This window comes from Schistocerca serialis, chromosome 2, assembly GCF_023864345.2.
Source record: "Schistocerca serialis cubense isolate TAMUIC-IGC-003099 chromosome 2, iqSchSeri2.2, whole genome shotgun sequence".
Taxonomy (NCBI): domain Eukaryota; kingdom Metazoa; phylum Arthropoda; class Insecta; order Orthoptera; family Acrididae; genus Schistocerca; species Schistocerca serialis.
In genome coordinates this window covers 274,355,080-274,427,168 of record NC_064639.1, presented here as the reverse complement: position 1 = coordinate 274,427,168, position 72,089 = coordinate 274,355,080, and the positions used below count along the sequence as shown (strand labels likewise).

Below are 72,089 nucleotides of genomic sequence, written 5' to 3'. Positions count from 1 at the left end.
CAATATATTCGACACCTCATCCAGAAACGCACCCTCTCGAAACCTGGACAGCAAGCTACACCGCGATGCAGAGCGCCTCTCTTGCAGAGTCTGCCACTTGAGTTTGATAAACATCTCCGTAACGCTATCACGGTTAGCAAATAACCCTGTGACGAAACGCGCCGCTCTTTTTTGGATCTTCTCTATCTGCTCCGTCAACCCGATCTGGTACGGATCCCACACTTATGAGCAATACTCAAGTATAGGTCGAACGAGTGTTTTGTAAGCCACCTCCTTTGTTGATGGACTACATTTTCTAAGGACTCTCCCAATGAATCTCAACCTGGTACCCGCCTTACCAACAATTAATGTTATATGATCATTCCACTTCAAATCGTTCCGCACTCATACTCCCAGATATTTTACAGAAGTAACTGCTACCAGTGTTTGTTCCGCTATCATATAATCATACAATAAAGGATCCTTCTTTCTATGTATTCGCAATACATTACATTTGTCTATGATAAGGGTCAGTTGCCACTCCCTGCACCAAGTGCCTATCCGCTGCAGATCTTCCTGCATTTCGCTACAATTTTCTAATGCTGCAACTTCTTTGTACACTACAGCATCATCCACGAAAAGCCGCATGGAACTTCCGACACTATCTACTAGGTCATTTATATATATTGTGAAAAGCATTGGTCCCGTAACACTCCCCTGTGGCACGCCAGAGGTTACTTTAACGCCTGTAGACGTCTCTCCATTGATAACAACATACTGTGTTCTGTTTGCTAAAAATTCTTCAATCCAGCCACACAGCTGGTCTGATATTCCGTAGGCTCTTACTTTGTTTATCAGGCAACAGTGCGGAACTGTATCGAACGCCTTCCAGAAGTCAAGGAAAATAGCATCTACCTGGGAGCCTGTATCTAATATTTTCTGGGTCTCATGAACAAATAAAGCGAGTTGGGTCTCACACGATCGCTGTTTCCGGAATCCATGTTGATTCCTACAGAATAGATTCTGGGTTTCCAAAAACGACATGATACTACAGCAAAAAACATGTTCTAAAATTCTACAACAGAACGACGTCAGAGATATAGGTCTATAGTTTTGCGCATCTGCTCGACGACCCTTCATGAAGACTGCGACTACCTGTGCTCTTTTCCAATCACTTGGAACCTTCCGTTCCTCTAGAGACTTGCAGTACACGACTGTTAGAAGGGGGGCAAGTTCATTCGCGTACTCTGTGTAGACTCGAATTGGTATCCCGTCAGGTCCAGTGGACTTTCCTCTGTTGAGTGATTCCAGTTGCTTTTCTATTCCTTGGATGTATATAAAAACAAAAGCATGACTTGAAGGATTTATTTTACAGAAGGACTCGAGTGTCTACAGTCGCAGACTTTCAATAACCACTTCTAATGGATAAAATAATTAATAAAAGTTACAACCTTTTTGTGTCATAAGGTCTCATCTAAGGTCATCAGACATAATCGGTTTTGCTATTTGCGTCTATGCATAAATAATAGTGTAACATCTTTCTATCATTTTAGAAGCAGTAATATCTACGAAATTTGGAAAGTGAACATCTTTGCATTTATATGTTCTTTGTATTGTTTGAATTTTCGTTGTAAATGTGTTGAGTGATGTAAAGTTTATATAGGTATTAAATATGCCTACAAATTCCTTTGTCTAAGGATTATGTAACCATTGGTGGGCACAATAAGAAACTTTTCATTTTTGTCTTGGCTTTATAAAAATTATAGCCCCCTAGTAATGTACATATCTACTGTAAAACAACCTGTTTTCAAAAAGTGAAGTAGTCTAATTAAGCAGCTGAAGATGACCTCCAGGCTTTAAATGCATCATGTATTGGAACAGAGATCACGATTTGTTACTAAATGAGGTATGCTTCCTGTTTTACATAAGTAGTACATTCATGGCTGCAACAATGACAACAATGGACAGAACTAAATAATCACATCGCTTTAACTAATAATCCTATTTATCTGCTTGAATATGTGCTGTAAGGCCTTGGAAAGACCATTCCTTTAATGTAGTCCCATTTTCTCCTTAATTTTTTTTCAAAACCTTAGTTGATTTCATAGAGTTTTACTTTTTTATTTTTGGCTATTTAGTTCATCTTTTTTCTAAATACAATGCTGTTTCAGTATCTCCACTTCATTTTATATGTATGTTGAGTGATGTTTATGATCTTATAGATGACCCAATAAAACTTATGTGTGAGACATCACTTCTTAAAGGTAGGGTAATTCAAGAATTCTTGCATTTTTTTCCTACATATAATTACTTGAATTTGTTACAGGTATAGCAGTAACATGAATTTTCATACACGTGTGTGTTTGCTCTGAACCTTCTTTTACGTAATTTTTTGTCCTCGATGCACCAGTAACTCCTTACTTAATCTATATTTTCCTCATTCAATGAATTGCTTTGGTGCAGTAACTGAATATATTTTTTTGTTTTCTTCTTCATGGTTCTTGCGCAGTTACAGCTTGTTTGTTCATTACTTGTTCTTATTAGTCATATACACAGGACGAATATAGCCCAAGATGTTATGACCAATAAGAATAAGCAGCTGAAGTACCAAGACCTTGTAGAAATATTGGATCTTACTCAAGAACAATGGTACTACTAATGTCTTTCCTTGGTGTCTTTTTTGTTTTTCATACAATGTTTGTGACTAATGCAACCACTTAAAATGCAATTAATATTTTTAAAAATGGTAAGTACTCACAAAATATGATTTTCAATATTTTTCCTTCATTCAGATGGTTGTGGAATGACAATGACAATACTTTTTTTTGTTTACTATAGGGGTCTGCAAGTACACAAAAGTCTGCAGTCAACTGGAATTTCCCGAATGTGACAACCATCGAAAAACACTTTCAGTCATATGATATAAAATCCTCAGATCACCGTCAAATCTTGAAGTGAGGCCTCCTTAACAATATGATATATTTTTTGTTGCTCTGCTCAGCAATTGCAGTGAGTATGTCGATGGAAACCCATCTTCTTCATGATGTAACCACATATTCGTTGGACAGATCTAATGTGGTTCACCCACAACCACACCTGGCATGGCTCTTCGAATCCCTCGACCTTCTTTGTTGGGCCTTGAAACACGCGAGCAGTGTTGTATGGAAGATAGTTATGTGGTACTTCGATTTCATCAAGAGTCAAATTCTTTATTACTTAGGTGGAATGCATTAACATCAGTTTTATTTAGGTTAAGCTGAAGTTTCCATTACAGAAGGAACCATTTAGTTTCTTCAGATCACTTGTCACCACACTCTCACAGTCCATGAGGCCTTTACTCTGGAAGACTAATACTGGGTCCCCAACAAACTGGATTTTCATGGAGTCTGTGTCTGGAATACTGTCGATATACAGGCTAAACTGCATGGGGGCGAGAACTGATTCCTGAGGGAGGTCATTATCTATAGCTCTGCATCTGCTAGCTTGTTCATTCAGGAACACCTGAAAGCTTCTGTCAGGAAACACGTTGTTAGCTAGTAACAGCACTTTTTGGCATGGGATGAGTTTAGTAAACTTCATCATGAATCTCTCCCTCCATAGAGTCTCATACTGTGCTGTAAGATCCACGAAAACTGCAGCTGATTTGAGACCTCGCCGAAATCAAGCTTCTACTAGTGTTGTCAACGTTAAGACAGGTTCGCATAACTTCGATGTTTCCCAAAGCCACCTTATTCGACAGGTTTGAAGTGATCAATGGCCTATTGAATACCACTTAGAGTAAGTCTTTCTAGTGGTTTATAGGTCACGCTGAGTGGTTGATACTGGTCGGTAGTTTGATCCCTGCGCCACGCATTAATACCATACGTAAATTCAATAAAATACAGAAGGATTAGTTCTAAAAGACTGAAAAACACATTTCAATACTACGGCTGATTTAACTTAAAGCTTGAATTGACAGCTGCCACATTCTCGAGGCACCGGTACCATGTAGCCTAGAGCAAGGTCACTGATACCGCGGAAATTAGCCATGCTGTTCAATATGGAACATTTCCTAAGTAATCAATGGCATTCCCAAGTGTAAATTCACCAAAAGAACTCGTCTATTAAACGGAGAGGAAAGTCAGCTAAAATTTATAGTGGTCCTATGCTAGGGTATTAACATCGTTTAGCAGATCAAACTTTCTTATTTTCTGCCGTCACTCAGTGGAAAATACATGATACGTCGATGAAACGTCATACTGAACATTATTGCGACACATCCATATAGATAAGAAGCGATGTTTGATATAATTTCAAAGTCACCCAAACATTATAGGAACTCAACGCTAGGATGTTCACTTTACATAACGTTTGCCATCTCCTGCTCACAATTTCAAACATTATAGTATCCTCATGTTGGAGTTGTAATTTTGTCTTGGAGCACAAAATGTCTGTCAACTTCTATTGGTAACACCAACATGCGCTGTCTGTACCAAACATTAATACTACACATTAAATTTATCAAACTTCGTAAAAACATTGCAAAATGCACATTGGCTCCACTGTTGATCTAGTGTACAGCTTAAAGTGCACTCCTTGGAGAGAATTACCATAGTAAACAGTGTTATTCCGACGACTTTGCCACTGGTAGTATCTTATAAATTATAGTTTCATCTGGTTCATCATTCATCTACATATCTTCTCATGCTTAGGCTGCATTTACCACAATAGTATGAACAGAACGCGTACCAGGCTGTGGCGAAGCCAAGTGTCCGCAGTATCCTTTCTTCCAGAGCCGGAACTTATGCTTGGATATCTCAGTCACCAGAGCAGTTGCCTGCGGAAAGCAGAAGTCCCAGTTTCAAGTCTCTGTGTGAAATACGGTTTTAATTTGCCACAAAGATTGAAATCAGCTCACCCACTGCTTCAGTGTGAAAATAGTCTCTGGAGAAAATTTAATTGCCTAAAATTAATTAAGGCAATTAACAAAAATTCTCCAAATGAATATCATCTATTGGTCCCTGGGTCTAATCATTGAAGTTTAAATTCTCAGTCGACATTTATTTGACATAATACATTTTATTTAGACATAGATCATCCCGTGTGTCGTCTAACCACTTTTTAACCGGTAACCATATACTAAAATCATGAGACACTTTCATCAGGCTGCTGTAGACCTCCAGTGAAGTGAACAGGTAATTACATCAGTACGATAATACTGCAGAGATCCATAGTATTAAGCGCATTTAATTGTTCCGCCGGAAGTAGTAAGTTTCATAATCTTTCTGCCCGATTCGCTGTGCAGGCTCATAACTTCCACGTCGCTAATGGTATATTTGACGCCTTGTAAGTTCCCTGTTATCAGGAGAAAGAAAACTGGCGTTCTACGGATCGGAGCGTGGAATGTCAGATCCCTTAATCTGGCAGGTAGGTTAGAAAATTTAAAAATGGAAATGGATAGGTTGAAGTTAGATATAGTGGGAATTAGTGAAGTTCGGTGGCAGGAGGAACAAGACTTTTGGTCAGGTGAATACAGGGTTATAAATACAAAATCAAATAGGGGTAATGCAGAAGTTGGTTTAATAATGAATAAAAAAAATGGGAGTGCGGGTAAGCTACTACCAACAGGATTGTGAGCGCATTATTGTGGCCAAGATAGACACAAATCCCATGCCTACTACAGTAGTACAAGTTTATATGCCAACTAGCTCTGCAGATGATGAAGAAGTTGATGAAATGTATGATGAGATAAAAGAAATTATTCAGGTAGTGAAGGGAGACGAAAATTTAATAACCATGGGTGACTGGAATTCGAGAGTAGGAAAAGGGAGAGAAGGAAACATAGTAGGTGAATATGGATTGGGGGAGAGAAATGAAAGAGGAAGCCGTCTGGTAGAATTTTGCACAGAGCACAACTTAATCATAGCTAACACTTGGTTCAAGAATCATAAAAGAACGTTGTATACATGGAAGAAGCCCGGAGATACTGACAGGTTTCAGACATATTATATAATGGTAAGACAGAGATTTAGGAACCAGGTTTTAAATTGTAAGACATTTGCAGGGGCAGATGTGGACTCTGACCACAATCTATTGGTTATGAACCGTATATTGAAACTGAAGAAACTGCAAAAAGGTGGGAATTTAAGGAGATGGGACCTGGATAAACTAACTAAACCAGAGGTTGTACAGAGTTTCAGGGAGAGCGTAAGGGAACAATTGACAGGAATGGGGAAAAGAAATACAGTGGAAGAAGAATGGGTAGCTCTGAGGGATGAAGTAGTGAAGGCAGCAGAGGATCAAGTAGGTAAAAAGACGAGGGCTATTAGAAATCCTTGGGTAACAGAAGAAATATTGAATTTAATTGAGGTTCGCCGATGACACTGTAATTCTGTCAGAGACAGCAAAGGACTTGGAAGAGCAGTTGAACGGACTGGACAGTGTCTTGAAAGGAGCATATAAGATGATATTGAATTTAACTGATGAAAGGAGAAAATATAAAAATGCAGTAAATGAAGCAGGCAAAAAGGAATACAAACGTCTCAGAAATGAGATCGACAGGAAGTGCAAAATGGGTAAGCGGGCATGGCTAGAGGACAAATGTATGGATGAAGAGGCTTATCTCACTAGGGGTTAGAGAGATACACCTACAGGAAAATTAAAGAGACCTTTGGAGAGAAGCGAACCACTTGTATGAATACCAAGAGCTCAGATGGAAACCCAGTTCTAAGCAAAGAAGGGAACGCAGAAAGGTGGAAGGATATATAGAGGGCTTTAAAAGGGGGCTGTACTTGAGGACAATATTATGGAAATGGAAGAGGATGTAAATGAAGATGAAATAGGAGATACGATACTGCATGAAGAGTTTGACAGAGCACTGAAAGACCTGAGTCGAAACAAGGCCCCGGGAGTAGACAACATTCCATTAGAACTACTGACGGCCTTGGGAGAGCCAGTCCTGACAAAACACTACCATCTGGTGAGCAAAATGTATGAGGCAGGCGAAATACCCTCAGACTTCTAGAAAAATATAATAATTCCAATCCCAAATAAAGCAGGTGTTGACAGATGTAAAAATTACCGAACTACCAGTTTAATAAGTCACAGCTGCAAAATATTAACACGAACTCATTACAGACGAAAGGAAAAAGTGGTAGAAGCCGACCTCGGGGAAGATCAGTTTGGATTCCGTAGAAATATTGGAACACGTGAGGCAATACTGACCTTACGACTTATCTTAGAAGAAAGATTAAGGAAAGGCAAACCTACGTTTCTAGCATCTGTAGACATAGAGAAAGCTTCTGACAATGTTGACTGGAGTACTCTCTTTCAAAAATTCTAAAGGTGGCAGGGGTGAAATACAGGGAGCGAAAGGCTATTTACAATTTGTACAGAAACCAGATGGCAGTTATAAGAGTCGAGGGACATGAAAGGGAAGCAATGGTTGGGAAGGGAGTGAGACAGGGTTGTAGCCTCTCCCCGATGTTATTCAATCTATATATTGAGCAAGGAGTAAATGAAACAAAAGAAAAATTCGAAGTAGGTATTAAAGTCCATGGAGAATAAATAAAAATTTTGAGGTTAGCCGATGACATTGTAATTCTGTCAGAGACAGCAAAGGACTTGGAAGAGCAGTTGAACGGAATGGACAGTGTCTTGAAAGGAGAATATAAGATGAACACCAACAAAAGAAAAACGAGGATAATGGAATGTAGTCGAATTAAGTCGGGTGATGCTGACGGAATTAGATTAGGAAATGAGACACTTCGAGTAGTAAAGGAGTTTTGCTGTTTGGGGAGCAAAATAACTGACGATGGTCGAAGTAGAGAAGATATAAAATGTAGACTAGGAATAGCAAGGAAAGCGTTTCTGAAGAAGAGAAATTTGTTAACTTCAAGTATTGATTTAAGTGTCAGGAAGTCGTTTCTGAAAGTGTTTATATGGAGGGTAGCCATGTATGGAAGTGAAACATGGACAATAAATAGTTTGGGATTAGACGGGTAGATCACATAACTGATGAGTATGTATTGAATAGAATTGGGAGAAGAGGAGTTTGTGGCACAACTTGACAAGAAGAAGGGACCGGTTGGTAGGACATGTTCTGAGGCATCAAGGAATCACAAATTTAGCATTGGAGGGCAGCGTGGAGGGTAAAAATCATAAAGGGAGACCATGAGATGAATACACTAAGCAGATTCAGAAGGATGTAGGTTGCAGTAAGTACTGGGAGATGAAGAAGCTTGCCCAGGATAGGGTAGCATGGACAGCTGCATCAAACCAGTCTCAGGACTGAAGACAACAACAACAACAAGTTCCCTGTATCTGGACACAGCTCCTCTGACTCCCAGGTTATGATTTTACGCCAATGGAGATTTCGGAAGACCTTAAACATGTATTCACTACTGCAAATCTTTATATATGTCAAGAGAAAGCTTTAGTTTTGACAGTGCCTCGAGAAAATAAATAGGCACCTCAAAGCTTCTTATCCAGGTTTCAAGGCTTGGTCTAGAACAGAGGATCATGGAATCGTTTAATACAAGAAGATTTGTAATGAACTCATTCAGGTGGAGAAGCAGTTTATTCTGAAACGAAGAATGATTGTCTATCACGTAATACCAGCAGAATTTTCGTGTTTCTGTTTTCTCAGTATCTTTGAGTGGCACAAATAAAATGGACTTCCGCACTACGCTTGAATTCCGTAGCGAAGAAAACAAGGAATTTTATTCCAGCATTCTGAGTGGCTAGTAAATTATTTCACGACTGGACTTGGATCACGTGGGACAACACAACAACGACTTTTCTGTAAACAAATCGGTTTCATCTGATTTTCTCAAATTTCTGGCTGCACCTGTATCTGCTCATCAACACCTAACAAGAATAAATAAAGAATTTGTGTTTATTCTTGCTAATGTGATTTTATCTCTACTGGAAATAAATAAACAGATTAACCATCTCTTTACTGTTACATGCGTTCACACGTAGCTACACTGATTGTCTAATCTTCATCTGACTGAACAAGACTTCACCTCTACGATAACACCCGCAGTCCAGCTGTTCCCCCATAACATTGTTATTTTTCTGTCGTAGCTTTCAGAGCTGCATGCCTGTTTCTAATATACAAATCTGCATTTTGTGTCATTGGATTCTAATAATTCAGTTCCACCCATGTTCCATCTTTTGCATTGAAAATATATGTATTTTCATTATATTCACAGATTTTTAAACAGTTCTTTACTTTAGTTGTACGTTATTCAGTGTAACAAACATGAAGGGACACGCAAACGATTTGTCCATGTTGGCCGTTCAGAAAGAAACGAGCCAGAGAGTATTGGAACAAGGGCAGTACCATTCCAAAGTACCATTATCCAAGATGGTGGCGATGACGTCATCCATGATGGCGGCTTTGCCATCACGGAAGATAGCGGATTTTGGCGGGAAGTTTGAATTTTGGCGGGAAAGTGCCACGCCACCCCCCCCCCCCCCTCCCCCGTCCTCCCCCAGAAAAATGGCTCAAAGTTCAAATTTAGCACGATAATGCATCACACCCCAGTTATCTCTACTAAACAAAGACAGTGGCGGGAAAAGTACTTGTCTTTATAATTTAACCAATTTCAAGCAGGTGTGTTCTCCACTGGGTCTGGACTCCAACTGGTTTAGTTCATATACTCGCCACCAGACGACGCCACCGTGACGTCAGGCGATGACGCAAGTAGCGTTATTCAAGATGGACACCAAGTTTAATGTCAGTTAGTGTGATACCGCAAAAAAATGATGTGAAGACGGATGCAGAAGTGGAAAAACGGCCAGCGAGTTTGCCTGACTTTCAGGGGACACCACAGTCCTTCGTGAGCGGGCAGGAGGAATGCGACGCGACGGATTTCGCTGACAGGGCGACAACAGGTTCAGCCGTCGATCACATTTGGGTGAGAGGCAGCGGTCCAACCTGCCTTGCGTGGCAGCAAAAACTGAGCTAGCGGATCACAGCTTCCATTTAAACTGTGTGTATCCTAGTTAATATACAAACTGATATCTAAATTCGAGACGTATAGGCAAACGAAGTACATTCAATGGAAGTCGATCTCCTATCACGTCATCTGCAAATATTTATTACTATTTCAGATCCCCAGTTACTATAAAATCACATTAAAAGCTGAAACAGCGTGAAAGGGGGTACCGGTCCATAAATGAATGGCACTAACATTCGTTGTGCGAGCCATTGTGAGGAGGGTACCGGCCGGAACGAAGCACTTCGTCCTGGGCACTCGTGAGCGGTGGACGTGCAATTCTTCTGCCTTGGCGACCATGAGCTGGCGGATAGGTTTGTTTACAGTGATGCCCAACATTAGTGAGGTGTTGTGTATGAGTTACCATGCTCCACTGGTGTTGGTTTCCCCTATCCAGAAATAATTCGTGACCTTGCCATTTCAGTGCAGACAATTAGCGTAACATACACTGAAGAGCCCAACGAATATCGTGTAGGGCCTCTGCGAGCATGCAGAAGTACCGCAACACGAAGTGGGATGGACTCGACTAACATTTCAAGTAGTGCTGGAGGGAAATGACACTACTCCAGGGCAGCCCATAAATTAGTATGAGTGCGAGGGGTGAAGATTTCTCCTGAACAGCGCGGTGCAAGACCTCCCAGCTATGCTCAATAATGTTCATGTCTGGGCAGTTTGGTGACCATCGGAAGTGTTTAAACTCATAAGAGTGTTCCTGGAGCATTGTGGGTTTCGCGTTGTCCTGGTAGAATTGCCGAAATCCGTCGGAGTGCCACGACATGAATGGATGCAGGTGATCATACAGGATGCTTTCGTACGTGTCACCTGTCAGGGTCATATCTAGATGTGTCAGGGATTGCATATCGCTCTAACTACACACGCTCCACACCATGACAGAGACTCCACCATCTTGACCAGTCCCCTGCTAATATGCGTGGTCCTTTGATTCATGGGGTCTTCTCCACACCTGTACGTATCCGTCTGCTCGATACAATTTGAAACGAAGCTCGTCCGACCAGGCAACATGTTTCCAGAAATCAACAGTGCAATGTCAGTGTTGCCGGGACGAGACCAGGCGTAAAGCTTTGTGTCGTGTAGTCATCAAGATTACACGAGTGGTCCTTTGGCTCCGAAAGCCCATATCGATGATGTTTCGCTGAATGGTTCGCACGCTGTCACTCGTTGAAATTGAAATCTGCAGCAATTTGCGGCATTGTTGCACTTTTGTCACATTGGATGATTCTCTTCAGTCGTCGTTGATTCCGTTCTTGAAGGATCTTTTTCCGGCCACAGCGATGTCTGAGATTTGATGTTTTGCCAGATTCCTGATATTCACAGTACACTCGAGAAATGGCCGTACGGAAAAATGCCCACTTCATCGCTATCTCCGAGGTGCTGTGTCCCATTACTCGTGGGACGACTACAACACCACGTTCAAACTCACTAAATCTTGTTAACCTGCCACTGCACCAGCTGTAACCGATCTAACAACTACGCCAGACTCTTGTCGTCCTATACAGGCGTGCCGACCGCACCGCCTTATCCTGCCTGTTTGCATATCTCTGTATTTTAATAAGCATGAATATACCAGCTTTTCTGGCACTTCATTGTATAAATAGGACATCCGAAAAGTATCATATGAAGGCTATTGTCCGGTGGGGTGTGACAAGTGTAAAAAAGAATTGGCCATGTGCGTGTAATCTATTATTCATAATGGCAGTTACAATCGCATTATTTATTTTGCCGCCAACCGGTTTGAACGCGCGATGGGGTCATCTTCAGGGCAATTTACACCATTTGGTCGCTCGCATGAATTGTCGTCACCCTGCCTATGCATAGTTACCTACCGTGCACAGGCAGGGTGACGACTCCAGCGAGCGACCAAATGGTGTAAATTGCCCAGAAGACGACCCATCGCGGGTTGAGACCGGTTGGCGGCAAAATAAATAACGCGATTGTGACTGTCATTTTGAATAATTGATTATAAGTAAATTAATCGCTGTTTATCTCCATACAACTATGTTGTCTAAAAAAAAAAAAAAAGAATGGGCGTGTAAGACTCGAGCACTGAGGGTTCCGCACAAACTTAATAATGTGTACAGGGTGTTCAGAAATTCCCGTTACAAACTTCTAGGACTTGTAGAGGGAAGTGAGTACAAAATATTTTGAATAGGAACCCATGATCCAAAAACTACCGTTTCCGTTCTTCCACGTTTTTAGCTCAGATGTTTAATCCACCCATTTCTGCTTGAGGAATTGAATTAGGGGTGACTCATAACGGTTGTTAGCTAATAGTTCGAAAGGAAACATAACGAAACGTCAACTTATCACGTAAGAGCTTTAGTTTGTATTAACACTTAAACATTACATGTCTATGTAACTCAGCTTTTTTGCTTTTGATGTATTTTGAAACCTCGCTTCTCGCCAAATTTGAAGATGCTAGGCCAACAGGAAGTACCATATAATGTTTGATGAGTGATTTTGTATCAGAATTTGTTAACGCCATATCTTTTGACTGCACTGACATAGAAGCTTCAATTTCGTACACCGCCAAGGGACAGTCGATCACAGTATTTGACATAAATTTCAACATGATACCTCCAAAAATTTATGCAAAAAATCCTTTTTAAGAGTCGGACAGACAGATAGACGATTCTGTAAGGTTTCCGTTTTTACCAGGTACGTACACCTAAGAAAGAAAAACGAACCTTATCCTGAGTTAGCTTAGTTTATTCCGCGTTGGGAACCAGGTAGCAACCTTCGCGATTTTTATTAGTTCCTGCTGATGTTTTAACACATGAGGTATGCAGAATGTTGGGCGTTTCCGCTGTGCCACAGGGCACAGAGGGACGTAAACAAGGGGGTTGACTGTGCAGGAGCCGTAGGAAGTAGATAAGTCTGCTGCATTCTTCAGTGTTCGGAATCGGCATGCGCAAGCCGTTTTAAATGGTTCAAATGGCTCTGAGCACTATGGGACTTAACATCTATGATCATCAGTCCCCTAGAACTTAGAACTATTTAAACCTATCTATCCTAAGGACATCACACAACACCCAGTCATCACGAGGCAGAGAAAATCCCTGACCCCGCCGGGAATCGAACTCGGGCGTGGGAAGCGAGCTGTTTTAAATCCCTAATCTACAAGCCTTATACCATCGCACGTAACGACCCTGTCAGAATTACCGTACGTGAACGAAACGGAGCAACACTCATATGTTATAAACGGCACCCTGTATGGAGTATGCGATGTTACATCTGTGGGGCTAAATGAACTTTAAAGGGAATTATGATAGAAAAACATACAGAGATTTAGTAAGAAGAACAAAGCGTTTAGAATATGAGCCATTTCAACAAGTAATTATAGATATGTTTATATTGTATGAAGTTGTTGTGAGTGGCTTATTACACATGCTTGTTTTGAAGGGACTGTTATTTAACTGTGACTTGTCATCCTCTCTTTTTAAAAGAAAAATTTTGACTTTATGATACTGAGAGGTATTTGTTACAGGGATGTGTGGCTGTTGTGGGTGAGTATTTGTTATACGTTTAAGATTCAGTAAAGAAAACCAAAGAAAAATTTAGAGTAGGAATTAAAGTTCAGCTAGATGAAATAAAAACTTTGAGGCTCGCCGTTGACGCTGTTACTCCGCCAGAGACGCAAAGGACTTGGAGGAGCAGCTGAACGGCATGAACATCAACAAAAGCAAAACAACCATTTTAGAATGCAGTCAAATTAAATCAAGAGATGCCGAGGAAATTAGATTAGAAGACGAGATACTTAAAGTGGTAGATGAGTTTTGCTATTTGGGCAGTAAAATATCCGATGATGACAGGAGCAGAGAGGATAAAAATGTAGACTCGCGACGGCAGAAAATGCATTCTTAAGAGAAGAAATTTGTTAAATCGAATATAGATTTTTCTGAAGGTATTTGTATGCTTTTGAAATGTGATGCTACAGAAAAGTGCTGAAGATTAGATGAGTAGATTTCGTAAATAATGAGCAGAGAAATGATGAGAAAAGAAATTCGTGGTACAACTTAACTAAAAGAAGACATCGGTTGATAGGACACATTCTGAGTCATTAAGGGATCACTATTTAGTATTGCAAGGAAGAGTGAGGGTGGAGGTAAAATCCCAGAGGGACACCAAGAGATTAATACAGTTAGCAGAACCAGAAAGATGTAGGTTGCAGTAGTGATTCGGAGATGAAGAGGCTTGAAAAGTAGACTAGCAAGAAGATCTGCATCAAACCAGTCTTCGGACTGAAGGCAGCAACAACAGTACCTATTGAGCACTGGTAATATAGTTTTTGAATATTTTTGTGTAGGTGCGCGTTGCAGAGGAAATCGTAAGAAGATAATCGGAACCAGAAAACACGCGAACATATAGTTGTGCGTTTTGGAAGTCTTCCGGTTAATTTAAAACTGGAAGGGAAATTATTATCGAGAAAGATATGAGTGATACCGTAGAAAATCTCAAAGAGGAACATGATGGCATTTATTACAGGGAAGGCAACTTGATCTCCACACGGTCTTCCTCATGGAGGAATATTAACAGTAATATAGAGGATGTCCTATCAAATGACAGACTTACTTTTGAGAATTTATTCCAGAACATCATAGTAGCGAATGAGCTTAGCGCAAAAGAAACAAAAGGAATTGTGTGAACCAAATGCAATACGCGAACAGAGGTTGTTGGAGGGAGATAAAGTCCTGACTCTACTATTAGCTGATACGGAAAAAAAACTGTAGTACCAATCGGTTGAGTTTCGGCAAACAGTGTCAGATGATGGTGGTCGCAAACAGAAGTTGAACACGAACAGGTCGGTTTACCTACTGAACTGTTAGAAAAAAAAATGGACTGCATTGCAGCGTCAGAGTTAGAGTTAAAGGAAACAGTATGGAATCTAACAGAGCTGTGAAATGAGGTGACGATAGCCAACTTTGGCTTGCAAACAACTCGTATGGAGACTAAAGGAATTCCGGTGATGGAATAAGCAGTATCAAATGAAGTGGTATAAAATTCAGGCCACTTAAGAAGAAGGGTTGGTGAAACAGCCGTAAAGGATTGAGAAATAACTGAGCATCCCAGACAGATCGTACTAGCGATCGTCGTCTTCTCAAATAATTACCGAAGTAAGGAGCCACGAGCGTGAAGACGCAAATTATTCAGCAAGGCGAGTGCACCACATCCACATAGCCATGGGAAAAATGTACCTGGCTGTTTCGATCAAGCAGTTCGAAGTATTAATGCGAAACCATAGGAATGAGAGAAGAAAAACTAGCTACGCTGTATGTAGATTAAATGAAAGTGCGCTCTGTTGGAGCCAAGTGAACTCTGCCAGTCAATAAAGAAATTACAGGAGAATCTTCCACATAGAACATCATCCACCATAAGACATTACAGGAGTAGGATTTCACAAGGAATAGCGACAAGAGTTTAACGAACTTCTAATTTTAATACTGCGAATTAAATCGGTATGTCAACGATCCGTTTAAGCCTGAAGATCTGGCCACGTTTATTAACTTCAAGCTGCCAGAGGATATTAGACAACAACTTGTAACAGTCACTAAAATAGTCAGACCGACGTGGTGCTTCATCACCTGTCAAGAAGCTCAGAATGAAGAAGTGGTCAAACGTAACGCCAGCAGGGCAAAGTTAATAGGGATAGAAAACGGAGACGTAAACAGCCACTGAAATCGCGAGCGTTGCAAGAACAGCGGCACTGACGGGCGAAATGAGCAAATGGAACAGCGTCCGAAAGTGGGTGACAAACGCGAGACAGACAGATGGAAGGCGCGACCAAGGGTAATCACACCCATGGTGCACGTTTGCGTCCACAATGTAGCACGTGGTCTCCGTAACTGCATGGTATTCTGTAAACATCAGCTCGTTACATTGATTTTTGATGTTTCGTGACGAACCTAAGGTATGTCATTTCCAATGTAGGTTTGTACACTACTGCGATGTTCCGTTTCTGCAAGATCTTCCCTGTGGCGTCAGCTACGTCTTTAATGAAGACAGGAAAATTTAGTCTTCTGGAGACAGCAGTACGCCACTGCGATCTCTATGTGTTGGTCTTAACGCTCTTCCCTATGGCGTCAGATACGTTTTTAATCAACGACAGGAAAACTTAGGCGTTTGGTGTCAGCAGTACACAACTACAATATTTATGAGATGGTCTCAACGCTCTTCTTTCAACAGACGAATAGCAGATATTCAGTAGCTCTTGAACCAAATAATCCACTTCTGTGTCAAGCTGCTCTGGTTCACAAATCTTCCTGACTCTATTTGCAAACGTTTCTATAGCACCACACTATTGCTGCGGATGGTAATTTGAATCCCAATGTAAGTAACGGTCCGTTCGTGAGGGCACAAGCTACCATTTTCTATCATGCGGACTCGTACACACAGAATATTCATTCAAGTTACATTGATTTGCCATTTGCCTCTTCCTCCTTGACGAGCAGAACCTTAGTACCACTTTTAAGGCGTTTATGAAGACAGCCTAATTTCTCTTTGCCATTGTCTCAACAACACAGAGGTGTCGTCTACGTAGAGGAACCAGACGTTGGTTCTTTTTGACAGCAATTCTCTGTGGCCGTTCTTAGACTTTTTCCATAAAGAAGTTTGCTGGAATTGGGCTTAAGGAGCTCGACAAGGCCTTGTTGTACCGAATGTGAACTTATTCGCCTTAACACAGACAACAGTTAAAACCTGTGTGAGCTACGGTTGCTGATAGACACAGACAAGCAAAATACTTCAGCCTCACATAGTTTTAACCTGCAAGGAATTTTCCGAACAACACACACTCCGTATGCTGCATATTTAAAAATTTATTCTGGAAAGTGTTTCATCCTTTGCAAACAATGTGCACATATTGTTAATAAACTTTTTGATTAGATAACTGTTAACATTTTATTATATAAATACAAAATCCGTAAATAGTAGGTGTTTTTACTTCTGCGCCATTTTCTTAAAGCCCTCACGTAATTCTTTGAGGCTTTCTACGTATATTGGGTGGGAACTTTCAACGCGTGGAAGCCACTCCTTGTTGTTAGGCTGCTTCGTAGGGTCAATTCCACTTTCTGGAACAAACTGAAATGAGAGATAACATCAGCATCCAAATAATTGTTAAACATTCGCATTTTTGTTGTCTAAATTAAATAATTTTTCTTAGTTTCATAGAAATTGTACCTGATAGTGTCGCTCAAACTTTAAGGATATTTCTGCTGAACTAAAGCGAGAAAGTTTCGACGTCATCATTTTATGCAACCCCTCAGGGAGTTTGAAACCAAAATTAACTATTTCTTATTAGATAGGTTGTTCGTATGTTCTTAACTTTTTAAAAGTTGATAGCTTTACGTTACCTCTAATGCCGACAAAGAATTAGCGACCGCGTAATCAGCAAATGTGATCTTGTCCCTTGCCAGCCACTGTTTGCCATCCAGCATTCGGTTTAAAGTCTCCAGACCGTCGTTTACTTTATCGATGCTGCTGGGATCCGTCTGTTCGCCATAAAATTTTGGCCGCTGTTGACAGGAAATTAACGTAAATGCCGATCTCAGGAATTGCAACGATATATTAAGAACGTGGGTTCTAAAAAGAACAAGACATAAAAAGAAACTGAAGGTACACAAACTGAAATAAAGAAGATGGAAATACATCAATAATGTACCATTTACTTTACACATCATGTCCACACAATCGACCACGTAACCGAAATTATTAAAATTGTAATCAAAGACGTGTTAAGTAATCCAAATAATGAGATAATTACTGTGCTTACAGTATAGCAAGTATGTTCTCGAACAAAATAATCACATGCGATAAGACATAATCCTTCTAAAATGCGAGTGGTTCAAGGGGAAATTTTTTTTCACAAGGAAAAATCGAAGTTTTAAAAAAATTAATACTTAATGAGGAAATTCAATATGAGCCCTTTTCTCCCAATACAACTTCCCTTTTTTCATGCAGGGTTGATTCAATCTTAAAGATTAGTGGTACAAAACAAACTATGCGAACAAACTACAACTTTAATTAGGTTGTGCCCCACCGCCACTACGAAATGAATACGTCGAAAGTAGTTCTGAGATCAGTTATGAAACCTGCACTGCACCAACTGAAGGCCGAGACTTGAACAAGTGAACCTAGTGACTAGCGACTTCCAGCAAGCGGGAGGGGGCGTGAGGCCGTCTTCTGCTGAAGCCCGTTATTCGAGTCTTTGCTCAAAATAGATTACCCGTGATTTGTGCGCGTCACGTGACTGCGTGTAAGCCAACCGCCAATCACATGGCGAGTGGGTTGGTGACGTCACTGACAATGTGGCTGTGGCGAATGTATTGTCCTAAAATGCTTAGCATGACATAGATTGCGCACGTTCACAGAGAGGCGATTGTTTTATCGATTGCTAACTTCACAGTGAACATTCAGTTCCACATTCGACAGGTTACTCTGCAATTGTAACAAATGATCTGAAGAATGGCAGCTGGTTCGAAACCGGTCACATGAAAATAAAGGAGAGAGATCTGGCCCACTGAATTTGGGCACTTTTTTAAAATTAAGGTCATTCATCGAAAGAAAACCATGAAACTAAAAATAAAAGTATGTTATTACTCCTTTTCTACTCCTTTTCTCATTTTGACCATTCTAAACAAAAACAGAATGTGATTCAGCTATTTGTATGAACGCAATAACGTAATACTTACGGCAACATTGAAAATTCTGTTGTACAAATCTTGATCAAAAAATTACCTCTTATCGACAAGGACACGTTTGTTTACATCCTTCGGGTAGAGAGCGTCATCCTTCGCGTACTTTGAGATGAGGTACATGGCAATAGCACGGCTGTTAACAGACCACCAAGTTATTAGAAACATACAAGCAAAGACATAAATTTATGCTGTCACTGCACATTGGCACACATAGTGATATCATAGTGTTAATTTATTATGTCTGAATGACTCCCTACCGAATATCTAAACAAACATTCTGTGATTATCTGCCGCCCAGTGTGGACGAGCGGTTCTAGGCGCTTCAGTCTGGAACCGTGCGACCGCTACGGTCGCAGGTTCAAATCCTGCCTCGGGCATGGATGTTTGTGATGTCCTTAGGTTTAAGAAGTTCTAACTTCTAGGGGCCTGATGAAAGCAGATATTAAGTCCCATAGTGCTCAGAGCCATTTGAACCATTTGTGATTATCTCTCTGAAGGCTAAAAGTTCCATACAACTTGTTTCAGCAGTAAACTTTAGGTTAGCAGTGCTACCACCTTATGCTAAGTGTAACCACAAGTATAATGACATCACGACAGTAAGCGGTCTGCGAAGTGAACTGGTGTTGACAAAGAGGTCTATGCTGCAAGCATCTGCTGGTTACGTACCTCTGCTGGAAACCAGTGAAATTATTTACACATTACATCTTCGTAGTGTCCTGTAACTGATGTATCAATAACTTGCATCAGGCACAATACCTGCAATATTTAATGAATGGTTCAGTATATATCTAAGCAAGATTTTCTGCAAATGACAGTATGCAGAGAGAAAGGTAATTGTTTGACATTTTCAATTCTTGACCAAAGACGGAATTTTTGTTTGCCTGTTAGTTGTTGATGTGGTTTTCAGTCCTGAGACTGGTTTGATGCAGCTCTCCATGCTACTCTATCCTGTGCAAGCTTCTTCATCTCCCAGTACGTACTGTAGCCTACATCCTCCTGACTCTGCTTAGTGTATTCATCTCTTGGTCTCCATCTACGATTTTTACCCTCCACGCTGCCCTCCAATACTAAATTGGTGATTCCTTGATGCCTCAGAATATGTCCTACCAACCGATCCCTTCTTCTAGTCAAGTTGTGCCACAAGCTCCTCTTCTCCCCAAACCTATTCAGTACCTCCTCATTAGTTATGTGATCTACCCATCTAATCTTCAGCATTCTTCTGTAGCACCACATTTCGAAAGCTTCTATTCTCTTTTTGTGCAAACTATTTATAGTCCATGTCTCACTTCCATACATGGCTACCCTCCATATAAACACTTTCACAAACGACTTCCTGACACTTAAATCTATACTCGAGGTTAACAAATTTCTCTTCTTCAGAAACGCTTTCCTTGCCATTGCCAGTCTACATTTTATACCCTCTCTACTTCGACCATCATCAGTTATTTAGCTCACCAAATAGCAAAACACCTTTACTACTTTAAGTGTCTCATTTCCCAATCTAATTCCCTCAGAATCATCCGACTTCATTCGACTACATTCCATTATCCTCGTTCTCCTTTTGTTGATGTTCATCTTATATCCTCCTTTTAAGACACTGTCCATTCCGTTCAACTGCTCTTCCAAGTCCTTTGCTCTCTCTGACAGAATTACAATGTCATTGGCGAACCTTAAAGTTTTTATTTCTTCTCCATGAATTTTAATACCCACTCCGAATTTTTCTTTTGTTTCCTTTCCTCCTTGCTCAATATACAGATTGAACAACATCGGGGAGAGCCTACAACCCTGTCTCACTCCCTTCCCATCCACTGCTCCCCTTTCATGTCCCTCGACTCTTATAAATGCATCTGGTTTCTGTACATATTGTAAATAGCCTTTCGCTCCCTGTATTTTACCCCTGCCATCTTCAGAATTTGAAAGAGAGTATTCCAGTCAACATTGTCAAAAGGTTTCTCTAAGTCTACAAATCGTAGAAACGTAGGTTTGGCTTTCATTAATCTAGCTTCTAAAATAAGCCGTAGGGTCAGAATTGCCTCTCGTGTTCCCATATTTCTACGGAATCCACACAGATCTTCCCCGAGGTCAGCTTCTATCAGTTTTTCCATTTGTCTGTAAGGAATTCGCGTTAGTATTTTGCATCCGTGACTTATTAGACTGATAGTTCCGTAATTTTCACATCTATCAACACCTGCTTTCTTTGGGATTGGAATTATTATTTTCTTCTTGAAGTCTGAGGATATTTCGCCTGTCTCATACATTTTGCTCACCAGATGGTAGAGTTTTGTCAGGACTGACTCTCCCAAGGCCTTCAGTAGTTCTAATGGAATGTTGTCTACTCCCAGGGCCTTGTTTCGACTTAGGTCTTTCAGTGCTCTGTCAAATTCTTCATGCAATATGATATCTCCCATTTCATCTTCACCTACATCCTCTTCAATTTCTATAACATTGCCCTCAAGTACATCGCCCTTGTATAGTCCCTCTATATACTCCTTCCACCTTTCTGCTTTCCCTTCTTTGCTTAGAACTGGGTTTCCATCTGAGCTCTTGATATTCATACAAGTGGTTCTCTTTTCTCCAAGGGTCTCTTTAATTTTCCTGTAGGCAGTATCTATCTTACCCCTAGTTATATATGCCTCTACATCCTTACATTTGTCCTCTAGCCAATGCCTGCTTAGCCATTTTGCACTTCCTGTCGATATCATTTTTGAGACGTTTGTATTCCTTTTTGCCTGCTTCATTTACTGCATTTTTATATTTTCTCCTTTCGTCAATTAAATTCAATATTTCTTCTGTCACCCAAGGATTTCTACTATCCCTCCTCTTTTTACCTACTTGATCCTCTACTGTCTTCAGTACTTCATCCCTCAAAGCTACCCATTCTTCTTCTACTGTATTTCTTTCCCCCATTCTTGTCAATTGTTCCCTGATGCTCTCCCTGAAACTCTGTACAACCTCTGGTTTAGTCAGTTTATCTATGTCCCATCTCTTTAGATTCCCACCTTTTTGCAGTTTGTTCAGTTTTAATCTACAGTTCATAACCAATAGATTGTGGTCAGAGTCCACATCTGCCCCTGGAAATGTCTTACAATTTGAAACCTGGTTCCTAAATCTCTGTCTTACCATTATATAATCTATCTGAAACCTGTCAGTATCTCCAGGCTTCTTCCATGTATACAACCTTCTTTTATGATTCTTGAACCAAGTGTTAGCTATGATTAAGTTGTGCTCTGTGCAATATTCCACCTGGCGGCTTCCTCTTTCATTTCATACCCCCAATCCATAATCACCTACTACTTTTCCTTCTCTTCCTTCTCCTACTATCGAATTCCAGTCACCCATGATTATTAAATTTTCGTCTCCCTTCACAATCTGAATAATTTCTTTTATCTCATCATACATTTCTTCAATTTCTTCGTCGTAGGCGTGGGCTTCGTGTCTATCTTGGCCACTACAATGCGCTCACTGTGCTGTTACCTGCATTCCTATTGCTTTATTCATTATTAAACCTACTCCTGCATTATCCCTATTTGATTTTGTATTTATAACCCTGTATTCACCTGACCAAAAGTCTTGTTCCTCCTGCCACCGAACTTCACTAATTCCCACTATATCCAACTTTAACCTATCCATTTCCCTTTTTAAATTTTCTAACCTACCTGCCGGATTAAGGGATCTGACATTCCACGCTCCGATCCGTAGAACGCCAGTTTTCTTTCTCCTGATAACGAAGTGCTCCTGAGTAATCCCCGCCCGGAGATCGGAATGGGGGACTATTTTACCTCCGGAATATTTTACCCGAGAGGACGCCATGATCATTTAATCATACAGTAAAGCTGCATGCCCTCAGGAAGAATTATGGCCATAGTTTCCCCTTGCTTTCAGCCGTTCGCAGTACCAGCACGGCAAGGCCGTTTTGGTTAGTGTTACAAGGCCAGATCAGTCAATCATCCAGACTGTTGCCCCTGCAACTACTCAAAAGGCTGCTGCCCCTCTTCAGAAACCACACGTTTGTCTGGTCTCTCAACAGATACCCCTCCGTTGTGGTTGCACCTACGGTACGGCTATCTGTGTCGCTGAGGCACACAAGCCTCACCACCAACGGCAAGGTCGGGTGCCTGTTAGTATATTTACATATTTTCTTTGACTTTTTATGGTGCCTAAAATACATAAATTTGAAATGCGTGCATATGTTGTAGATGTACACGTTTCGTCATTTAAATGTTAATCCAAGAGAAACTAATACCAACATAAAATCAAAGGTACAAGGGATGGTGACAGCTGTTCAGTGTTATGCGAGAGACGAGGAAAGGCGTCTGTCTGCTTGGGCTCGTCGGTGGAATGACACATGAAAGGCACGAAAAGTTACAGTAAAGGGCACTAAGTAGTTATTGTCATTGCGTAATGTGGAATAAGCTGAGACAGATGCATTTGAAGGGGCGAAGTCTTGACGAGAGAGCGGTAATGGTTTTTTGAGAACTGGTTGGTGACAAACTGAGTGCGAGCTATGTGAAGAAACAGTACAAGACGTTAAGTTTCAATCATCCATGTGGAAGCTGGTTTAAATTAATTAATTAAACTGTGGGGCACAGAATGTGGCCATTGGTGTGGTTTATAATCATCAAACCATCGCGTTTATTGTAATAAAACTGAATATGCGATCCACAGGTTGGTCAGAAACAGTCTAAAAAGCTTGCAAGAGTGTTTCAGGGTAGATTATACCGAGAAAAAGGTTTAAACAAAAGTCTTAGATATGTTGTTCTGCTTCCGAATTAATTAGGATTGAAGTAGCCAAGCAGGATGTTGCGCGCGAAAGTTAAAGTGATCAGATAGATACAATTACTGTCAGTTAGTTGTTCTCACAGCGTCAGCTCATCCTTTAGCTCGGGTTCGATAGTTACTACTGTTCCACTTTTTGTATCGCTCTATTATTCGGTTTTAGTAACCCAAACGAAGAACACGTTTGGCGACACCTCCCTAGTGGGCCACCTGAATTTGCGGGCGCAACGGAATTTTGGCTCCTTTCAATGCTGGAAACGTTGCAACGTATAGATATTTTTTCTTAACAATCATTTCTCAGCACAACCTAACCTGTAATACCCTTACAAGCTTTTCAGACTTTTTCTGACCGCCTCGTATACTAATGAAATCGGTGTTTGTGTGAATTTCACACTCAGCCCTACTGAATATCCCGCCATTAATTGCGCTGCATATAACACGTATTCTTAAATTGACAAATTACAGTGATTTGTCACTCATTTACGAGCCATTAGCAATTTTAATAGTGAATTTTGTGATATTCCAGAAGGAAGAGTGCCTGCCATGTCCTTCAGAGTTGGAAACTACGAAAAACAAACAAAAAAAAAAAACGCAAATCAAGGGTTTCTCTCATATGTAAAGTGAATGCAGAGATTATGATTTAACCCTTCAAGCCAAACCCAAATCAGGGGAAGAAAAACAAAAAAGACAATATATTCGGAATTCTTCTCTTTATAAATAAATGGCGCCAAAACAGAAAAAATTAGATCTATCGCTGAAAGGAGCATAAGCTTTCCCATTAGTCCACTCTCTCCCTCTCACGACAGAGAATGACAGATGAAAAAAATGAGACGTTTCATAGTTCATGAAGAAGAAGTAATGCTGCAGGTGGGTGTATCCTAATGGTAAAATCTTTGGAACGAGTGCTCAACTCATTAACGACGATTGTTTTTACTAGTTTAGCAGGTATCGTTGTGTATGTGGTTGAATTTATACGTGCATTTGAATTTAATTTTAACGCCGAATCAAAGATCCTTACTGTAACAACAGAGAAGAAGAATAATTGAGGTACGTTTATTTCTAAATATAATGAAGAAAGTGCCTTTTCTTAACAGATTTGGATTAAACAAAGACCTGTGTGCTCGCTGCACGAGGAGAAACACCGCTGGTCAGACAGTGGCGGACTCTGCCTGTTGTGAGGCATAAATGGTCTGAAGATGCCCTTTGTCGTCTTTAAATGGAAGAGGGTAGAGGTGGACGAATAGTGGGTGCATAACAACTAATTTTTAGTACTGTTTCTTCTAGAATATTTAATGTCTCAAAAGACAAACCTCTGTAGTTATTACACATGGGATAATTATATCTCGGAAGATAGATATCATCTTCTTCCTTACTTTTCATAAGTTTAGAGAAATGACATTTTACAAGACGTCACTCTTGATAGTTATGTTTCATTTAGATATGACTAGTAATTCTGTGATGGTTTCACAGATGGTACTATTTGTAGCCGGCCATTGTGGCCGAGAGGCTCTAGGCGCTTCAGTCAGGAACCGCGCGACCGCTACGGTCGCAGGTTCGAATCCTGCCTCGGGCATGGATGTGTGTGATGTCCTTAGGTTAGTTAGGTTTAAGTAGTTCTAAGTTCTAGGGGACTGATGACCTCAGATGTTAAGTCCCATAATGCTCAGAGCCATTTGAACCATTTTTTACTATTTGTAATTTTTAGTACTTAACTGTGAGAGTTGCTTAGTATGCTTTATCTGGTTAGGTGAATCGAATAAAACATTTTTCTTAAGTAAATGGAGAGATAAACTAGTTAGAACGAAGTTTAAAGTTAAACAGTATATATGTTATTGTGTTAGGTAAGTTAAAATAAAATAGAGATAAAACGGTGATGGAGGGTACACATCACATAACTAGATAATTAATAAAGCTGCATTGCCAAAAGAAGTATTCCCAGTATACTTGTTGCATAGATCCTCGAAGAACCAGTTACGGTTATTTGCTGTCGGGAATGTATGATTGAAGCTCATCTCTGCCACAAAAGCTCTTCGTACACCACGGTTTGCTTGGTATTACGTGGTGATATACTGGCATAATGTCAGCTTCATGACTTCGAGGATTATGCCCGTTCTTTATTGCATTCATTTCTTCTTAGTGGTCTACATTTTTGTAGATAGTCTTTAGCGGGTACTTCAGGATACTTCTATTCGTGAATATATATTTCCTGACTAAACCAGAGTTTGTAGAGAGTTTCAGGGAGAGCGTAAGGGAACAACTGACACGAATGGGGGAAAGACATACAGTAGAAGAAGAATGGGTAGCTCTGAGGGATGAGGTAGTGAAGGCAGCAGAGGATAAAATAGGTAAAAAGACGAGGGATAGTAGAAATCCTTGGGTAACAGAAGAAATATTGAATTTAACTGATGAAAGGAGAAAATATAAAAATGCAGTAAATGAAGCAGGCAAAAAGGAATACAAACGTCTCAAAAATGAGATCGACAGGAAGTGCAGAATGGCTAAGCAGGCATGGCTAGAGGACAAATGTAAGGATGTAGAGGTTTATCTCACTAGGGGTAAGATAGATACTGCCTACAGGAAAATTAAAGAGACCTTTGGAGAGAAGAGAACCACTTGTATGAATACCAGGAGCTCAGATGGAAACCCAGTTCTAAGCAAAGAAGGGAAAGCAGAAAGGTGGAAGGAGTATGTAGAGGGGCTATAAAAAGGCGCTGTACTTGAGGACAATATTATGGAAATGGAAGAGGATGTAGATGAAGATGAAATGTGAGATACGATACTGCGTGAAGAGTTTGACAGAGCACTGAAAGACCTGAGTCCAAACAAGGCCCCGGGAGTAGACAACATTCCATTAGAACTACTGACGGCCTTGGGAGAGCCAGTCCTGACAAAACTCTACCATCTGGTGAGCAAAATGTATGAGACAGGCGAAATACCCTCAGACTTCAAGAAGAATATAATAATTCCAATCTCAAAGAAAGCAGGTGTTGACAGATGTGAAAATTACCGAACTACCAGTTTAATAAGTCACAGCTGCAAAATATTAACACGAATTCCTTACAGACGAATGGAAAAACTGGCAGAAGCCGACCTCGGGGAAGATCAGTTTGGATTCCGTAGAAATATTGGAACACGTGAGGCAATACTGACCTTACGACTTACCTTAGAAGAAAGATTAAAGAAAGGCAAACCTACGTTTTTAGCATTTGTAGACATAGAGAAAGCTTCTGACAATGTTGGCTGGGATACTCTCTTTCAAAAATTCTAAAGGTGGCAGGGGTGATATACAGGGAGCGAAAGGCTATTTACAATTTATACAGAAACCAGATGGCAGTTATAAGAGTCGAGGGACATGAAAGGGAAGCAGTGGTTGGGAAGGGAGTGAGACAGGGTTGTAGCCTCTCCCCGATGTTATTCAATCTATATATTGAGCAAAAAGTAAAGGAAACAAAAGAAAAATTCGAAGTAGGTATTAAAGTCCATGGAGAAGAAATAAAAACTTTAAGGTTCGCCGATGACATTGTAATTCTGTCAGAGAAAGCAAAGGACTTGGAAGAGCAGTTGAACGGAATGGACAGTGTCTTGAAAGGAGAATATAAGATGAACACCAACAAAGAAAAACGGGGATAATGGAATGCAGTCGAATTAAGTCGGGTGATGCTGAGGGAATTACACTCCTGGAAATGGAAAAAAGAACACATTGACACCGGTGTGTCAGACCCACCATACTTGCTCCGGACACTGCGAGAGAGCTGTACAAGCAATGATCACACGCACGGCACAGCGGACACACCAGGAACCGCGGTGTTGGCCGTCGAATGGCGCTAGCTGCGCAGCATTTGTGCACCGCCGCCGTCAGTGTCAGCCAGTTTGCCGTGGCATACGGAGCTCCATCGCAGTCTTTAACACTGGTAGCATGCCGCGACAGCGTGGACGTGAACCGTATGTGCAGTTGACGGACTTTGAGCGAGGGCGTATAGTGGGCATGCGGGAGGCCGGGTGGACGTACCGCCGAATTTACAACACGTGGGGCGTGAGGTCTCCACAGTACATCGATGTTGTCGCCAGTGGTCGGCGGAAGGTTCATGTGCCCGTCGACCTGGGACCGGACCGCAGCGACGCACGGATGCACGCCAAGACCGTAGGATCCTACGCAGTGCCGTAGGGGACCGCACCGCCACTTCCCAGCAAATTAGGGACACTGTTGCTCCTGGGGTATCGGCAAGGACCATTCGCAACCGTCTCCATGAAGCTGGGCTACGGTCCCGCACACCGTTAGGCCGTCTTCCGCTCACCCCCCAACATCGTGCAGCCCACCTCCAGTGGTGTCGCGACAGGCGTGAATGGAGGGACGAATGGAGACGTGTCGTCTTCAGCGATGAGAGTCGCTTCTGCCTTGGTGCCAATGATGGTAGTATGCGTGCTTGGCGCCGTGCAGGTGAGCGCCACAATCAGGACTGCATACGACCGAGGCACACAGGGCCAACACCCGGCATCATGGTGTGGGGAGCGATCTCCTACACTGGCCGTACACCACTGGTGATCGTCGAGAGGACACTGAATAATGCACGGTACATCCAAACCGTCATCGAACCCATCGTTCTACCATTCCTAGACCGGCAAGGGAACTTGCTGTTCCAACAGGACAATGCACGTCCGCATGTATCCCGTGCCACCCAACGTGCTCTAGAAGGTGTAAGTCAACTACCCAGGCCAGCAAGATCTCCGGATCTGTCCCCCATTGAGCATGTTTGGGACTGGATGAAGCGTCGTCTCACGCGGTCTGCACGTCCAGCACGAACGCTGGTCCAACTGAGGCGCCAGGTGGAAATGGCATGGCAAGCCGTTCCACAGGACTACATCCAGCATCTCTACGATCGTCTCCATGGGAGAATAGCAGCCTGCATTGCTGTGAAAGGTGGATATACACTGTACTAGTGCCGACATTGTGCATGCTCTGTTGCCTGTGTCTATGTGCCTGTGGTTCTGTCAGTGTGATCATGTGATGTATCTGACCCCAGGAATGTGTCAATAAAGTTTCCCCTTCCTGGGACAATGAATTCACGGTGTTCTTATTTCAATTTCCAGGAGTGTAGATTAGGAAATAAGACACTTAGAGTAGTAAAGGAGTTTTGCTATTTGGGGAGCAAAATAACTGATGATGGTCGAAGTAGAGAAGATATAAAATGTAGACTGAGAATGCTGAAGATTAGATGGGTAGATCACATAACTAATAAGGAGGTATTGAATAGAATTGGGAGAAGAGGAGTTTGTGGCACAACTTGACAAGAAGAAGGGACGGGTTGGTAGGACATGTTCTGAGGCATCAAGGGATCACAAATTTAGCAATGGAGGGCGGCGTGGAGGGTAAAAATCGTAGAGGGAGACCAATAAATGAATACACTAAGCAGATTCGGAAGGACGTAGGTTGCAGTAAGTACTTGGAGATGAAGAAGCTTGCCCAGGATAGGGTAGCATGGATAGCTGCATCAAACCAGTCTCAGGACTGAGGACCACAACAATAACATGTTTCCTGTTTGGATATCTGCAGTTTTGATCAAATACATTTTAGCTAGCCATTGATTGCTTCGGATTTCTCTCAGTAGTTCTACTATTCGGCCTGCTACAGGATGACTCATTTTTCCGGCGTTGATGATCTTTATCAAGGCAGGAGCTGGTTTAGAATCAGATAGACCTTCTATAGTTTCCCCTGTTTTTATGTGAAACCAGTACCTGGAATCTTGATGGTTGCTAATGTGAGTTTTCTTTCTCATCATACATGTTACACTCCGTCATATATGTAAAGCATTAGACCAATTTTCACAGACGTGCCTTCTCTAAGATCCTTGAATCGTAGCTGATATAGCTTTCTTTGTATTGTCAGAGTATGACGAAACTGGAATTAAGATTTAAGTCCTTCGAGCATATTTTTTGCGCCTCTTTCGCTCTAATGCACCGTATGTTGTTCTTTATAAAGTTCTGTGCTTTGTGGGTTTGCTACTGATTTCTAGACACTTTCCATATTTTTCAGAATTGTTAAAGGACTTGGAGCTTGTACCTACTACCTCACTTTATCCATAGAGTTTTCATATTTATCATATTGTAACTTCTGTATGTAGTTCATTACTTGGTAACATGTAAATATTTCAGTTAATCGTCGTGAACTGTAAAAGGTATACATTTTTTTTAGTATACTGGCCACACTAAACAAAAGCTATACCACAAACGTTGTTACCGAAACGCAAAGCAAACAGTAATATATATATATATATATATATATATATATATATATATATATATATATATATATATATATTATTCTGTTAAATATTGTTTTTTTCTTCAGTATCCCAGTGACACCTGTGGGCTGAGGATGACACTACTGGCGGTCGGTACTGTTGGCCTTCATGGCCTGTTCGGGAGAAATTTCTACATCAAGATCTACATGGATACTCCGCAAATCACATTTAAGTGCCTGGCAGAGGGTTCATCGAACCACCTTCACAATTCTCTATTATTCCAATCTCGTATAGAGCGCGGAGAGAATGAACACCTATATCTTTCCGTACGATTTCCCATATTTTATCGTGGTGATCGTTCCTCCCTATGTATGTCGGTGTCAACCAAATATTTTCGCATTCGGAGGAGAAAGTTGGTGACTGGAATTTCGTGAGAAGATTCCGTCGCAACGAAAAACGCCTTGTTTTAAAATGATTTCCAGCCCAAATCCTGTACCATTTCTGTGAAACTCTCTCCCATATTTCGCGATAATACAAAACGTGCTGCATTTCTTTGGACTTTTTCGATGTACTCCGTCAGTCCTATCTGGTAAGGATTCCACACGGCGCAGCAGTATTCTAGAAGAGGGCGGACTAGTGTAGACAGTCTCCTTAGTAAGTCTGTTACATTTTCTAAGTGTCCTGCCAATAAAACACAGTCTTTGGTTAGCCTTCCCCACAATATTTTCTATGTGTTCCTTCCAATTTAAGTTGTTCGTAATTGTAATACCTAGGTATTTAATTGAATTTACGGCTTTTAGATTAGACTGATTTATCGTGTAACCAAAGTTTAACGAGTTCCTTTTAGCACTCATGTATTAGTTGATCAGCATCAGACGTACTTCTCTTAAACCTTTTATTGTCTTTCTCCATATGAGTCAGCCGTTAGCTAACGGCCACTAAAGATTTGATACGTAATTGTAATTAATAATTAATGCTTACCTTTCAGCAAGATACAGGCTATTGTCTTCCAGTGCAGGAATGGTATGCTGAGGAAATTTCCGAAATAATCGAGAAATATATAGTAGTTAAGTCAGTGTAAGTATTATCTAAGACGACACAGACACTAAAAGGTGAAATAAGAAAGGAAGCATACAATTCAGTTATTTATACTGTAACTTCCCCACACAAGATGTAAATGAAAATGAAAATGGAGCCATGTGTGAGCTCCCCACAAAAATTTTTTATATTTAAAATATGAACCATACGTAAACTCCCCAAAAAAATAATAATTAAATGAATTTTTCTAATATTGTAACCTCTGAACAAAATTGGCTCCCATTTATAGTCTGTGTGCAAAAATGCATTCACATTTAATATTCCCACAAAATTCTTTTCTCATTTAATGTCAAGTTCGAAACAGAAAAATTCCTAAACACCAAAAATAATAAAAAGTTTTGTAACCTGATAAATTTTATAAGGACAGCAACGCTGCCCTTCGGCCCTGTATTCTGAATAAAAAAGCAAAAATTCTTACCTCAATAAAAACTGCAATTATATCTGCTCTTAATTAGATATCTTACGACACAGCTTCGTGCAATGCTGGCGTATATTTTTTTTTTAATTCTTGGAAGGTATGATCATGCATTGGAAATTCTTTAAATTGAAATGAATGCTTTTCTTTAAAAGAGTTGCTTTATATTATAAAAATTATTATTGGGGCATTTCTTGGAACAAATTAAATTACAATTAACATACATTATTAAATATGCGCAAGGCTGCTTCTTTACCTTCTACAACAATACTCATCCTCCAGAATCCTGACCAGAGTCGCGAGCAGAGCACACAGCCGACGCATGCCGACTCCCGCCGACTCACGCAGACTATACCAGACGACTACCGACTCGCTACTGCTACCGTCTCGCTACTAAAGCCGACCGACTACTACTGTCGACTCGCGCAGTCAAGCGACAAGCAACAACTAACGATAAACTACTCTCTGGTCAGAGATTCTGTCATGCCTCGCCCATCGCCGGCGAAGCGTACGTGTTACAATACATTCTTTACATGTATCGTCATATCATAAAATGGAAACATAACGATGACGGTTTCCGATTTTTGTATTCATTGCAGCATTTCTGATCTTCATAAGTGACAGAATGTTACACTGACGGATACGAACTGACCTCCAGATGCCACGGTGGATTATGTGCTACGGTATTCATACTTGACTCATTTGCCATAAGATATATGACTCACGTGTCGAGATGTCAATAGAGCAAGAAATCATCTGCATAACATTCTCACACAGATAAGATAATATACGATATTTCAGCATATTTTATGACAGCCATTCGAATGGACCAAGGCGTATATCACACTTCGTCTGCAAATTCACATGGGCACTGAGGATTTCACTGGTATGGTATGAGTACGTGAACCACAGTGAAGTCGTTGTTATCAGGATGAAACGGTGTGGTCAAAACAACGTGTATGCCTTGGTTGTGGTCATCGTTGAATTATGTTTTGCAACGGCGGATGCAAGTGCTACCGACCAACAACTACTTCATAAATTCTCTGAAGCGAACGCCGAAATTCAGTCTAGATCTCACCACTGTGGATTTCAGGAACCTTCGCACAACACTTTTCTTAACTTGAAGAATTGTAACCAGTGGAGGTGATGCTCAGACGCCGACTGCAAAACGACGGAAGTTCGCAGGAAGCGCCCAGCCAGAGGCAACCACTTCAGCGGAACACTTATCGACGTAACTGAGGTCGGTCTGCGACGGAACCACCGAAAGGCGCACAACTTGTATCGCGTGGGCTGATCCCAGGGTACATGAAAAGTACGGTATAAGCGAAGTAGCCGAACGGGCCTTGTCCTTCCCAGAGCAATTTTAACAGACTCCCACTTCTTTAGTTCTATATTTCCTGTCAGATTCTGCTGGCTCCCATGTATCCCTTGGCGACTTCAGGGCTCCTCTCTTTCCCCATCTTGACCTTGACCTAGCCTCCATCCTAGCTATGAATTACGCGAACCCCATATTTTCATTACAATCTCCCACTTTATACTTACCCCCTCAAGCCTACCAACATGTACCCAATATCCCCATTAATACAAACTACACGAAAAGCACCAATAAATATCCTTTCTTTCGATTACTCCTCCACTCCTCCGAAATGCGGGTCCCCCCCCCCCCTGTACTAGTGTAATAAGTAAATTTTTTTACTTTCCAGTAAGAAATGTTTTAAAATTTTCTTACGAAGTTTTCCTGTGTGTCACTGTAAATGTCATCACTAAAAAGGGTCCATATAAGTATTTTTTAAAAAACGTTACACAGCCCAGCCTTTTAAAGTTTTTAACCCACGTTTGCACCAAACTCTTTTGGCTGAAATGCAGAATATTTTTCCGCTTGCAGTGCATCTTCGTCCCATACGATGAGGGAATGAAATTACAATAAATAAATAAAAAACGGAACTGGCTACTTAGGTTAAATATGCAAACTGAATCACCTAAAACTTACACAGCAAATATTGCGGAAATGGAAAGTGCTGTTGATGTGCATTTGTCAAACAATGAAAGGTAGGCAGGGCTTTTATTGTTAGCCAATCAACAGATTGTAATAATACATCGAAAGCGCATGTCTTGTGCAAACATACGCTTTTAAATGAGACAGTGCCTGTTTACTTTAACGAACTTAGAATAGAGTAAGTTACAATGTTAGTAGTGTTTGTTGCAGGATTCTAGTGCGAGTGTTTTACGAGATACCGTATTTTGAAAAGTTCTCACACCGACGCTTTAGAATACCTGCGTAGCGCACACTAAAGAGCAACACAAGTGCGACACTAGTTATATGGATTCTGACTAGTATCGAGACAACTGACCATAGTCCGTTGTGTTCAGAATGACTACCGGCATTGACAATACACGCTTCTAGTCTGATATGAAATTACTGTTGCGCAAACACTAGCATTTCAGCGGAGATGTCCGAGCAGGTTCTAGTAATACGTCGTTACATATCAAGAGGCGTAGTTGGTATGTCCTCGTAGACAGCGTCTTTCAACTTTAAAGTCAGAGAAATGTCTACAGGCGTCAAATCTATGGAACAGACCGGCCTCTGCATCCAGTCCGACGATTTGGAAACAAGTCATTGAGACCTGCTGTAGTACTTTCTGCACTATGGACTGTACAGCCATCATGTTATCATGTTCGTAACACAGGTTCCTTCTAGATTGCACAGGAACATGTTCAAGCATCCGTACAAGATGGTCTGTTAATAGGATGCGATACTTGTGCGCGTTTAGTGTTCCGTCTATGAACCACGGGCCTATGAGCTGATGGTTCACTGTCCCACACCACACGTTTACACTCCACTGACGCTGACGTTCCACCTGACGAAGCGAACTGGGTTTGTCAGCAGACCAACAGTGCGGGTTAACTGGCCATGATTCGTAAATGTGGCTTCACTAAACAAGATAGTGATATATCTGGAGTATCCCGTCGTAATGCCCAAGTACAGAGGTTACCATAATTCTCATAATCGTGGCCATGCAGCTCTAGATGGAGAGAGATGGAACCTAAGTCGATGGAGAATGCATGGGATACTTGCCTGACTCTGCCACTTCCTCGTGCGATTTCGCGGTAACTAACGTCCGGGTCAGCTGCAACAGCAGCAGGAGCATTAATTTCCCTCTCTCTCTCGTCACCGGTTTCCTGCTCTTACCGTTGTCCAGCTGTTACACTACCACTTTCACGTAACTGGTTGAAGAGGCTGACAAATAACTGCCGAGATCGTGACATCTGTTGGGATATCTTCCCGTATACAGCGTACAAGAACGAACTGCTTTCTTCCAACAGTCTCTACACACTATGAGCATGTCGGCTTCCTCCCCCGCAAAAAGAAAAAAGACAATGATAATGAGCAAAAAAAATCTAAACTCCCCACGAAATATCGTTAAACAGGAAAATGGAGCCAAGCGTAACCTGCTTGCAAAATTAAAGAATAATAATGGCCCAAATGTAAACTTCCCACAAAATTAACGTTAAGGAATGAAGATTGTTCATTAAACTCACAATAATGTTAATTAAATAATGAACCATGAACTGAATGTAACATCCCAACAAAAATAATTAAACCTGATAAATCTTATAAGGGCAGCAACGCTGACCTTCGGCCCTGTGAAATAATTAAACCAAAAATTCTTACCTCAGTAAAAAAACTGCATCTGTATCTGCTCTTATTTTTCGGCACTGCTCCGTGCAATGCTGGCCCATATTTAATTTTGATTCTTGGAGGAAATGCATGGGAAATATTATTTAACTTGAAATGAATCTTTTTCTTTAAAACAGTTACTTCATAAAAAAATTATTATTGGGGCAATTCTTGAACAAATTAATTACAATTAACATACACTATAGATGTGCGCAATGCTGCTTCATTACCTTCTATAACAATATACCTCGTCCCGAACCGTGACCAGAGATGCAAGGAGAGCACGCTGCCGACGCATGTCGACGGCCGCTCAGTACAACAGTCCACTCGCTACACGCAACTGCACCAGACTGCTACTACTATCCAACTGTCTACTCCCTCTGCCGACTCGCCACACACATTACCGTCGTCTCGCGCGGTCAAGCGCAGACTAGCAATGATAAATAACTCTCTGGTCAGAGATTCTGTCATGCCTCGCCATCGCTGGTACTGAATACATATGAAACGTAAGCGATTCACGCTCTAAAGTACCCCACTTTTAGTTTGTTGATGTCAATAGACACTGCTCCATTTAAGAAAGTGCATGTTTGCACAAAAGTACACTTTCTAAGTATTATTACAATTTGCTTACTGGTAATAATACGAGCCCCTGACTGCCAATCCATTCTGTGCAAACCGCATATCCATTTCCGCAATATTTGCAGTGTACGTTTCCGCTGATTCATCCTGTATAAAACCTTTGGCTGGCGAGTGGTTTTATCCGCTTCGCGGGGAAATAAAATAACAATAAAGAAAAGAGCTGGCAGTTGGAAGCTGGACCAAAAGTTTCCGTTGCTTCAACTATAGCACTACTAGGACTCTAGACTGCTCGGGGCGGTGTACGGGTGTTGGACTCTGCAAGAGTTTACCTGCGTGCTGCGGACTAACGTGGCTTGTTGTTTTGCGCTTGACTGTACCCCTCTAGCCTGCGTAGATTAGGTCGCTTCGCAGAGTATGCATGTGTTTGTACACTATCTGAACAAAACTCTCCAAACACCGCTGTATAACGCAGATTTTTTGTTGTTGTTGTTGGGTTTTAAGGGCGCTCAATTACTGAGGTCATTAGCGCCCAGTCACTGTTGTTAGAGCACATGGAATCTAGTAAAACTCAAGGGGATGGGGGGGACACCAGAAGGACCTGACAAAGATGCAGATGAAGTAAGTAAAAAGGTTAGATGTCTTTGGACAAGCCAGTCAAAGTTATAAAACGCAGAAAACGAGCAGCTGCTCGAGCGTCATCAGCTAAAACATCTGGTAAAGTAGATGGCAGGGACAGGACAACACGAAATTGACTAAAACGGGGACACGACAATAAAACATGGCGCACTGTTAATGCCTGACCACAAGGGCACTGCGGGGCTGGGTCACCGGAGAGCAGGTAGCGGTGGCTAAACCGGCAATGCCCAATCCGCAACCTGGTCAGAAGGACCTCCTCTCGCCGAGATGGTCGGGAGGAGGTTGTCCATGCAGTTGGGGGCGGTTTTACTGCCGGGAGCTTGTTTCCTTGGAGGGATGACCAAGCATCCCACCACAACGACACAAGCCTCTTACATACATCCCCACGAACGTCAGATGACGGGACACAGTGGGAGGCTGGCCGAGGCAGGAGGACTGCAGCATTGGCTGCAGCATCCGCAGCCTCTTTCCCAGGCACTCCTACATGTCCGGGAACCCACAGAAAGCTGACAGGAGAACCATTATCAGCGAAAGAATGGAGGGACTGCTGTATCCATTGAATCAAGGGATGGACCAGATAGGGAGCTCCAAGGCTCTGAAGAGCACTTAGTGAGTCAGAGCAGAGTACATACGATGAATGGCGGTGGCGGCGGGCATACTGAACGGCCTGATGGAGAGCAAAAAGCTCGGCCATAAAGCTCGAACATTGGTCGAGGAGCCGGTATTTAAAGGTGGCGGCCCCGACGACAAAGGCACAGCCGACACCATCGTCAGTTTTGGAGCCATCGGTGTAAATAAAGGTGTGACCGGGAAGTCGAGCACGAAGTTCGACAAACTGTGAGCAATACACTGCAGCCGGAGTACCCTCCTTCGGGAGTGAGCTGAGGTCGAGATAAATATGAACCGGAGCCTGGAGCCAAGGTGGTGTCGGGCTCTCACCCTCTCTGAAGGTGGTAGGGAGGGCAAAATCCAATTGTCGAAGCAGGCGACGGAAGCATACTCCGGGGGGCAACAGGGCAGACACATACAACCTGTACTGACGGTCGAGAGAATCGGCGAAGAAGGACTGGTAAGAGGGGTGGTCGGGCATAGACAACAGCCAGCAGGCATACCGACACAGCAGTACGTCGCGCCGGTAGGTCAATGGTAATTCGGCAGCTTCAGCACAAAGACTCTCGACAGGACTAGTGTAGAAGGCTCCGGTTGCAAGACGTATCCCCCGATGGTGGATGGAGTTGAGCTGGCGTAAGAGGGATGGCCGAGCGGACGAGTAGACGAAGCTCCCATAATCCAGCTTCGATCGGACAATGGACCAATACAAGCGAAGCAGGACAGTGCGATCCGCTCCCCAAGATGAACCGCTAAGCACTCTGAGGACATTAAGGGAACGTGTACAACGGGCCGCCAAATAAGAGACATGTGGAGACCAACCCAGTTTCCTGTCCAACGTGAGCCCTAGAAACTTAGTTGTTTCCACGAATGGGAGAACAATGGGACGGAGATGTAAGGATGGCGGAAGGAACGCTTTATATCGCCAAAAGTTGATACAAACCGTCTTCTCTTCAGAGAACCGGAAGCCATTTGCCATGCTCCGTGAGTAGAGGCTGTCTAGACAACGCTGAAGGCAGCGCTCCAGGAGGCATGTTCGCTGGGCACTGCAGTAGATCGCGAAGTCATCGACAAAGAGAAAGCCTGAGACATTAGGTGGAATACAATCCATAATTGGATTGATCGCGATGGCAAAAAGGGCTACGCTCAAGACGGAGCCCTGAGGCACTCCGTTCTCCTGGAGGAAGACGTCGGACAATATGGAACCCACACGTACCCTAAACTTTCGATCTGGTAAAAAGGAATCAATAAAAAGGGGCAGGCGACCACGTAGGCCCCACCTGTGCATAGTGCGGAGGATACCTCCTCTCCAACAGGTATCATAAGCCTTCTCCAAGTCGAAGAACACAGCTACCGTTTGGCGCCTTCGCAAAAAGTTGTTCATGATGAATGTCGACAAGGTCACAAGGTGGTCAACAGCGGAGCGGCGGCGACGAAAGCCGCATTGGACATTAGTAAGTAGCCGTCGAGATTCAAGAATCCAGACTAACCGAGCATTAACCATGCACTCCATCACCTTACAGACACAGCTTGTAAGAGAAATGGGGCGGTAACTAGAAGGAAGGTGTCTATCCTTCCCAGGTTTGGGTATAGGAACAACGACGGCGTCACGCCAACGCATGGGGACCTGATCTTCGGCCCAGACGCGATTGTAGGTACGAAGAAGGCAGCTTTTGCCCGCCGGAGAAAGGTGTGCCAGCATCTGAACGTGAATGGCATCTGGCCCCAGAGCAGAGGACCGGGACAGTGCAAGCGCACGTTCGAGTTCCCGCATAGTAAAGGGGGCATTATAAGTTTCCAGATTCAGCGAGTGGAAGGAAGGTCGCCGAGCCTCTTCTGCCTCCTTCCTGGAAAGGAAGGCAGGGTGGTAATGGGCGGAGCTTGAAACCTCCGCGAAAAAGCGGCCAAAGGCGTTGGAGACAGCCACAGGATCAACAAGGACCTCATTACCTGAGGTCAGGCCAGGTACCGAGGAGTGGGCCTTAATGCCCGACAGCCGGCGCAGGCCACCCCAAACGACGGAAGAGGGAGTAAAACTGTTAAAGGAGCTGGTGAAAGAGGCCCAACAAGCTTTTTTGCTGTCTTTGATGACTCTACGGCATTGCGCTCGGAGTCGTTTGTATTCAATACAATTCGCCAACGTAGGATGGCGGCGAAAGGTGCGTAAAGCACGTCGTCGAGCACGGATAGCGTCCCTACAAGCCTCGTTCCACCAGGGGACGGAAACGCGACGTGAAGAAGAGGAATGGAACGTTCGGCAGCATTGATGATAACAGCCGTGAGGTATTCGACCTGACTGTCACAACTGAGAAAATCGTGGTCCGGAAAGGTCGCCAGGGAGGAGTGAAGTCCCCAGTCAGCTTACGGTATGTTCCAGCACGAAGGACGCGGGGATGGGGTGTGGTGCAGGAGACGAACGACACAGGGGAAGTGGTCGCTCGAATAGGTGTCAGAAAGGACATACCACTCGAACCGACGGGCAAGAGTGGGAGAACAGATCGAGAGGTCCAAGTGGGAGTAGGTATGAGTAGAGTCCGAGAGGAAAGTCGGGGCGCCGGTATTGAGGCAGACAAGATTGAGATGGTTGAAGACATCCGCCAAGAGTGAGCCTCTTTGACAGGATGCAGGAGAGCCCCAAAGGGGATGATGGGCATTGAAGTCGCAAAACAATATAAACAGCGGGGAAAGCTGAACGATCAGGTGCATCATGTCAGCCCGACTAACAGCAGATGACGGTGGAGTGTAGATGGTACAAACTGAAAAAGTAAAAGCAGAAAGAGTAATACGGACAGCTATTGCTTGGAGTGGGGTGGTCAATGGGATGGGATGGTAATAGACATCGTCCCGAACGAGCAACATGACCCCACCATGAGCTGGGATACTGTCCACAGGGGTGAGGTCATACCGCTCCGAGGTATAGTGGGTAAAGGCAATACGGTCAGTCGGGCGCAACTTGGTTTCCTGGAGACCAAGGACGAGCGGACAGTGCAGGCGGAGGAGCAGTTGTAATTCCTCCCGATTAGATCGAATGTAACAAGGCCATCGCTAGTCAAAAAGTTGGGGGAACGAGACGGGGGAAGAGCTGGTCACCTCGACGGCCGCGGAGGGCCAGGTTGCGAGGGAACAACGCTACAATCGGCGGGAGGCGGATCCGGTTCCATCGAGTCGTCGCCAGCTGCGGACGCTGTCCCTGGTGGTGCAGGAGGGGCAGCATCATTTACCGACGAGAGGCCAGCTGAGCGCCTGGCAGCAGAGCGTCCCGGCGAAACTGAGGACGGCCGGGAGCAGCGACTCACGGATGGAGCGTCAGACAAAATGCGCCGGGGTGGAGAGGGGAATAGAGACTTCTTCTTGGAGGCCTTCTTGGAAGGCCGAGGAGGCACAGGGATGGTGGGCTGGACCCGAAAAAGGTCCTCACGCGCGGGGTCCGTTTTGGAACGCCGGATCTCGGAAGCTGGGGTCCGGAACGTTTCCCCGATGGACGCCTGAGAAGAGGATCGCTTCTCAGGTGGCGGTGGGAGAGGAGGAGGTGGAAGGGTGGCCCCTGGGGCAGAGGGGGCGGGGCCACAGGGGAGGTGGATTTGGAAGGGAGGGATTTGGTAGGCGGAGGCTGAGCCCCCTGAGGGGCGGATGAGGCGGAGGGGGGACAGGATAGGGGTGAGGTTACTGCGGAAGGAGTGGACACAACTGAGGCAAACGAAGTGGTCAATGGCATGGGATGGAGGCGGTCATACTTCTTCCTGGTCTCAGAATAAGAGAGCGGATCCAAAGTTTTGAGTTCTTGTATCTTCTTCTCCTTCTGATATGCGGGGCGGTCGGAGGATCTAGGCTAGTGGATGCCAGGACAATTAATACACCGAGGTGGTGGGGTGCATGTATGTTCCTCACGAAGAGGACATCCACAATCGCCACAAAGGGGCTCAGCCTCACACCGTGACGACATGTGCCCAAAGCGCAAACACCGAAAACAGTGCATAGGAGGCGGGACATAAGGTCGCACGTCGCACCGGTAGCACATCACCTTTACCTTCTCTGGGTGAACGTCCCCCTCGAAGGCGAGGATAAAGGCCCCGGTGTCGATGCGACGGTCTTTGGGGCCGCACTGGACTCGCCGGCCGAAATGCACGCCTCGGCGCTCCAGGTTGGCCCTGAGCTCCTCATCAAATTGTAGCAGGAGGTCACGATGAAAAATAACTCCCTGCGTCCTATTTAGTGCCAGATGCGGTACAATGGACACTGGGATGTCCCCTAGGCGGTCGCACGCCTGGAGCGCCGCCGACTGTGTGGCGGAGGTGGTCTTGATAAGAAAGGACCCTGAACGCATCTTGCTGAGAGCCTCGATTTCCCCGAAGATGTCCTCAATGTGCTGAACAGAGAACATGGGCTTGGAGGTGGCGAACGTCCCCCCATCGGTTCGAGAACAGACCAAATAGCGGGGGAAGTACTTCGCCCCAAGCCGGCGGGCCTGTCCCTCCTCCCAGGGAGTGGCCAAAGGGGAAAGGGCAGGAGAACCAGAACTAGAAACGGTACCTTTTCTTTTGAAAGACTCGGCCGCAGAGCGACCTGATACGTGTTGACGTTTCATCTGCGAAACGTCCGCCCCGATACCACCCACTCCGACCAGGGGCTCTCCCCACGGGCGCCACCCAGCCTCAGCAAGGGCCACCTGGCAGGATGACCGTTGCTGGGAGTCCTGATGCCCCAAGGAGACGGGCATCTACTCCTTGGCCGACGTGGGGAGGGTGCAGTGCAGGTATCGGCAGTACGATCCCTGTGTTGTCAGGGCGCTACAACCTAGAGGGTACATGATGACCCCACCACAACAGGCTGGCTACCGTGCTGGATTTCTGGTGCCATGGAAAGTCCATCATGATCGCTGGTGCAGATGGGGACGCACTATGGGCGTAACTTGTACAACCCATCAGGCGTTATGCCCAATTTGAGGAATAGTGGGTATGGTTACAAGGCTGGTACAATGCTGAGTGCCAAGGTCTTAGTGCACTTAGGACCGTGGTACACCACATAAGGTGTCCTTCCCCAAAAGGCTCGTACTTCTGTAGAATTTTGAAAAATGGAGGTCAAACCCCAAGGAGGACCATCACATGGAAGGCCGAAACGGTTGAAACTCCTTTTAGTCGCCTCTTACGACAGGCAGGAATACCTCGGGCCTATTCTTACCCCGGACCTGAAGGGGGCGTATAACGCAGAACCGACCACCAAATGGCACGAGAGAAGGATCCCCAATATAAAAGTAGGCGGGCAGTACTGTGTTCTCACCAGAGAAGCACAAACACCACAATGGGTTGGTCAGGAGAGTTTAGGGACATCGAAAATGGACTAATCATCGGATGTCACCTGAATATCAAATGCGTCAGGGTCATTTCAACCTATCTAAAGCTGCCCAAGTCGACTGATGGGGAAGTCATTCCGGACTGATAACGCAAAGGAACAACCACAGCTAACCAAGACGAGGACTTCACGTACCAATGGAAAGAAACCGTCCAGTATTGCGGAAAGTGGTTGTAGAACATCGCATCGTATCAGCAGAAGGAAGTTTCGGGAGTTTCGGGAGTTTCGGGAGTTTCAACGTGCCACCAGCAGACCAGCCACGACAATGAGTGTGCGTAATGAGTAAAAAATATGATTGTACTGTAAGAAATACTGCAATCAGCCACAGGTTGATGTCTTGCAAGTTTTACATTAAATTTTATGGCGCAAACCTACGGTATTCTCCAACCAAAATCTATAAAATAGAACGTATGAGCTGCAGTGATCGAGCAGACCCGCAGTAGCCACGCATTTCCGAACCAGTTTAGGTGGTCTAAAGAGCGACGCCAGTGGTCGGTGGAGTACTAGAAAGGAATGGTTTGCAGTGATGAATCACGCTGTAGCTTAGAGTTTGGTGAATGCCTGTAGACAGTTACTTTTTCATGGTTACGTTGTGATCTCTTTCTTACGCCTAAGAAAATGCCTAATGCGGACTGATATGAACACACGTTACAGCACAGTGAACTGCGTACATTCGTTTACGTATTCGGAGACGATAACTGTTTCTATCAGCTTGACAATCCATACTGTCATAAAGCAGCAACTGGGAGGCAGTGGTTTGTGGACAATAACAGTCTTGAAATGAACTGACCTGCCGAGAGTCCCAATCTTAACCCAATGGAACACGTTTAAAATGAAACAGAACGTGGACTTCTACGCATTCTCCAGTATCCAGCGGCACTACCTTCTCTAGATTCGACTATTCAGGAGGACTGGGCTGCCATTCCTCCACGGACATTCAGATACCTCACTGAAAGTTTTTTGCAATGTCCACTAATGCACTTAAGGGAAAAAATCGTAACACCAAGAAGAAGTTATGCGACATAAACGAAAGACGGGAGGGGTGTTTCTACGTTTGAAAGATGAAGTCTATTAAACTTCGCACCAGTCGCATAAGAGTGGCGCTAGTAACGCCACTATGAGGATGTAAATCAGGTGTGCTTCAGATACATGCTTTAACTGTCTTGAGCCTTGCTTACCTATGAGATTGGACGTGCTGAGTTGATGATAGTCAACAATCCCCTTAAGGCGGCAACCACACCACTGTCAACACCTCGCTGAGTTTGAACCAGATCGTGTAATAGGGCTACGAGAAGCTGGATGTTCCTTCTGCGATACTCCAGAAAGACTTGCGACGAATGTAGTCGCTGTACATGACTGCTGGTAGCGGTGGTCACGAAAATGTAGGGTCACAAGAACGTCGAGCTCTGGACTGCAACGTGGCACTACTGAGAGGAAAGACCATCGTGTTCGGCGTATGGCTCTGTCTTATCACAATGCATCGTCTGCTCCAATAGCTCAATGATCAGCGCGACGGACTGCCATCCTCAGAGCCCAGGTTCGATTCCCGGTTGGGTAGTGGATTTTCTCCGCTCAGGGAGTGGGTGTTGTGTTGTTTTCATCAATGTTTCATCTCCATCCAGCGTGCAGATCGCCCTATGTGGCGTCGAATGTAATAATACGTGCACCAAGGCGACCGGACCTGCCCCGTAAGGTGCCTCCCTGTCAATTACGCCAAACGCTCATTTCCATTACCACAATGCATCTGCATCAGCAATTTGAGCATCAGTTGGCACCACACTGACATAACGATCTGTTACAAATCGCTTACTTCAATAACGTCTCCAAGCCAGGCACCTTGTATTGTGCGTGTCACTGACCACAAAGCGCGTCTGTATGACACTTCAGTGATGTCAAGCGACAGCTCGTTGGAGGGCAGGGTGGGAGTCTCTTTTCTGATGAAAGCTGGTTCCGCCTCGGCGCCAGCAATGGCTGTGTGTTGGTTATGAGGAGGTCAGTTGAGGACCTCCAACCAACCTGTCTGTGTGATGGACACTCTGGACCTGTACGTGGAGTTATTGTCTGGGGTGCGATTTCATATAACAGCAAGAGCACTCTCGTGGTTATCTCCTGCACCCTGACTGCAAATTTGTATGTTCGTCTGGTGATTCGACCTGTTGACCTGCCATTCATGAACCGTATTCCAGGGGGTGTCTTTCAACAGGATAACGCTCGTCCACATACCGCGGTTGTAACTCTACAGATTGTCGACATGTTGCTTTGGGCTGTTAGATTATCACATCTGTTTGCAATTAAGCACATATGGGACAACTCCAGTGTCATTCACAACCATCGTTAAGCGTCCCTTGACCGACCAAGTGCAAAAGGCATGGAACTCCATGGCATGAACTGGCATCCGGCGTCTGTACAACACATCCATTTGCATGCTTGCATTCAACATTCTGTCGGTTGCTTTGGTTATTAATGTATCACCATTTTACATGTGCAATGCGTTATCTTCCGCTTACAATGACCTGTGATCTTGTAGGTTAACCACTTAAATATGGTACCTAGACAAATGTATTCCAGAAATTTTATTGTTCTCCATTAATTACTTCTTGGTGTTGCGATCTTTATTTCGTCACTGTACGTCAGATAGTTTACGCGTGAAGTTTTTCTGTTTTTTGTCAATAAACGCTGCGCACTGCCGAACTGAGCGAGAAAATTTAGGGATTCATCAGGAAAATACTGCATTCACAAATTAACAGAGGACGCTAGACTGTGAGAAAGTCTGCTCGATAGATAAATTACGTTTTGATACAAGGCGACGGCGGTCTATGAGTATGTCTAGAGAACAGTGAGGCGATCGACCTTTTAGTATCTTTAAAGGATGTTTATGTGGAGTCAAACTGCAGTAGGATTTTACAAATCCCGAGAGATGTAGTTGTTATCATTTATTTAACAAATTCGTTTTTGTTGTTCGGCACATGCATGTTATTTTCAAATTTGAGCATTTAGTGTACAGTGAAAAGGCTGCAGCGGAGCACTCATTAGAAGTGAAAGGGGTGGGAGACTGTTAGCGCGCTAATTGGCCAGTTCTTCGTGAGTGCTTGTGAGGCCCCTCACGAGTTTGTCCTCAAGGCGGTGAAAATTTCCTGGGAAAATAAGTTATTTGCGGAAAATGCTATTGGAGTTTTTAATATGTATCTGTTCGAATGTTGCAGAACGACAATTTGCAGCAATTAATAGACACAGTGAATTGATGAGTAATAAACCCCGTCCTCTCATGTAACCTACGTTTGACGAGTCGCTTCTTTATTATTTAATGAAATTAGCATGTATCCTTTCTCGAGTCCAGCTACATTTTTACCACTATTTGAATGCAGTCCAACTACAGATTCACCACAATTTGAGTGCAGTGTTGATAAATTGGGAAATAACAGTGACTCAAACCAAACTGCTATCCCTGAAACGCCACCGATTAGTTGATAATCAATTCTGATACGTATCGTAAATTGCAATAAAGATAAGATGGTCATACAGTAGAAGCAGATACCATTAGTTTAAACCTTCAGCAGTGAACAATGTTAATAATATCGTTTCTCGAATTGCAAGTAGCGAAGGACAGTAGCTGCGTTTCGGACTGCTGTATCTCTGATGAATACTGATCGTTTGTGAATTCGAGAACGCAACTGTTAAGGACCTACCCTGACCTCTGTCCGGTCGTCCGCGCTCTTATGAGGTCATTTTTACCTGACGGATATTTGGATCCTTATCCTGGGAGTTGCTCGGTCCCTGCTCATGTTAAAAGCTCATAGCGCTGTTCTCCTGTCCTCTGTCTACCATTACGACGCTATAGCTTATGACTTTCTCTTCGCTGAGGATGAGAGAGCCTTCTTATTTTTCTTTAGGACGGAAAACTATCCTAAAAGTCAGAAGAGTCACTGAGCTAGTTTGTAGTATTGGGAAGGAGATGGAAACGGTAAACCATTCCATTTAAATCCCATAGAAAATTTTATAATGTATTCTCCTTACCTGAAATCAATCCGACCAGCCACCCAACCGACTCTCCGGCGGACACAGCATTACAAGAAGTTTCATACAAAATTTAAAATAAAAAACGAGCAAATCGACTAGAAACATAGGATGTGAAGTAATTGCAAAATAGCACACTGGATAGTGTGAAGAAACGGACAGACTAATAATTGGCGTATTAGGAATCGTCGAAAAGAGTTCGTAAGACAGCGGAGTAACACTCAAGGATCCAGATGTGTAGATTTCATTTTGGAGAAAGCCTGGTAGTCAAGTGTAGAAGAGATGGGGTTAGGGTGATAGATCAATCATGGTGCAGTTAAAAAAAACTGAACGGAAGGAGACATTCTTATTACAAGCATATATACCCACATCTTCAAGGACACAGAGGCGAGGGAGAACTACGAATAGATACTACAGTGGTCGACAAACTTTCTTGCTCAAGAGCCAGTACTGACATTCTGAGGTGACTCCTCTGGTCGCATATCTACCGATCTTATTGTCAACCAAGGTAAGTTAGTATGTTATGTGACCCCACTAGATTAACTATAGTATATGGTGCTAAGTTGGCAGCATTATCCAAGTACCGATAGTTAAAAGTCGGTATCATTCGTAATACTTTGTGTCGACTGTTCTCCGATTCAGATTGCTGCCACCCTAAAGGACACCAAAGACGTGACACAGTAATTGCATGATGGAGTGTTGCTGTTAAGTCCATGTGGCCGAATGATTGATTGACTAATAACAGTAACTGTGCTAATATTTAAAAAAATATTTGGAATGTTATTTTTCTTCTACTCATTACGTTGTATTAGAACAGCCTTAATTTAATATAACATTCCTTTCTACAAACATGTGCTGCATTTGGAGAGACCATCTCTATACTGTGCACTCATGTTACATCCGTTTGCTGTTTCGTTTTTTTTTTTCTCTCTTTTACAAATCAGGTTCAAAATGGTTCAAATGGCTCTGAGCACTATCGGACTTAACATCTGAGGTCATCAGTCACCTAGAACTTAGAACTACTTAAACCTAACTAACCTAAGGACATCACATACATCCATGCCCGAGGCAGGATTCGAACCAGCGACCGTAGCGATCGCGCGGTTCCAGACTGAAGCGCCTAGAACCGTTCGGACACACCGGCCGGCCTATGAATCAGGACAACTACACACTTCAGAAGCTCTAATGTCAGCTGGCGATTTTGGGTTCACCTATTATCATAAAAAATACTTGATTCGGGCCGCATTTTGACGGCCACAGAGCTAAGGTGAGTGATGAAAATAGTCTGATATTTCTGACATCTGAATGCAGCAGTGGAGACGATAACGAACACAATACAGTAAAAGTCTATTTTGTTGGGTACAGAAATGAAAGAGGTGAGAAAGTCACTGAATTTTGTTCAAGCCAAACACTTGTAGTTACTAACACTCTTTTCCAACAACCAAACAGAAGAACGTATTCTGGTCTAATGCCTGGAAACGGCAAAAGAGTCAGATGACTTGAGAATAAATGTATAGATAAAATTTAAAAAGCAACGCTATCACAGAAATAAGTAAATAGTTTGGTAAAGCGTAACAGACTACGTAGAGTACAGAAGACAAAGTAGAAGCGGTCTTAACGGAAGAAAACTACATAGTTCTTAGATGGAACGACCGTAAGAGGAAATATATGAAGGACTGCCGTGTCGGGAATTCCAAAGGCAGGAAAAAGAAACTGAATAAGGAGATGAACTGAGAGACCGGTAATACTTTGAAAATCAACAAAGCTCGAGGGAAGCTTAATCGACGGAAAGCTTTAGGGAAGTGCCAATTTTCAGGTGAACTTCTGCAAGCGTTAGGAGATAAGGAAATTGGAAATTTGTGGTAAGTTCTATGGGACCAAACTGCTGAGGTCATCGGTCCCTAGACTTACACGACTCTTAAACTAACTTACACTAAGGACAACACGCATACCCATGCCCAAGGACGACTCGAACCTCTGTCGGCGAGAGTCGCTCGAACCATGGCTAGGCACCTGGGACCGCACGGCTACCACGCGCGGCGTAGGAGATAAGGCAAAAGCCTTATACTTACTGGAAAACGACGTATACAAATCAGGAAAGCTACCAAATTCTGTGAGAAAACTATCCTGATAACAAACCCTACGACAAAGAAGCTAAAAGAACTTTGGGGCTACCCTACATTGAACATCTTATTATACGCCCCAAAGTATTAACTAAATATCATTATATACTATTCAGAGAGAAACAGCTGCTAGATGGCTAGCTCATGTTTAGAAGACACATAGAAAAAAGAGGAACTGTTACAACAGTACACGAGAATATGCCAAGTACGTACAGAGAACTACTAATCCCTTTCATTGATATCGAAAAACCGTGTGTTCCGTTTAGAGTCCTCAAAAAACCTTAAAGTATGTTATAGAGACCAAAGACGAAGTCACCATTCATATAAAAATCAAACAGCAATTCTATACTAACACAAAATGAATGAAATGATAAGGAAAGGAATAATGCAAGAATGTGAACTCTCACCACTGCTGTTCAGAATGTACATACATAGAGAAATAAAAACTACATTTTCAAACTTCTAGTAATTAAAAATACATGTTTATAAACAACTGTAGTTAAAAAGTGGAAGTGAGAGATTGTTATTGTGACAGAAAGTATTTGGAATAAGTAAGTTATACTGTTAACAACCTAAAGGTTGAGGCAGTACTTAACTGGGGAACGTCCTGTTGTAGTTGGTATGCCCTTGCCTTCGAACTGACTTACGCAGACTCAAACCACGGGCAATTTGGCATTTTTCATGTACACATATCATTGTCATATGCTAAAGAAGACAGAAAAAATCCGACTGCTGTCTTTATGTTGAACCAGAGACGTTTAGTCTAACACCTAGCCAATTACCCTTCGAGACACTTTCTTACTACAAATCCATTGTTACAATGGCAATGACCTGGTATTTCCACTCTCAATGTCCCAAACGAAATTGAATCTGTTATCAAGGAACTGTTGAACTTTAGCAAAGATTCCTACTGTTTCAGTGATAAACTTTAAAACTCAAGACAATGGACACCACGAAATCGTCCACTGACTCTACACATCTCGAACACACCTCTCATGGCTGCACAGAAAGGAGATCACTGGTGTCACAAGGTGATAGCATGTACAGGCTCACAAAGCTTCCCAGTACTTACTTTCTCATCTAAAGAAAATAAAAAGTTTGCTTTTATACAGTGTCTCGTGTCTCAAGGTATGTAAAAATATTTTTGCACTCTATAAATATAACCTCCAACATATCGGTCGACTTCACGTCAATACCAGAGTCCTTTACATCCACTACTTCCAGGTCAACTCCGATGATACCAGCCACCAGACGTACCAGACGACATGGAGGACTCATTGGATGGTCGCAAAAGAGTCGGGGGAGCCATTGTCGTATCTGAAAAATGAAGTGAACGTTAAATAACTGTTTTCTACAACGGTAGCCACAATCCTCAGAAAATTTGTGAGTTTTGTGTATTGTCTTCTAAAGAGAAAAATGAAAGTAGTGATTCTGGTAACAAAATATAAAAATTAAGGGCTGATGCTGTGTGGCGTAGTTTGTAGTGGCATCATTAATTGTGGAAAAAGTTTCAGTTTGATTTAAAACACAGTGTCTTTAGTAGTTCACGACAAGTGAACAACCTCTAATCATACACTAATTATACATTAAACTATTTTCTCAAATAAAGTTAAGTAAAAGGTAGTTTAACTTAATCTTAAAGTAGATTTGACTGTGGCAGAAGATGTTACCAGCAATGTAAGCAAAGAGTGTTAATAGGAAGTTTATGATTAGTCCGGCTCGTGAAATCTGATAACTAATGCCTTAAAGTAACAAGTGCGTAAAGAAAAATGTCATCAGCTTCGTGCAGTTTAATATGGTCTGAAGTAAGAAAGTCTCCAAGGGCACTAATATGCACAGAGCAGACTCCTGGATGAAAGAAACAGATAATTAATACAAATCTCATAACATTCTTTACCGTTAAACTGAATTCACTTGATGAAAACGGTATCTGAGTATTTCAGTACTTGTACAACTAACCTAGAATGGCAGGGAACATTAAAAAGTGATTTTCATACTGAGCCTTGCCGGCTTGTGACCACTCTTTAGCTCGTTTATTTGTCTGATTTACTGGCATCTCAATAGGTGGTGTGATTGTAGTGTACACTAAAAAGTGTACTTATCGTTGAGCACGTGAAGGAAAGCGCTGCTCGCCCGCCGGGAGTTAGTAAGGTCCGAGTTCTGGGGTACGACACTGTCTGACAGTGGCCAGTTTTCAAAACGATCTGCGGGCCGAAGAGCCATAAAATGACTTGGAGGAATCGTCGCCGTTGTTGGTGTTGGGAGCCGCCTCCGATTGTAGTGGAGTGCCGTAATTGCGAATTTGGCCTTCCGTTCGTTGACTGGAATTTTAATTGTTTGGACTGGACAGCACTTCTTGTGCAACGGTCGGTATTATTTACCTGACTGCTTACTCGGTTCGTGCCTTGCATGACACTCTGTGATTTTTTGCAGTTCAGTTTGATGGAGCAGTTACCATACGGTTTCTTCAGAGTGCATTGGTGTATACAGGGTGTATGATAATTAATGGCTTAAACGCATACAGTTGAAAGTACACGGTACTAGAAGTAGGAAAGTCTCAGTAAACATGGCGTCGAAAAAGCGTTCCTTAAGATCTACGGGCAATTTTTCATCTTCGATACTGTGGAACAAATCTTTTCTACTGCAAGTTCTTTGCTTTCCATATTTTGGGAAACGGTAGTATTGACCAAAATAAGAAAAAAATGTCCAGCAAACATGTGCTCTAAAACGCATACCCTAAAAGTTACGAGCACTTGATCATTAGAAGAGTTGTGTTTCAAAGTAGCAAAGTTGAACAACTGCTCATAGCTCTTAAGGAATGCATTTTAGATCACGTGTTTACTGGACCTTTTTTCTTGTTTTGGTCAATACTACCACTTCCCAAAATATGGAAAGCAAATAACTTGCAGTAGAAGAGATTTATTTCACAATATCGAAGATGAAAAATTGCTCGTAGCTCTTAAGGTATGATTTTCGACCCTATGTTTTACTGAGACTTTTTTGCTTCTAGTATCGTGTACTAACAACTGAATGCGTTTACACCATTAATTATGACGCACTCTGTACGCAGTTTACCATGTGTTATTGCGGGAATAATGAGATTTTGGGGCCAAGTTCTGACTTAAAATCGGAAGATATATTAGTACTTACGGATAATTTTAAAATTTGTTACATCTAATTTATTATTTTGTTCAGATGTGTATTTTTCTTAAAATAAAATTATGTGATTTTAGAGGCTATTGTAAATATGTGTTTGGATTACTTCAGACCCTATTGTGCAAGCTTAAGACTTCGATGTATTTCTTGGTGGCTAAAAGGTTATGCTAAATATCATCAGTTACAGACGTGTAAGGCTTATGTATCTTCTAAGACACTGAATGCACTAACGGCCCTCTGCCGGATCTACACTCCTGGAAATGGAAAAAAGAACACATTGACACCGGTGTGTCAGACCCACCATACTTGCTCCGGACACTGCGAGAGGGCTGTACAAGCAATGATCACACGCACGGCACAGCGGACACACCAGGAACCGCGGTGTTGGCCGTCGAATGGCGCTAGCTGCGCAGCATTTGTGCACCGCCGCCGTCAGTGTCAGCCAGTTTGCCGTGGCATACGGAGCTCCATCGCAGTCTTTAACACTGGTAACATGCCGCGACAGCGTGGACGTGAACCGTATGTCCAGTTGACGGACTTTGAGCGAGGGCGTATAGTGGGCATGCGGGAGGCCAGGTGGACGTACCGCCGAATTGTTCAACACGTGGGGCGTGAGGTCTCCACAGTACATCGATGTTGTCGCCAGTGGTCGGCGGAAGGTGCACGTGCCTGTCGACCTGGGACCGGACCGCAGCGACGCACGGATGCACGCCAAGACCGTAGGATCCTACGCAGTGCCGTAGGGGACCGCACCGCCACTTCCCAGCAAATTAGGGACACTGTTGCTCCTGGGGTATCGGCGAGGACCATTCGCAACCGTCTCCATGAAGCTGGGCTACGGTCCCGCACACCGTTAGGCCGTCTTCCGCTCACGCCCCAACATCGTGCAGCCCGCCTCCAGTGGTGTCGCGACAGGCGTGAATGGAGGGACGAATGGAGACGTGTCGTCTTCAGCGATGAGAGTCGCTTCTGCCTTGGTGCCAATGATGGTCGTATGCGTGTTTGGCGCCGTGCAGGTGAGCGCCACAATCAGGACTGCATACGACTGAGGCACACAGGGCCAACACCCGGCATCATGGTGTGGGGAGCGATCTCCTACACTGGCCGTACACCACTGGTGATCGTCGAGGGGACACTGAATAGTGCACGGTACATCCAAACCGTCATCAAACCCATCGTTCTACCATTCCTAGACCGGCAAGGGAACTTGCTGTTCCAACAGGACAATGCACGTCCGCATGTATCCCGTGCCACCCAACGTGCTCTAGAAGGTGTAAGTCAACTACCCTGGCCAGCAAGATCTCCGGATCTGTCCCCCATTGAGCACGTTTGGGACTGGATGAAGCGTCGTCTCACGTGGTCTGCACGTCCAGCACGAACGCTGGTCCTACTGAGGCGCCAGGTGGAAATGGCATGGCAAGCCGTTCCACAGGACTACATCCAGCATCTCTACGATCGTCTTCATGGGAGAATAGCAGCCTGCATTGCTGCGAAAGGTGGATATACACTGTACTAGTGCCGACATTGTGCATGCTCTGTTGCCTGTGTCTATGTGCCTGTGGTTCTGTCAGTGTGATCATGTGATGTATCTGACCCCAGGAATGTGTCAATAAAGTTTCCCCTTCCTGGGACAATGAATTCACGGTGTTCTTATTTCAATTTCCAGGAGTGTATATTGGTAACGCCATACATTTAAAATATGTTTTCTGCACTTTAATTTGTTCACTTCGTTTGGTCTAGCTCGAGCTAGCTTTGATCAGTAAGGAACATTAACAAATGGTGTTATAAATTTTTCTTGTTTTAAACTCGTTCTTGCGTTAAAACGTATAAAGGCATTTGTAGATGCGTAGGTGACTGAATAATTTTCTTGTTTCTTAGCATTAGCTTCTAAAGGCGTCTTTTGGCAAGTAACGTTAGAAGAGGCTTTAGTTATCTTGGCTTAATTTATTTGTGTTTAGACTATGATATTCTTGTCGACAGCTTTTGCTAAATAGTGTTCCTGTAGTTCGGACCCTCGCGTGCCTGGCGCTAGCAGGAGGCCTTTCTTTTTCTTTTTTTTTTTAATTTCACAAAAACAGTAGCAATAATGGCTAGCTTACAATTAAATGACATAAATAAGGTGACAGATAATTGCAGTCATAAATTACAGCATTCATAGAATGAGGAATGATATTCAATCTTTAGCAGTAGCACACATTTAACATCTTCACTGTCACCTTCAACTGGTGGCAGTTCAGCATGCACATTTTCTTCTTCTGCGTCCTGAGGTTGCTCATCATCATTTTCCAGGCCCGAATCAATCATTCAGCACATCCTTGATGTGTGTTCCTTTCAGGGTAAGTTACGTGGAAAGAGGAGCAGTCCCGAACAGAGACATCGCGAAGTCCTTCACTGCCTTGTTATTTTTCGTCAGTTCCAGCCTTCTAAACTCATCCTTAAGGAGTTCAAGATCTTCCTTTATAACAGGCACCAGATGTCTGTTGTCATATTCTTATATCTGCTGTACTACTGATTTATTTTTCATGTATAACTTGCAGGTGAGGTTGGGGTCTGGAAAGTGACCCAATCCATCCCCTTTCCACGAGGAATCCACGTGTTCCTAACTTATACCCATTCTGTTGAAGACACTTCGGAGCATGTTACCATATTTCTTATTGTGATTCTGATACTTAAGTGTTTTCTCGAATTCATTTTCCATATACATCTTGTATTCAATATGTTCATCGCTCCCAATATTGTTAAAAATGTAACTTGTATATTTGCCCATTAACCAAATCACTGCGTTACTTTTTGCCTGAGGGTAGTAATTTTCATCTGGTCTGAAGAATATGTTAATCGGTACATTGTTTGCTGAAGTTCTTGTTATTTGAGCAATATTCTCCCTGGTCCACCTCTAGCTGATAATCCGATCTCCACATGTGTAACGATGAGGCACACCATCAACGAGGTTGCATTTGCTGCAGAGGTTAGTGTCACTTAAACCGATGGCAAAGAGACGCTCATTAGTGCTGATGATGTTATTGACTACCTTGTACCACGCTGTTCTCACGTCAGACGAAGGAACATCACTATTTATGTTTTTCCAGACCACATTCCATGCTATTCCAGCATATTTAGTTTCTATGTTATTTTTCCTTTCATGTTTCCGTCTTTCAGCTAAAATCGCCTTTGCTGTAACGTTTTTGGAGTTTAAAAGCTTTTCGCTGCGACAGCTTAGCTCAAGATAATAATCCCTAATATGTTTTAGTTTAAAACTTATTTTTTGTATATTTATCGGAGGTTCTACACTTCCTGGCCTGACAGTGTCGTATAGTTTTTCTGTAATGCACCCTGCATCGTTACACATTATCCTCCATGTTCGTTTGTCATACAGTGCCATCGCTGTAGACTTGATGTCGGTTAGTCCCATTCCTCCATTGCTTAGATTCAAAACTGCTGTCTTCACCGGCACTCGAAACAATTCCCCTTCCACAAAAACTTTGCTAAGGTGGATATGATCGTCCTCGCCATCAGTGATGGAATGGGAAGAACCTACGCTATGCAGTCGGCCTTGGATAAAATATACGTGTCGATAAACAGTATTCTCTGGAACTGGTGTATGCTACGTTGACAGTTTTCAATGAAAGCTCCCTTGATTTTTCTTGCCACCTCCCGCCAATTTATTGCTATCATTTTTGAAAGGGAAGTTCTCAATACTATTCCAAGAGCTTTGTGTTTATTAACATGATTCGCCCACTCAATGCGCAAGTTAGCAAGCCGCTTTATATTCAGAAATTTATATTTGTTTTCATTTACCCACTCACCTGGTGAGGAACAATATTTTACAAGTACCATCACTAGTTGTGTCACATCTGCTTGGTCTCTGATGATTACGCCTACATCGTCCGCGTAAGCGCCTACCATGGTATTTCTTCCTTGAATGCTAATGCGTGTCAGTCTGTGCTGTAGCTGTCTCAGGAAAGGTTCCAGCGATGTAACGAACAGGAGCACGGATAAGGAGCTTCCTTGGGTAACGCCCCTTTTTATTTCAATTTGTTTTGTCAGTTGACAGTTAACCGAGATTTGTGCAGTAACACCCATTGCCATGTTTTGATGATGTCGATGGTTTTTGGCAGGACGTCCATTCGGCGCATTGTCTCTATCAGGTATTTGTGATTAATTTGATCAAATGCCTTACGGAAGTCTATGGAAATCAGTCTCCATTTTATTTTACGTGCCTGCATTATCGCAATGACATCGCGATACAAAGCCCCAGTTTGTAAAATCGTCCTTCTAAAAGCACAAGTCTGCTGTTGGTCTGTGATGTCAGCGGTGCATGGTGTAAGGTGTTTGTTATTTACTCGAGCTATAATTTTATAATCCGAATTTAAAAGCGAAATTTGTTGCAGCTTCTGTTCTTCGGGATCAACACGATTTTGCATTGTTTGAACTCTGCAGGCACTAGCTTTCCTTGTAAGACTTCATTGACAATTTCTGTGAAATTTTCTCCTATTAGGGTCCAAATCGTTTATAGAATCCAATGTGCAGTTCGTCAGGTCCTGGAGATTTCCTAGCGGGGGAGTTGCGCACGATTTCCAATACATCTTCCTTGATGATGTAAGAAGAAAGGTTCTCGTCATCATCTCGCAATATTCGTGGAAGATATGTACCAAAGAGCTCATCGTATTCTTCTTCGCTTGTTTCCCCTGACGCTTACATACGTTCATAGTACGTTGAGATCTCTTAAATTATTTCCTTCTGGGTGGTGATTGTGGTACCATCATCGATTTGAAGTTCATCCATGAAACTAGTTCTTCTATTCTTGGCGTGTCTGACAAGGTGGTACAAAGCAGCAGTCTCATCTTCAGTGACTGACTTTTCTTTGGATTTTATCTTAAGTCTCTCCACTTCCTTACGTTTCGGACTTATTAAATTTGCTTTTATATTCTTTCAGAATGTGACTGTGACTTCACTTCAGCCTGTTCGGTTGATGGTGGCGTACTCGATTTGTCAACTGATATACTTGACTCGACGTTTGAATCTATGCTGACAATATTGTCTGGAACAGTAGTTTCCAGTACTGTTTTCTGAATGTCACCTACAGCATTCAGTTGCAGATTGATTTCCTCTTCATCTGTGCTATTACCGTCACAAGTTCGACGTCTCTTGTTAGTGGCTGTACTACCTTTCGCAGCCGGATTGTCTAGTGTCTTTCCTAACTAAAGGCGAAATGCTTCAAGAGTATTTTGTGGCCTGGCCTCCACATTTTTTTGATGTCTCCATATTTAGATAATATGTCTTTCAAGGGGGGTAGGACGTCAAACAGGCTGACTTGGGGCAGGAGAGGCACCACACGACATTTTAATTTCCACTGTCTATACTGTTACAAATTAATTCATAAAACTTTGTCAACACTACCAGGAAGGATTCAGGATTCAAGTTAATAGCAATGTAAGTTTAAAAGTATAACAAAATAAATTTTTTTACGTATGAAATGTCATCATTTTTTTCACTTACTATTGGCTGCATTTGTTGCTATAGGTACACTTTTCTTCACAAGTAAGAGATTCTGCGATGAATTTTGCACAGCATACAAACCATACTTAACGTGTATGAAACTCTAGAATTTATTTAAGTAATGAAAAAATGAATGAGCTGTTACATTTTAAACTTCATGTTTAGAAAAAACTCAAATTTTATGGTTAATTATCTCAATTTTTAGCACAGTTTTTAATAGATTTGGAAAATTCTAGAGTTTCATACGCCTGTAAGTATGGTTTGTATGCTGTGCAAAATTCATCAAGAATCTCCCTTATATGAAGAAAAGTGTACCTACAGCAACGAATGCAGCCAATAGTAAGTGACAAAATGATATTTCACATGTAAAATAATATATTTTGTTATATTTTTCAACTTCCACTGCCGTGAGCGTGAATCCTGAACCCTTCCTGGTCATGCTGACAAAGTTTTATAAATTTATTTGTAAAAGTATAGGCAGTGGAAATTAAAATGTCCTGTGGTGCCTCTCCTGTTCCAAGTCGTCCAGTTTGACGTCCTACACCCCTTAAGTAGCAGTTTTCTACCACAGGGGGCAAATTAAATACGCTGACTTATTTATAATCAACATCAGCATTTGAAATGGTAACTGTGCTCACCGACTTATCGCAATGACGGAATTCAGCTTTTCCTTCAAATTTCTGCAGAATCCGTTCCAGCACCAACGGGGAAAGCAGCCTCACAAAAAAACAGTATTGCTCCAAGTCGTAATAAGCAGTGTGCTTCTGATCCGAAGTAATGCCGATAACGTCAACGATCCGTTCATGAATTTCCAGTGAACTTCGCTGAAAATTACGGGTTACTTTGTCAAATCCAAATCTTAGGGTAAGCTTTCTGGGAAACGTGGTTGCAATTTCAGGAGTTAACAGCTCGAGAAAAAAATCAAACTAAAATGCTGCATCACCACAATCACATTTTTACACAACACTGTAACGCAGAGACTGAATAGAAAGTCGTAGCATCCAGACAGAAGCGCCACAGCGTGTCCGCTCAGGACGGCCGCAAAAGCCGCTATTCTGGTCCCATACAAACGAAACCTTTGTGTAACAGCTTGTCGATAATGGACACGGCTCCCCCTATAGTTCAACTGTGTGTAATACAACTATATTTTTAAATTATTTCTCAATGCGAACAAAACTACAATCTCTGTTTACGTTGCTAAGGAGAGATACTAGGAGGCCTCTTAGTGTGAGCCGCGGTGTTTGCGGTGTCGGTTGGTTTGATTTTTATCAGCCTTTCTCTTTCCCGCCTAAAGGTTACTGTTTGAACGCCTGCCTGTGTATGTAGACGTCATGTTTTCACGTTCTTGTGCTCTTTAAATTCAGTCAGTTATCCTTATTTCACTCTAATTACTAGTGAGCCATATAGAACAAGTTTCCTACAGTGTCTTGCGTATAAAATTTTCACTTAATGTGAAGGGTATTTTTAAAGGCCTGACTTTTGTAATTAATGCTTTAGTATAACGTCACTATCCGAGAGCGCTGATGCGCCGCTCCCTGGACTGGGGTAGGCGCGCCGGCCCCGGATCGAAACCGCACCGGCCCTGGTGGCCGAGCGGCTCTAGGCGCTTCAGTCTGGAACCACGCAACGTCTACGGTCGCAGGTTCGAATCCTGCCTCAAGCATGAATGTGTGTGATGTCCTTAGGTTAGTTAGGTTTAAGTAGTTCTAAGTTCTAGGGGACCGAGGACCTCAGATGTTAAGTCCCATAGTGCTCAGAGCCATTTCGAATCCGCCCGGCGGATTACCGACGTGAGCCGGTATGTCGGCCAGCCTACATGTGGTTTTTAGGCGGTTTTCCACATCCCACTAGCTGAATACCGGGCCGGTCCCCACATCCCGCCTCACTCACACGACTCGCAGACATCTGAAACACGCTCGCACTATTTCATGGTTTAGACTCGATGCAGATAGCTGGGGTACTCTGATTCCATCCCGGGGGTATCGGGTGGCGGCAGGAAGAGCATCCGGCCACCCCATTAAACTAACAGTGCCAAATCCGTTGTGATCATGCCGACTCTGCGAAAACTGCGGACAAAGGTACACGCAAAAGAAGAAGAAGAACAAGTAGTTTTGATATTGTTTCATTACTGAAGACACTTTGTCTGTTATTCCACACTAATGTCAAGATTGTCCGTTGATGAAATGAAATGAAATGACGTATGTCTAGAGCCTCCCGTCACGTACACCTGTCGCCTGGTACAAGTCTGTTTAGGTGACACCGTTGTGGGGACTTGCGTGTCGATGGGGATGATACGATGATGAAGACGACATAACACTCAGTCCCTGACCGGAGAAAATTTCTGAGGCAGTCGGGAATCGAACCCGGGCCCCTTTGCACACCATTCAGCCATGCTGACCACTCAGGTATCGAGGCGCACAGACTGTTGATGGGTTGTGGAATATAATTTACAAAAAATTTTTATTTATCTGTCATTAAATATCAACTGTAAGGTAAGTCTCAAGGGCAAGTGTAATTTGATAATTCATTTTAAATCATCAAAAAAAGTTAATTCCATTATGGTGCCATTGGTTTTAATTATTGGTTAATCTTAAGTGTTTAAGTCCAGAGCCTACTCGAATTGGCACATACTGTTCATGAACTTTGTTAAACTACTATGTTTATTAATTGAAATAAGTATGAGTTTGAAAATGACAATTGATGGCAACTGTGGGTCTGCCCTTCCAGGCCTTGCTTTCCCATCCCGTCCTATGTTCAGGGATATCACACACAAATTAAAGTTTATCGCCGGCCGGTGTGGCCGTGCGGTTAAAGGCGCCTCAGTCTGGAACCGCGTGACCGCTACGGTCGCAGGTTCGAATCCTGCCTCGGGCATGGATGTGTGTGATGTCCTTAGGTTAGTTAGGTTTAAGTTGTTCTAAGTTCTAGGGGACTGATGACCACAGATGTTAAGTCCCATAGTGCTCAGAGCCAAAGTTTATCAAGTTCATTAAAATGAGGATTATTTACTAGAACAGCATGAGAGCGTCCCTTAAATTTTATAGGTCTTGTGCTCCAAGCACCTCATGGAATGTTAGAACAAAATGATTTCTTATGTAGTAGCTGCAGTAACTTTTATAGTCGTTCTGTCTATATACTCAGAAAATGAGGTGGGTGAAATTATTGTAACATATTACGTTTGTAGAACACGCAAACATTTATAAACGTAAACTATCGACGTCTTGCAAGGAAACCGTTCTTGATCTTGGAACACATAATGACAGCAAAGAAAAGAAATATGGTGAAAAACGTTTCTCGATGTACTGACACAATACCGTCTAAAATTAAGTTTCTCAAATCAATTGCTTATATGCTATGTGTCTTAAATATTCCGCTTCAAAAACTTTTCAAGAAAATATGGTTTCGTAAATATTGTACCGTATTAAACGTACTCCGTCAAAAGACGACAAAAATACAATCACCTTCATAACATTACGTTCTTCTTAAAATATACTTAACCGTTATACACTTATTATATGTAGAGGATAAAATGCTACGTGTAACAAAGGTAAGAAATGGCTAAACTAATTGTCTCCCAGCTATTATAGTTTTACTTTGCAGTGAAGAGAATTTGTGACAAACTAATTATTACTTTTCAGAAGATTATACTCGAAACATACGCATTAAAATGTCAATAGGAGGGAATTAATGACCGATCGCATCAGTACCATTTAGTCAACCATATTGTACTTGTCTTTCTATTTCATTTACACTCTGGTTTCAATTTTGCGTTCAATTGGGCTGTTGAAACTTCCTAATGTATGCTCCAGAATAAAGTGAACTCTCCAATCCTTTATTTTTTCAACTACACTACTGGCCATTAAAATTGCTACACCACGAATATGACGTGCTACAGACGCGAAATTTAACCGACAGGAAGATGATTAGATTTTCAAAGCATTCACACAAGGTTGGCGCCGGTGGCGACACCTACAACGTGCTGACATGAGGAAAGTTTCCGACCGATTTCTCATACACAAACAGCAGTTGACCGGCGTTGCCTGGTGAAACGTTGTTGTGATGCCTTGTTTCCGACTTTGATAAAGGTCGGACTGTACCCTATTGCGATTGCGGTTTATCGTATCGCGACATTGCTGCTCGCGTCGGTCGAGATCCAACGACTGTTAGCAGAATATGGAATCGGTGGGTTCAGGAGGGTAATACGGAACGCCGTGCTGGAACTCAACGGCATCGTATCACTAGCAGTCGAGATGACAGGGATCTTATCCGCGTGGCTGTAACGGATCGTGCAGCCACGTCTCGATCCCTGAGTCAACAGATGGGGACGTTTGCAAGACAACAACCATCTGCACGAACAGTTCGACGACGTTTGCAGCAGCATGGACAATCAGCTCGGAGACCACGGATGCGGTTACCCTTGACGCTGCATCACAGACAGGAGTGCCTGTGATGGTGTACTCAACGACGAACCTGGGTGCACGAATGGCAAAACGTTATTTTTTCGTGTGAATCCAGGTTTTGTTTACAGCATCATGATGGTCGCATCCGTGTTTGGCGACATCGCGGTGAACGCACATTGGAAGCGTGTATTCGTTATCGCCAACCTGGGGTATCAACCGGCGTGATGGTATGGGGTGCCATTGGTTACACGTCTCGGTCACCTCTTGTTCGCATTGATGGCACTTTGAACAGTGCACGTTACATTTCAGATGTGTTACGACCCGTGGCTGTACCCTTCATTCGATCCCTGTGAAACCCTACGTTTCAGCAGGATAATGCACGACCGCATGTTGCAGGTCCTGTACGGGCCTTTCTGGATACAGAAAATGTTCGACTGCTGCCCTGGCCAGCACATTCTCCAGATCTCTCACCTATTGAAAACTTCTGGTCAATGGTGGCCGAGCAACTGGCCCGTCACAATACGCCAGTCACTATTCTTGATGAACTGTGGTATGGTGCTGAAGCTGCATGGGCAGCTGTACCTGCACATGCCATCCAAGCTCTGTTTGACTCAATGCCCAGGCGTATGAAGGCCGTTATTACGGCCAGAGGTGGATGTTCTGTGTACTGATTTCTCAGGATCTATGAACCCAAATTGCATGAAAATGTAATCACATGTCAGTTCTAGTATAATATATTTGTCCAATGAATACCCGTTTATCATCTGCATTTTTTCTTGGTGCAGCAATGTTAATGGCCAGTAGTGTATAGATACAGCCAGATTGACTCTAACAATTGTCAGACGCGTTTCCTCCCTTGTTTCGGCAGATATCTGCATTTTTGCATTGTGTAGCTAATGTCGGCCCAGACAAACAGTGCTTATGGGGTCTTTCACACATTAATCAGTGTCGCCCTTTTGTTGCCCGCTACAAACAAAATTATTTTTAAATCGGAATTTTACATGTCCTTCAGGTAGAGTGACCACAAATTAGTCCAATACGATATCTGGTTTTTCGTTATGTATTAAGAGGGCAGTAAAACGAGTAGAAAAACCTGTACTCCAGAATCAACAGCACTGCCCTGGCCTGTGCAGACTGCTACTGCCCAGCACGCAGGACAGTTGGGTCGATAGTGGATTTCTGTCCATTGCTCGTGTTTTACTGTACCTGTTACTACATATCGATGAAACTAACATCGAAGCAGACTAATTTGGGACCGCTCTATCGAAGGGGCACGGAAAATTCGGTTTAAAAATAGTATTGAATATAACGTGAAACAAACCGACGCTTTCCAATGTCATTTGGAATCGCATGGAAACTTCACGGAAAATACCATAAAACTTGAAATTTGTTTAAATATTGACCCCAGCGACGGACCAAACTGGACCATTCATATGCTATGTTAGCATTCTAACATAAAGTAACACTGCCTGTCAAACAACAGACCTTACTTCACGATGATAAAGACTCTAAGAAAACTTGAAAGTCGATTTTCTCCTGAATTTCTTAGGGTTGTATCGAACTACTTCGGGATACTGATATTTGACTTCTGATGTTCGCAGGCCATAAGTACAAAAAATTACATAACTCCGATTGTCGTCTGATCTCCTTGAGAGCGACAATGGAATTGTTGTTGTTGTGGTCTTCAGTCCAGAGACTGGTTTGATGCAGCTCTCCATGCTACTCTAGCCTGTGCAAGCTTCTTCATCTCCCAGTACCTACTGCAACCTACATCGTTCTGAATCTGTTTAGTGTATTCATCTCTTGGTCTCCCTCTCCGATTTTTACCCTCCAAGCTGCCCTCCAATACTAAATTGGTGATCCCTTGATGCCTCCGAATATACGCCACCAACCGATCCCTTTGATATCTTATTCGGTTCCGGAAATACGCTACTTGTCAGAAGAAGTGAAACACCCAGATGACAGTGTCGGATGTCAAGGTAACTTCGTACACGTGCACACCATCGGCAGCTATGTAGATGATTAGAATCGCAGTTATCTATTCAAAAATGGCTCTGAGCACTATGGGACTTAACAGCTGAGGTCATCAGTCTCCTAGAACTTAAAACTACTTAAACCTAACTAACCTAAGGACATCTCACACATCCATGCTCGAGGCAGGATTCGAACCTGCGACCGTAGCGGTCGCGCGGTTCCAGAATGAAGCGCCTAGAACCTCTCGGTCACACCGGCCGGCGCAGTTATCTGTGACACGTAGAATGACCACCAGAATGCATTAGTGTTGTTCGGTTTTGAGGCTATTATCAGGGCCTATGCGGTGTATCAGAGGTGTGAACGGCGTCAGATCTTGAGTGAACACTGTGAAGTACACAGAGATACCGCGTACTTGTTTGAGAAAGCGTTATCAGCACGCTACAGCGTTTTAAAGGGCCTCATTGTGGGTCTTCATTAGGTCAGCTCGTCGAATTGTGCAGTATTCAGATGTATTCGCATGTGACAGTGGCCCGGTGTCCGACAGAGCGCGAACGTCAGTGCAGTCACACTCACCGTCAAGGTCACAGTCGACCCTCCTGGCCATGGCAGTGGAAGATGACCGTATTGCACCCCAAACACTCTGAAACCTTTCAAATCTGCGCCTGTCATCCCAGAATAGGTAGTTGACTTCTTGCAGCAGTATGTATCATCCCGCACGATTGGTCGGAGACTATGAAGCAGGACATACACTTTGGAATTACGGGCCCGTGCACTCTCTGCCGTTCACCAATGGCTGCTTCGAAATCTGTTCGCTGATTGCGGATTTCTTGACATCAGCATATTGAGCACAGATCTACTGCCCAATAGTGACATATGAAAATTTGTGTCTGATTGGGACTTGAATTCTGGTTTCCCACTCATTGCGATCGATATTCTTAGCCTCTTTGGCTACTTATGTACAACTGCTGGACTGACACAAACTTCTGTATTTCACACTGTCTACATCCTTGGATCATAACACACTAACAGTGTCTGTTCTTTCAGACATGCATGTAAGTACAACAAACCTAGGACCACACACGACGGTAACAACATTAGTTTCTATTCCTCATTTCTCATTCCTTCTGTAGCAAGTAATGTTGCAAGCTTAAGATGATGAATTTAGTGGAATAAGGTATAAGGATGTACATTGTGTGACATATGGATGTCTGAGTTATTCTAGTTAACAATAACCAAAGTGGTTAAGGGGCTCCGGAAAGGCTCAAAATCATGAGAAGTTCAATTTTTACTTTTTTGCGTTTTCTGAATCTGCAGACTATTACCTTTTAATAGATATATAATTTATTCAATTCCGAAGACTACAACTATTTTTAAATTTTTTTTGAAATGTGTTCTACATGGGCGTGACCCACTGTGGCGCTGTTAAACTGCTGTCAAATGGTGTTATTATTAACGTCCGTGCTCATCAGGTACATTTTAGTGATGTGAGATAAAGTATGTGTTGTGGCTAACCTGTGATGGTTCAATATATATCGCTGGTGTGATTGTCGATTGTTTCATGTTTATTTACTCTGTCGTTATCTCGAAAATATTCGTAATTAATTCTGTTTCTTGAGTCTCTGTTTTGTTGAAGTATAATAATGAGTAAAAGTAAAGTTATTAGAAATCCTCTGAAGGCTTTTAGGAAAAGGAGAAATGTTGGAAAGCCAAAGGTATGTGTTATTACTGTAAACAATAAAGACGATAACCAAGTGAGTGAATCTAACCTCTCAAGTACACCTGCCCAGTGCCCATAGCAGTCAAAGTGGGAAAGAAAATACTTCACAGAAGAAGCTTGGTTCAATGAGTGAAAACTATGAATGTTTTATGGGCGAATCGGATGTGAATGAAATATTTGATATGTCGGCTCTCAAAGGAATTTTTTCAAACTGTGTAAGATGTATTCATTGTAGCGAAGTTGGTCTGGAACTCTCCATAATAAAGCACGTAGGACTTGCTAGTGAAATACAACTGAAATGTGATAAGTGTTCATACATGACCACCTTTTGGAACAGTGTTGCAGTAACTGCAGCTGAAGAAAATGGTAGCAAAATCTACGAACACAACAACGAGCGATGCTTGCTTTAGACAAGGAACGCCTTCGGGCTGTAGACAGGGCTGTAAAGAGTCTAGAAATACAAGCAAGAGTAAACAGGAGGAGGAACAAGAGGAAGCTGGAGGAGGAGTTTGCAGAGGATGAAGATAATCCATCCTATGGACCTGGAATGCACTAAAAAGTTAATCCAATCTTTGTCGCTCGATTCCCAAAACTTTTATTTTCTCATACCAATTACATGTTTTCTAAGGATCTTCCAAACATATTTGTTTCAAACTTTCAGTAAATGTTACACAGTACCTTCTGCATAATTTAACACAGCCTTTTGCCAAAAAACTGTATATTTTTGAATATATAAATAAAAAATTGCAAAAAAATGTTGTGAATTTTCATTACAATTGAAAAAAAATCATCTTTAATAACTGAACTAAAATTTTGTAAAATCCCTGTGTTAAGTTGTAGCCCATATTCCAATAAATAATCTGTAAAAAGTTCAACTTCCTACCTCAAATACTTTGTGAGGAAAGATGTAATTTATAAGCGTTATTTTAACATTGCAAGTATAGGGCGTTCCGGAGCCCCTTAAGGCTACTGCACATGAAAAGGGCGAAATCCGGGTTCGAGTCCCCGTCTGATACAAATTTTCATATATCACTATTGAGTAGTAGATCTGACCCTAATACAGCTGACGTCAAAGAATTCGCAGTGAACGAATGCATTTCGCACAGCTATGGATCGTCAACAGTGCATGTTCTTTCAGACAAACGGCTGCATTTGGATTGGCGCCATTATCGGGAAGCATTGTATGCTGATGATTCGCGTCACATTGTGTTCACCAATGAATCGCGGTTCCGCAGTACCCCAGATGACCATTGTAGGCGGGTATGGCGGCGACTCAGTCTTTTGGACAGTCACAGCATCAAGTCGTGGGGAACCACTGGGTATGACTGTAGGTCACAGCTGATGGTTACTGAGGGAACTCTGATGGCACAACGGTCCACCACGGACATCCTGCGTCTTCCAGTGTCACCTGTTATGCGGCAGTGCGGTATTGCAATCTTCTAACAGTACCTCTCTCTATCAGTGATGGTACACATCTCAATATGAAGAAGCAAAGTGCGCAGTGGTCCTGTAGTTGCTGACTTCAGACAAAAGTCACTCGAAGAAGGGGATTTCATAATCGTGTTTGCTTAAGTTGAAGACTGCTAGACCACACTGGCTTTGCAGTACGTTTTGGAAGGCAACAGGCAACTCTGAGTTACCTGTCTGACAATAATCACTTTCACAAGTAAACCTTCCATTTAACTACCTGTCCCGTGCGTCTGCTAAACTGATTTTGCCCGTTAATTGTATTTGTTTTTAGCCTGTATTAGAGGTTATCAAAGTTATCAAATCTAAATGAACCTGAGTGCTGATATAGTCTTAATGAAATGATGCCGCTGTTATTATTATGTCAATTGTTGATAGGTGATTAATTTATCAATATGAGACTCATCTTTTATACTAGCTATGACACTAGTTTATAAATTGAATTTTGGTAAAATTACATGTTAAGCCTCATGATAGAAATAAAACATGACCTGTTGGCAACACAAATATGCAATGTATAATTAACAACCCCATGTGGCGTCTAGTTGGCAGACAGCGAGGTTGCTCTACTCATCAACCAATTCTAATCAATGTTAACAATATTATTGTGTTTTCAGGAGAAGTGACATATCCTTGACTCACAAATTCCTACACAGAAAGGAGGAGACATTGTACTCCTGTCTTGGTTTTTTCCCATGGTCACTTCAGGGAGCGTGTTATTTTGAGTTTCCATAAAGTTGTAAAGTGAACAAGACATTATAATGGAGATCATTATCTGAACAGCCTAAACGTTATGGCGAGTCTGACCAGGGCCCTGGCTATACCAAGAGAAGTACAATTTTGTCTCAACAAGAAAAGAAAAAAAAAAGAAAGAAAGAAAAACTCTACAGGCCAATATATGATACCACCTGACAGATCCGCTGATAGAACCCTGTTCACAATGAACGTGGAAACTTACGAACTTTTTATGGGCGCCATCCCTGTTCATAGAGGCCTTTAACGATGCTGTCATAACGCGTTGGCTGGGCTACCTTGCGCCCCCGGCCTCTGTCCAGGTATGCTGTTGTTCTGCCCCGCCGTCCGAAATGCATTGTTTTCACACCGTGGGAGAACTTCTTGGGCCCAGCATTCTATATGCAGTAAGTGCTTCGAGATGTTCCTTTCTCAAATAGCTACACATTGCTTTCAAACCCCAAACGTCCATGCAAGAGTTACTATCAAATGACCAATAGCCTGCTTGATCGCAAATCCAGAAAAATACTATTTGAAGGAGAATTACCGTAACGACCCCACACGCATTAACAATTTTCACGCTTCCATCAATGCCTGCTCATGCTGATAACTTCCTTTGTCTCACAAACACGATGTCCTGGGTGAAAAATCAACATTAAATTGTACCCTTGAATGCGGAGAGCAGTAAGAGAGTGATTCGTCCTCTCTTAAGGTTAATCTCTATGACTTCTGTTATCTTTCTATGATTGTTGATGACTAATGTGTCGACCATTACACCCAGAAGAAAGAAATATCAAGTCAGTTCCAGATCACGAAAATTCATGGATGTAAAACAAAAACAAATGAAAGTAATGTCTTTTGTTTGGTTCACGTGACTGCACATTTGAAAATCGATAAAATATACCTGCCTCGGATTACTCAATGTTACCGGACGAATTTCATAATGTGGGAGGTTCAGAACAGTGAGCCTGTTCACACCTGGTCTGCTGAGACTGAAACAGAGCAAGAAATTGCCTTTGAAAAAGTTCTCCACCCTTAGTCACCAGACTCGAGATGTTTTTACATTTTCTTATCTCTCTTTCAAATTCTGAAGGTGGCAGGAGTAAAATACAGAGAGCGAAAGGCTATTTACAATTTGTACAGAAACCAGATGGCAGTTATAAGAGTCGAGGGACATGAAAGGGAAGCAGTGGTTGGGAAGGGAATGAGACAGGGTTGTAGCCTCTCCCCGATGTTATTCAATCTATAAATTGAGCAAGGAGTAAAGGAAACAAAAGAAAAATTCGAAGTAGGTATTAAAGTCCATGGAGAAGAAATAAAAACTTTGAGGTTCGCCGATGACACTGTAATTCTGTCAGAGACAGCAAAGGACTTGGAAGAGCAGTTGAACGGAATGGACAGTGTCTTGAAAGGATAATATAAGATGAACACCAACAAAATAAAAACGAGGATAATGGAATGTAGTCGAATTAAGTCGGGTGATGCTGAGGGAATTAGATTAGGAAATGAGACACTTAGAGTAGTAAAGGAGTTTTGCTATTTGGGGAGAAAAATAACTGATGATGGTCGAAGTAGGGAAGATATAAAATGTAGACTGGGAATAGGAAGGAAAGCGTTTCTGAAGAAGAGAAATTTGTTAACATCAAGTATTGATTTAAGTGTCAGGAAGTCGTTTCTCAAAGTATTTGTATGGAGTGTAGCCATGTATGGAAGTGAAACGTGGACGATAAATAGCTTAGACAAGAAGAGAATAGAAGCTTTCGAAATGTGGTGCTACAGAAGAATGCTGAAGATTAGATGGGTTGATCACATAACTAATGATGAGGTATTGAATAGAATTGGGGAGAAGAGGAGCTTGTGGCACAACTTGACTAAAAGAAGGGATCGGTTGGTAGGACATGTTCTGAGACATCGAGGGATCACCAATTTAGTATTGGAGGGCAGCGTGGAGGGTAAAAATCGTAGAGGGAGACCAAGAGATGAATACACTAAACAGATTCAGAAGGATGTAGGTTGCAGTAGGTACTGGGAGATGAAGAAGCTTGCACAGGATAGAGTAGCATGGAGAGCTGCATCAAACCAATCTCAGGACTGAAGACCACAACAACACATCTTAAAAAATGTTCTAAAGGAAACCATTTTCGTTGAATGAAGGGACTGTCTTCACAGTAAACAGGTGTTAGGCAGTATTCGAAACACATTTTTTGTTACGAGAATACCAATACTGAAATCTTGATGTATCAAACAAACTGAGATCCACAACGATTAGGTAGGAAATTCCTTTTTCTTAATGTCATGGCTTTTATCAACGCACAATCACGATTCTCTAGGAATGAATAACTGCAAAAGTTAGACTTTGAAACTACAATGCATTTACAATGAACTGCAGTAAGCGAATGGACAATAATACGATATTGTCGTCTGGGAAGCTCTATCACGTCAATTGAGTCCTATCCATAACTGTTATTGGGGGTGGGGGGGGGGGGGGAAAGGGGTGATGGGAACGATTTCGCTTTTACAAGAAATTACCTTTCCTGCAGATAGTATAATTATGTAAACGACACCTTTAATGAACTTATCGGTGGCGTTACGTTAGACGCTAATCTTAAACTTCCTCATCAGGTACGCTTGTAATCACTGGGTGAGTACATGCTTCTGGTTACTGAACAACCACAGATATTTCTTTAAATAAAAGATTTAAAGCAATTTTGTGGCTAGTTACTGCTCTTGAAACACTTAGTTATTCACATCACGCAATAAATGATTTAGTGTTGGGCATTACATACCAGATGTTTCTGCACTTAGCTTGGTTTAGCGCTGCTTCAGATATCCCACAGCGTCTGTATCGGGACCGGCGACTACCGACCGCTTTATAACGTTGGAAATGGTGACTGCTAACACAAGCAAACTGATGGGAAAAGATGCGCCGCTTCCGGCGAGTCATCCTCATTCGCTACAAGTTTCTAGAAATTTCGCAACTTATTACTCCATTTACAGCACAATTTTATTTACGAAGAAGTATATCACAGTGAGTAACTGACTCAATCGTTTTCAGGCATCAGTCTTTCAATTTCTCTTATGTTTATCTCACCATTTCTTTGCCTACAAATTCACAAGATAACTTGTTTTACATTTTCTAATCATCGTCAGAATTTGACAATTCAGAGAGAACTCTGTATTGACGTAGCTGATTTCTGTAGCCGTTCCGTATGCTCCAATTATTAAAAAGTCTCTTCTCGCCCTGAAAAGCAGGTATTTTTAATGCAGTCAAGCGTCACCTTTTGCGTAAGAGAAAACTCCGCTGGCTTCTAAAACAAAAAATTTTTTTAAAGAGGTGTTGCACTAAACGGTCCATTCCTCCGCTAATATACAATGACGGAAAAACTGCAAAACCCCAAAAAAATAATTACTGTAGACTAATGAAATGTCGGGAATAGGTTTATCAAGATAACGTATTTCAGTGATTAACTGTGCAAGAGCACAAGTTAATGTAAATGCGAGATCATCATCATCATCAGTTATCTGCTATATTAGCAGGTCCTTTGCCTCTCCATTTTCTGCGATCCATTGCTTCCTTCTTAAGGCTACTGTATGTTGTACCGTCCATCATGTCATCCAGTATCTGGAATCTCTTCCTTCCTCGCTTCCTTTTCCCTTCTACATAACCTTCTAAAACTGTTTTTATCAGTCCGTCATTCTTTCTTAATATATGCCCAATCCAATTTCTTTTTCTTCTCTTTATTACATCTAGTAACTGTCTTTTCTCTCCCACTCTTCTCAGTACCTCCTCATTTTTTACTCTGTCCATTCAACTTATTCTTTCCATCTTCCGCCATGTCCAGATCCCAAAAGCCTCCAGCCTTTCTCTGTCTTTTTTCCTCATAGTCCATGTTTCAGCGCTATATGGAAGAACACTCCATACAAGACATTTTATGAGTATCTTTCTGAGTTCTCTGTCCAGGCCGCTGCAGAAGATTCTCTTTTTCTTAGAAAACGCCTCTTTTGCCATTGCTATCCTTGTTTTAATTTCTGTGGTGCACTTCCAGTCGGTGTCTATCCTGCTTCCAAGATACTTAAAATTTTGCACTTGTTCTAGTGTTTCTCCATTCAGCACAATTTTTATTTCCTTATTTCCTCCTATTGCCAATACTTTTGTTTTATTTGTGTTAATTTTCATTCCATATTTTTTCTCGTTAGTTGCAATGGTGTCCACGAAATCCTGTAATTCTTTTTCCCCTGTGGCTAGGAGGACCATGTCATCAGCAAATCTCAAGCACCCTACTCTTCTTTCTACAATTTCTACTCCTTTGTCATCTAATGAGCATTGGTCAATCATATTTTCCAAGTACAGGTTGAAAAGAGTAGGTGATAAACAGCATCCTTGTCTTACTCCTTTCCCTAGTCTGATCCAGTTTCTACTTTCTCCTCTCACTTTAACTGAAACTTTTTGATTAAGGTATAATGAGTTTATAAGTCTTCTGGTTTTCCAGTCCACTCTCTTTTCCCTCATAATAGTCGCCAGCTTGTCCCAAACCACATTGTCAAATGCCTTTTCTAAATCGATGAAGCACATATATAGGTCTCTTCCTTTTTCAATAAACCTTTGTCCCAAGATTCGTAGGAGCCCTATTGCATCTCTGGTGCCCGTATTCCGTCTAAAGCCAAACTGCTCCTCGCCGAGATTCTCCTCTATTACTTTTTCAAGTCTTTTATTAATTATTCTTAATATCACTTTGGCTGCATGTGAAATGAGGCTGATTGTCCTGTGCTCGCTGCATTTCTTGGTTCCTTGTTTTTTCGGTAATGGAATCATTACTGTTGTCAAAAAGTCCTCAGGCCATTCACCACTGTGATATATTTTATTACATAACCTCAATATTTCTCTTATTCCATTGTGGTTCAAGCATTTTAGTATTTCTCCCGGTATTGTATCTGTACCTACTGCTTTGCCATTTTT

At 42.6% G+C, this 72,089-nt stretch overlaps 1 pseudogene; it reads right to left on the bottom strand.

Annotated features, from left to right (window-relative positions):
- Positions 1–16,916: 16,916 nt before the first annotated feature.
- LOC126455897 (glutathione S-transferase 1-like) lies at positions 16,917–49,499 on the bottom strand (annotated as a pseudogene).
- Between the last annotated feature and the right edge of the window lie 22,590 nt (positions 49,500–72,089).